Source organism: Gymnogyps californianus, unplaced genomic scaffold, assembly GCF_018139145.2.
Source record: "Gymnogyps californianus isolate 813 unplaced genomic scaffold, ASM1813914v2 HiC_scaffold_210, whole genome shotgun sequence".
NCBI classification, from domain to species: domain Eukaryota; kingdom Metazoa; phylum Chordata; class Aves; order Accipitriformes; family Cathartidae; genus Gymnogyps; species Gymnogyps californianus.
In genome coordinates this window covers 1-64775 of record NW_026114091.1, presented here as the reverse complement: position 1 = coordinate 64775, position 64775 = coordinate 1, and the positions used below count along the sequence as shown (strand labels likewise).

The window sequence follows — 64775 nt, the reverse complement described above, 5'->3', positions numbered from 1 at the left end:
ACTGAGCCCTGGGGACACGCTTGTGACCGGCCGCCAACTGGATTTAACTCCATTCACCACAACTCTTTGGGCCTGGCCATCCAGCCAGTCTTTTACCCAGCAAAGAGTATGCCCATCCAAGCCATGAGCAGCCAGTTTCTCCAGGAGAATGCTGTGGGAAACGGTGTCAAAGGCTTCACTAAAGTCCAGGTAAACAACATCCACAGCCTTTCCCTCAGCCACTAAGCAGGTCACCTTGTCATAGAAGGAGATCAGGTTAGTCAAGCAGGACCTGCTTTCATAAACCCATGCTGACTGGGCCTGATCACCTGGTGATCATTCTGTACATGCCGTGTGATGGCACTCAAGATGATCTGCTCCATAACCTTCCCTGGCACCGAGGTCAGGCTGACAGGCCTGTAGTTCCCTGGATCCTCCTTCCGGCCCTTCTTGTAGATGGGCATCACATTTGCTAACCTCCAGTCAACTGGGACCTCCCTGGTTAGCCAGGACTGCTGGTAAATGATGGAAAGTGGCTTGGTGAGCACTTCCACCTTGGTGGATCCCATCCAGCCCCATGGACTTGTGTGTGTCTAAGAGGTGTAGCAGGTCGCTAACCATTTCCCTTGGATTATGGGGGCTTCATTCTGCTCCCCGTCCCTGTCTTCCAGCTCAGGGGGCTGGGTACCTGGAGAACAACTGGTCTTACTATTAAGACTGAGGCAAAGAAGACATTAAGTACCTCAGCCTTTTCCTCATCCTTTGTCACTATGTTCCCCCCGCATCCAATAAAGGATGGAGATTCTCCTTAGCCCTCCTTTTGTTACTAATGTATTTATAGAAAGATTTTTTATTGTCTTTTATGGCAGTAGCCAGATTAAGTTCTAGTCGGGCTTTGGCCCTTCTAATTTTCTCCCTGCTAACCTCATGACATCCTTGTAGTCCTCCTGAGTTGCCTGCCCCTTCTTCCAAAGTTCATAAACTCTCCTTTTTTTCCTGAGTTCCAGCCAAAGCTCTCTGGTCAGCCAGGCCAGTCTTCTTCCCTGCCGGCTCGTCTTTCAGCACATGGGGATGGCCTGCTCCTGCACCTTTAAGATTTCCTTTTGAAGAATGTCCAGCCTTCCTGGACTCCTTTGCCCTTCAGGACTGCCTCCCAAGGGACTCTGTCAACCAGGCTCCTAAACAGGCCAAAGTCTGCCCTCTGGAAGTCCAAGGTAGCAGTTCTGCTAACTCCCCTCCTTACTTGTACAAGAATTGAAAACTCTATCATTTTGTGATCACTATGCCCAAGACGGCCTCCAACCATCACATCACCCACAAGTCCTCTCTCTTTTCGCAAACAACAGGTCCAGCAGGGTGCCTTCCCTAGTTGGCTCACTCACCAGCTGTGTCAGGAACTTATCTTCCACACACTCCAGGAACCTCCTGGACTGTTTCCTCTCCGCTGTATTGTATTGTATTTCCAGCAGACATCTGGTAAGTTGAAGTCCCCACGAGAACAAGGGCTAGCAATCGTGAGACTTCTCCCAGCTGCTTATAGAATATTTCGTCTGCCTCTTCATCCTGGTTGGGTGGTCTATAACAGACTCCCACCATGATATCTGCCTTGTTGGCCTTCCCCTGATTCTTACCCATAAACACTCAACCCTATCGTCACCATCATTAAGCTCTAGACAGTCAAAACACTCCCTAACATACAGGGCTACCCCACCGCCTCTCCTTCCTTGACTATCCCTTCTGAAGAGTTTATAGCCATCCATTGCAGCACTCCAGTTGTGCGAGTCATCCCACATGTTTCCGTGATGGCAACTATGGCATAGTTTTCCAGCTGCACAATGGCATCCAGCTCCTCCTGCTTGTTGCCCATGCTGTGTGCATTGGTGTAGATGTACTTCAGTTGGGCTATTGATCCTGCCACCTTTTTAGGGGGGGAGAAGCCCTAATTCCTACCTGACCGTTCTCAGGTGCTTCTGTGGTTTCTAACACATCAACAACCCTTGCGTCTTTGCTGCCGCATGGATCTCCATCCCCTATCTCCACTGAGATGGCAGACCAAAGGACCTCGCTAGCACACCGTCCCTCAAACATTGGCATGCTGCCTCTAGGCTTATCTCTAGTGAGCCTGGTTTTATCTCTTTCCCCTTCAAATCTAGTTTAAAGCTCTTTCGATGAGCCCTGCTAACTCTTGTGCAAAGATCCTTTTCCCCCTTTGAGAAAGGTGTACCCCATCTATCGCTAGCAGGACTGGTGTCGTATAGACCGACCTGTGATCAAAAAACCCAAAATTCTGCCAGTGACACCAGTCTCAAAGCCAGGTATTGATCAGCTGGGTCTTCCTGTTTCTTCCCTCATCATTCCCTGCAACTGGAAGGATAGAGGAGAACACTACTTGTGCTCCTGATCCCTTAACCAGTCGTCCCAAGGCCCTGAAGTCTCTCTTGATTGCCCTCAGAATTCTTGTTGCAACTTCATCGCTGCCTACATGAAAAATCAATAATGGATAATAATCCGAGGGCCGTACCAAGGTAGGAAGTTTCCTCATCACATCTTTAACCTGAGCCCCAGGGAGGCAGCAGACTTCCCTAAGAAGTGGGTCCGGTCTGCATATTGGGCCTTCTGTTCCCTCAGGAGAGAGTCTCCTATGACAATGACCCGTCTTTTTTTCTTAATGGAAGTGGTTTGACACAGGGCGTAGGCCGACTTAACCTTGGACATTTCCAACCTAGATGAACCATCGTCCTCGTTATTGTTCAGTTCCACTTGCAGAACCTCATATCTATTATGCAAGGGCACCTGGGAATGTGGGGTAGTCACGGAGGAGATCCACCTGCTATGCGGGCAGGAACTTGTCGCTATTGCTCCCTATCCCTTAAGTCACCGCATTCAGCCAGGTGGAGAGAGGACAGGGAATCCTCTGTATCATGTGTCCTGTCTGCCTGATGGGCCTGTCCCAGGGAAGGTAGGGTGCAATTCCAGTAGTCTATCTCTCTCTCGCACTCCCTGATACTCCTCAACCTACTCACCTCCTCTCGGAGTTCTGCCACTAAGTTGAGGAGTTCCTCTACCTGGGTGCACCTCCCACAGGTGTGCTCACTACTGCCGGCCGGAGAGTAGGGCACACCATGCAGCCTGACACCTGGGTGGCAGTGTGTTCCTGTCGGAGCTCTGTCTGGGAAGCTGCATCAGTCGTGGCAGATGCAGAACTTCAAGTGGCCATGGCTTTCTGCTGGGTGGATACCATTGCTCCCTGGTTCAGCTAGCAGAGCTACAGTGCCCTTCCTGCGTGCCCTTCTGTGCGAACTGATGCGCCACACCCTGTTTGCCCGCCCTGTTAACTGCCCTGACATGCCCTTGCTGACTGTTGTGGTTTAACCCCAGCCAGCAACTAAGCACCACGCAGCCGCTCGCTCGCTCACTCCCCCCACCCAGTGGGATGGGGAGAGAATCGGAAAAAAAAACCAAACCCAACTCGTGGGTTGAGATAAAGACAGTTTAATAGGAGACAAAGGAAGAAAAATAATGATAATATGATAATAAAATGACAAAAATAATACTAAAAGAATTAGAATATACAAAACAAGTGATTCACAATGCAATTGCTCACCACTTGCCGACCAATGCCCAGTTAGTTCCCGAGCAGTGATCTGCCCCTCCCAGCCAACTCCCCCAGTTTATATACTGGGATGATGTCATATGGTATGGAATATCCCTTTGGCCAGTTTGGGACAGCTGTCCTGGCTGTGTCCCCTCCCAGCTTCTTGTGCCCCTCCAGCCTTCTTGCTGGCTGGCCATGAGAAGCTGAAAAATCCTTGACTTAGTATAAACACTACTTAGCAACAACTAAAAACATCAGTGTGTTATCAACATTCTTTTCCTACTAAATCCAAAACACTGCACTATACCAGCTACTAGGAAGAAAATTAACTCTATCCCAGCCAAAACCAGGACACTGACGTGCCACGCCCTGTTTGCCCACCCTGTTAACTGCCACACCACGCCATGCCCTGTTTGCCCACCCTGGTCGCTAGCGCTCCCTAGGGGCTTTTTCATACGTGTGGGGGTTGGCCGCCGTTGCTCCTGGCCCGCCCAGATCTCGTCAGCTGCTGTCGCGTGAGCTGTGGGCTCTTGGTGGCTCTCTCGGGTCCCCCTGAGGTTTCCCCGGTTCAGGAAACCCCCCTGTGCACCACGCTAGAGCACTCCGCTGCAGATAGTGCCGGCACCAGAGTTGCTCGCCTCAGCGACTGAGTGTTAGTTTCAGTTACATCGTGTTTAAATCTCCCACTATTGCTCCTGACCCCGCCCAGGTCTTGTCAGCTGCTGAAGTGACAGCTTGACTTCAAAATCTGTTGGTATTTTAAGAATCTAAAAAAAGAAATCTAAAAAAAGAAATACAACATTAAACCTTAGGCCAACTAAAATATTTTTGCCAACCCACCATTTTTCCCTTCTTCAGAAAGAGAATGAAAAAGTCAATTACTTGCATAGCTCCAGCACAGGAAACATGCTTTGCCACCTGCCGACAGCCACTGCTGACTTTTGTATAGTCACTTTTAAGGGGCATACTTTAGTTACATTTATGTATTGGTGGTAGAATTTGCTTGTTTGCAGCAAATTCACTTTTGCTCCTTTTCACTTCTTTTTAGACCCCTTTCTGGAAACTGATGTAATCACCCATTTTGTGTAAAACTGAAAAAGTTATTCCTTCATGATCAATATTTTTAAGCAAGTAGTATGCAACAGTCAGTGCAGTAGCATGCACTCAGCCTAACAAAATGGTACCTAGTCAGCGTGGAGAACAGAGGATGTAACATTTTTAAGCACTCCTTATGTATCCCAAATAAATTTTGAAGTGGGTTGACTCCAATTAATTTGATTTCATTTTCCCCAAGAGTCAGCAAAGTCTGATATGAACAAGCTATTGTACCTTATGAAAAGTTTCTACAGAACCAGTCAAATCTGATTATCTGATTAGTCATCATTATTAATCATAACTAGCAGTAAGACAGAAATTGTGAACATTTTACAATTAGCAATTAATCATTTATTTTTTGAAGCAGCAGCGTGATGGACTTGGCAGTGTTAGGTTAACAGTTGGACTCGATCTTAAAGGTCTTTTCCAACCTAAACGATTCTATGATTCTATCACCTGAACAGGCACTACACAAGTTTTTCCCCACCATCTCTGAATAAGTTTTTCTACTATTTTAAGCTGAAATTTCTCCACTTTCTCAGTATTAGACTGCTGCTGAGCACAGATGGACACTTGTTTTGCATTGTGCTGACAGTGGTTGTCATATAAGCAGTTATGGTGATGATAATTATTTTCATTTATAGTCCAAGCCTCAGAGTAAAATCTTCCAAGATGAAAAGCTAAACATTTAGTGACAAATTTAACTTATTCCCTAATGCATACGAAAATGAATACACTTATTCAGAGGCATTACTCAGAAAAGTTAATCACAATGTTATCATGCCGTTATTAGCCAAAAGTATGTCCATCATTCCTGACAGAGTCTGTGCCAACATTAGTTACCATGCACTAAAATAAATTGCAGTTAACACTCCACCATGTGAGGTGACCTGACCGCAAGATGCTGCACAAGGTCCTGTGCATGTCTGTACAGCGCTAGGGGGCTTGGCCATGCTGCATAAATGCAGAGCGCAGCCTTTTGGCCGGGGCTGGACTACGGTACATAGGACCTCCCTCTGTCTGAAACGTCAGGGAGCACCACGCCGTGCTGCACAAGTGATTTTACCAAACCGTGATACAGAAGTATTGCTTCCTGACCTGAAGTTGTTCTGTACGCCATGCAGTGATGCCGTGCAGTGTCGAAGCTAGTGAGGCTGACCAGATCTGTGCTAGTTTTACACTGAGCCAAGCTGAGAGTCTCTACAAATTAACTATGCAACAAATGCAATTTCAGTCAAATGACATCAGATTCTGGTAACTGTTTGTAGTTCACAGCTGGAAGTGACCATTAGCACACCGAGTCCCTTCCCTTGCAAGTACCAAACATCACCAGCCAAAACTCTTAATTGTGAATATTGATGTTGGTGGATGATTGAGGAAATGACATGCACATAACATACAGACAAATTGTAACAATTCTAACAAACCTCCCTAGGCCAAGGTAAGAAGCAGGAAACAATGGGTTATCAAACAACTTCTGCAGACAGATGCTGCTGGCTAGGTATAGGGGAGGTTTTGCATTCAGAGGTGTGAGAACCCTAGCAGCCTCTGCCACTGAAGCCAAAGGAAAAGCAGGGAACTTCAGGCTGCTTCTGCAAATGGAAGGAAGGTTTTAAAAAACAATTACTCCCCAAAAGGGCAGTAAAGAAAAAGGCTCAGATTTTTAAAAGCATCTGGTTATCTGGTAAGATTATCAAAAGCCTTTAGGTCTTTAAACAGCTAATCACCTCTGGAAAAAAAAAACCACAAACAAACCTGTCCTAATAGCTTAATCATCCCTTAGTGAAGCAAACAAAGTTCACTTCAACTCTGAAGGTGGAAGATCAGAACTTAAAAGGAAAATCTCAAAATGCAAAAGAGCCTTCCCCCACCCCCAAGTTATGAAAGACAAAGGCACATAGAAAGGAGCAGCTTTATCCTGTCATTCCTACAGTTGTCCAGGTAACTAATAAATAATTAAAACTCAAAGCAAGCCTCACATTTGCAGGTAATTATTTGAATTGTGACAGTCTGGGCTCAAACTTTCAGTAACAATTCTGAAGTATCCTGATGATATGCCTTTGATGAAAAAAGCAAAGAATTGAGGTACAAAATAACAGCAATTTTAAGTCCAGGTACAGCCAAGAATTAATTGGAATTAATTACTTGTTTACCTCTGGCAAGTTTCTCTGTATTATGACAGCTAAAAGTGAGTGTTACAAGCAAAAAGCAGGTGTGGATCCCTCAGGGACGAGGCACAACACTCAGCGAGTGAAAGCTTTGGCTTTACTGAAAGCGTAACGTTACCACGGTGGGAGCCCAGGACACCGACGTTAGTCAAAATGGGGACCCGATGCAGCAGAGCCCTGCTCGGGGGTGAAGCTCAAGGGAAAACACCACAGAGGAGGATAATAAAACTTGAGCTGATTAACATATCATACATATGCAATGTCTTGTTTTGCTCATTAGCAAACTCGCTGATGTAATGCAGGTGCTGTTGTCCAAATTCCGAGATCCGCAGCTGGCTGCCACTTGGCGCCTGTGCAAGGGTATGTGCAGATGGGGGGAAGTGAACTATCCTGGGTTACCGTGACAATGAGATAAAACGTGCTTGGGACTCTACATACTCAGATGGGAAGAAGCGAACTATCCCAGGTTACCGTAACAAGATAAGACGTGCTTGGGACTCTACATACTCGGATGGGGGAGGAGAGCTATCCTAGGTTACCGTAACAAAGTCTTCTTGTGCCCTACAGTGAGATAGAAGGAACTCAAGAAAAAAATAAATTTTTCATAATAGAAATAAAGAAATTGGTGATAAAAATGAAACCCACATCTTCAGATAGAGATATACATTGACATTCTCTAACACTTCTTCAAATACAATTTAAGCATTACAATCTAAGTTTCTTTTTCTCCGAGACAATTCAAATGGGAATTATCTTTCTCTCATGAAGGAATATTTCTGCTCACAGTCTTACTGCTTTCCTAACTCTTTCTGCTTGTATGGTTGAATGTACAGTCAAGAAATGGTAATAGGAAGGGGAGAAAATTATAGGTATACAATATCAAGACAAGCAGCTACTGATACTGAATTATATTGCTGGATTAGTAGACACTCCATTAATATATATTACTAAGTTCCTTCAGAACTCTCAGTTTATGACATAGTACCATTTTTTTGTACCATCACTGGCTTTTTGGTTCACAAACCTATCTGAGACAGCATATACCATGTTAGGAATCATGGAAGTGTTACTTTGATGATAAAACCCTAAGTACATTATTAAAACAACAAAGCGTTACCAAAGTTAGTTTAATAGCAACAACAGAAACTTAGGATGGAAAACAGTTTTTCTCTGTAATGGTAATGGAAAGTAATGGAAATACTAACAGTGTGAGGGTTAACTCATGCAAAAAAGATTTTAGTCAATCTTAAAGCAAATAAGAAAATTCAAGACAAGAGCTGTAGTGACTTACCCTAAGTGTCATTCCTTATAGATTCAATAAGGTCAGTACAGGAGGGCATCATTCTCTAAGTTACAGGTAGTGTTTTACATACTGTAGTAATGGCATACAAATTAAGTCAGTCGGAAGTGAGGTATCTTTCTAAAGTTTAATTGACACTTTCCCATTCGCCTTTTTGGAAGCATCAGAATTGTAATGCAGTTTTACAGCTCACAGGGAACACAGGACTCCTCAGTTACGTGCTGCGCACAGACATCTATAGAGAAATCGTACTGTGCATTTTGATACCCCACTTAAAAAGTCTGCCACCATAGGAGAACTAGAAAAAAATTAGGTTTCTCCTTGTTCCCCTTCCCCTCAGCATTTTTTCTCTCTCAAGGAATAGAGGGAATGGAAAAACACTGCCTTTGAATCACCAACTATCTTCAAGATTTCTCCATCATTTTTCTTAAGTCTACTATCCTTGCTACATCCTACAGGGTCTGCTCTAAAAATCAAATGTACTCAGTAGATTTGTGATGTCCTTAATCTTATGAAAAGGACACTACTCAACAATGCTAAATATATCATAGAACCCACTCTTACTAAGACTGATAGCTTAAATACCTACAGTACACTCAAACCCTATCAGCTTGAAAGAGAATTCACATTTTGTAGTTTTTTAATTTGAAAGGAAAAATGGTGTTCAACTTCTTAAGCCTGGGAATCTTAGAAATACACCAGTTTATGTGCACATACAATGTTTAACAAAATTCAATTAAAAACTGTTTACTGCTGAAACAGTTCCCTACTTAAGCAGCTGCTGAAAAATGCTGTCACTAGCAATTAAGTATAAGGCAGAGAAATTAAGATGTTACCATTGCATAAAAAAAAAAAAATCTCCAAAATCAGCTTCCACTTCTCAATGTGGAATCAAAAAAATCTTCCTTTTTCTATTAACAGCAGAGGAAGCAAAAAAATTAATAAACATATTTCCTCATGCAATCTATCATTCTTTATACACAGAAAATCACACACACTCATGAAACAAATTTGTAAACTCTAGCCAGGAGTCAATTTACATTTATTCTTTCAACCTTACAGCAAGAGGAAAAAAAAAACAACAAAAAACATTCTGCTCTTTATTTTTTAACACAGGTTATTTTCAGCTTTCATTAGGCTCTTCCATACAAGAGGGAAGGCTAGAGTTTTTTCATATTTTTTGAAAGGGAAATTGGACATACAAATCTTGTTTATGCTCATTTAGAAGCCTTGTAAAAATTCTTGTAGCTGTGCAACTATTTCTGTATCCACTGTTTCCATAAGTGCATGAAAACCTTGTTCTCCCAGTAATTCCTGCTGTGCCTTTAGCTTCTCATAGATGAACTGCTGCAATGACACAGTGTGTACAGGGTCCTTCAGTGCAAGCTGTGGAAAACATGTAAGAGAAAAAAATAATAATGCACTAAAAAAATACTCTGCGACTTACTCATCTCTTTTATAACCTCAGCCCAAGAAAGAAATCTTCTGCTTTTCTTTGTACTTAATTGAGAAACAAGAGGAAAAACTCCTGTAAAGCAAAAAAAATTAATTATCATCAAACACAAATGTCAGTTTAAAACTATTTGAAAACAGTCTCAAATCATGGACCCAGTCTGTTGTAAGATTTCACCCTTCTATAAGATAAAACAATTTCAAAGCTGCTTTGTTAATTACTGCTGAATGAGTTTCCCATAACTTCTAAGAAACACATCAGATGTTACCATGATAAGCACTTTAGAGATGGCATGAACTATGGTCAGTTAGATTTTATTAGTAAGGAAACAAAACAAAAATAATTGAACTGGTTTAGATTTATATGACAAACAACAGCTAAAAAAATTGTCCATATACGTAAAGAATAACACACTTTTGGGCAGGGAGGGAAAGAGTATTGCTCTCTATTTCCACATATTAACTGCTTAAAAGCAGTTTTTGCTTAAAAGCAAAAAGAGGTAAATGAAAGGCCTACATTGACAGAGGGCCTATTTATAATTTTAAAATCAGAAGAGAGGTATGGACAGGCTAAGGACATGGATAGTTACGCAGCATTTGTCTTTCAGCCCACCAGGCTGGATGAAGGGGGATGGGAGGTAAGGACACCTGGAGCTTGCAGCATCATAAAGAAGGAGGATGTTGAAATAAACATGAAATTACTGCAGACCCATGATAATCTGCTCATCTTAGTATCAAAACTAAACAACACTACTATTTATGCTGGAAGGTCAGGAAACAAAATATAATGCTAGATCTCAAAGCCCACTGAAATAGGAGACACTTCTGAGTTTGTAATACCCTGCTATACTGCTATTTCCAAATAAGTGAGGCATGTTAAACTTGCACAACTGCTCTTTCTTTATTCCCTCATTCTTATTTCATACAATTTATGGCATAAGTTTGCTGCATTATTACAGCATTATCTTATCAGCCACCATGTAAAAATCCAAAGTGAAAAGTACAGAGGATTTTCCTGTAGACAATGGATACAGCTGATCCCATTAAATTTCAGTAACATGTACATTTTTTGATCAAATTCCTTGTTGAGTTGAATCAGAACTAGGAAATAAGGCATTTAATTCTTCTCTGATCAGAAGCTATGGGATACAATTAGTATCACATGGAATTTATATCAAATGGGAATGCAATATAGGAAGTATGCTTATTTAATAAACTACCTGGCCTGACAAATGAATTTGAACATAGACACATCATCAATAAGAGCATAGATGGGCTACTGCCTGAACCAGAGCATTCATTTTTTTGTAGCAGTAGTAAGCTTAGGTCATTCTCACCAAATGAGCTGCGTTATTTTTCTAACATTCGTGGATGAATTTTCTAATAAAAAGTTTCTTCAAAGAAAAAAATAATATTGCACATTCATAACTAATTTATACATGCCATAATGATGCATACTTTGAGATAAAAACTACAATAAAACATGAAGAGAATCCTTTCCATTTTGGCATGATACAAAAAAGTAATATTTGAATTTTAATACGGAGTAAAAGACTTTAAACCTTAAGAATATTTATTTATTTATTAAACAATATTATTCACAAAATGGGGGAAAACTGATTGAAACAACCACATAAATATAAGACAAAGAAAGAGTAAAACATCCAAAAACATTGTAATTACCACAAAAGATAAGTTAAAGTCTTATTTCTTATGAACAACTCCAGTGAATAAGCAGGGTGCTTCTTAGCATATTCCATCAGTGCCTGCAAGTTCTTCTTTCTTATTATGGTCACCTCACTGTTGTGGTTTAACCCCAGTCAGCAGCCAAACACCACGCAGCCGCTCCCTCACTCCCCCCCTGCTCCCAGTGGGATGGGAAGGAGAATTGGGAAAGAAGGCAGAACTTGTGGGTTGAGATAAGAACAGTTTAATAACTAAAGTAAAATATAATACTAACAATAATAATAATGAAATATAATAATAATAATAATAATAATAATAATATATGAAAAGGAATATAACAAAAAAAGGGGGGGGGGGGGGAAGGAAAAGAAACCCAGTGATGCACAATGCAATTGCTCACCACCGCTGACCGATGCCAGAGCAGCGATCCGCCCCTCCCGGCCAACTCCCCCTGTTTATATACTGGGCATGACGTTCCATGGTATGGAATATCCTTTGGCTAGTTCAGGTCAGCTGCCCCAGCTATGCTCCCTCCCAGCTTCTTGCACACCTGCTTGCTGGCAGAGCATGGAAACTGAAAAGTCCTTGGCTGAAGATAAGCGCTACTTAGCAACAACTAAAACATCAGAGTGTTATCAACATCATTCTCACACTGAATCCAAAACACAGCACTGCACCAGCTACTAAGAAGAGAGTTAACTCTGTCCCAGACTAAACCAGGACACTCACCTTTCATACTGTAAATCTCAATCATTCCCTCAGTATTCCTAATATTGGCTTCTTAGCCTTTGATCCTTCACCATTTTCTAATATCCAGCTATTTTACATTTCAAAGGTAAGATATGATCTTTTTATTACTGATTCCTAAATTACACTCTTTGAAAAGGGGACTAATTGCAATAATAATTTAGTATTCTATAGTAATTCTTCTCAGTATATGCAATCTGGTCTCTAAAACATAAACAGACTTTTCAAATTGAAATACTCTAACAATTTCTAAACCACAGCTACTGTAATCAAGATTTGCCAATGTTAGTGATATCCTTTTGTAACAGTGTTAGCACAATCTACAGGGTAAAAAAAGATCATCTTGCCAAGCAAAGAAACTACCAGTTTCTGAACAATTTGCATTTCTTAACCGATGATTGTAATTTGGGACATATAACACATTTCTAATTAGTTAGTTTCAGTAATTTCATAGCTCTAAACAGTCATGTATAAAATGAATGTAGGGAATTTCGCACAGAAAAACAGATATTAAAATTGCCATAGACAAGTTTTCTCATACTTGTGACCCTGATACAGCAGCATGCATGACAAAGTCACCTTGGGAAACACCTCCAAAAAGCCATTCTTCAACAACCTTTTTACCCACAACCAATTAATCTACATATTTAGTTAACTGTATGACTTATGTGACCTACTATAAACCCTTGTTTAAGTTAAAGTACTCAGTATTAGAAAGGGAAGTCAGAACGATTTGCCTTAAAAATATCAAGTTCAAGTATTTTTTCTTTCTACTCTACCAAGACAAATTAATCTAATTAGTAATTTCATATTACAAAGTTTATTCCCCTGATATCTAAAAAAGAAAAAAAGAAAATAAAAGGAAACAGACTTCAAGTCAATGGTAAACAAACCTCTCATTTCTTATATGTCAATGTTCACTAATAAGCCTCAACTTTAAGTCCAAATTTTTTCCTAATTTTAACAAGCTACTAGAATACAACTATGCATGTAATGCTGTTCTAGCATCTGAACGGTGGTTTTCAAATTCTGAACAGAAGTGCTGTATTGTTTTGAAAATAAAGGATTTGAATCCTTGCTTATTTGCAAAGCTTGCTGGAACTTCAAGACTGAGCTATCTCTAGCATCTCTTATAATAATAATTATAGATCTGCTCTCTAGCATCTCTTAGAGGTGCTAACCCTCTAGCACCTGCCTCATGACAGGTGACGATGGGTTTCCAAATAATCCTCTGAATCATCTCTGCAATACTACTGAAAAGTAATCCTGAAAAAATAACCAAAGTGAAGAAGATGACAAAACTTAATATATTACAGAATTCAAAGTTAATCTTTTTTATTCCTAACTTAGCTGCTAGATTTGCACAATGCAGAGAGTTATAGAAACAGGCTACCGTATGCACTACAACACTGATACATAATTACACTGATATCAGAAGTATTCTAATTCCACATTTTCTTTTTCATAAAACTTCAGTGAAGTTAGTCAACTTTATATGTAGTCTTTCCATTAGATAGGAAAGTAACTGAAACATTTCTGATGCATATTTACCAACATATGTTCTATCAGGACAAGTGAGAAATTGTACAAAACTCTGTTTAGTTTATTGCAACAAGCATAAACCCATCCCTCACAGTTCAAAGCAGCAGCACTGTAAGCCAGTAGGGACTTTTGTAATACGATTAATGCTTGCTGCTAGAAGCAGCATCCAGTATCTCTAAGCCAAATGGGACTTAGAGTCTTCAGACTTAATTAAGGCGTCAATACACTGAGTTGATTTCATTCAGATAGTCATGTGTCCTGGTTTTGGCTGGGACAGAGTTAACTCTCTTCTTAGTAGCTGGTACAGTGCTGGGTTTTGGATTTAGTGTGAGAATGATGTTGATAACACTCTGAGGTTTTAGTTGTTGCTAAGTAGCGCTTATCTTCAGCCAAGGACTTTTCAGTTTCCCATGCTCTGCCAGCAAGCAGGTGTGCAAGAAGCTGGGAGGGAGCATAGCCGGGGCAGCTGACCTGAACTAGCCAAAGGGGTATTCCATACCATGGAATGTCATGCCCAGTATATAAACAGGGGGGAGTTGGCCGGGAGGGGTGGATCGCTGCTCGGGCATCAGTCAGCAGGTGGTGAGCAATTGCATTGTGCATCACTGGGGTTTTTTTCTTTTTTTTTCCTCTTCTTTTTTTGTTATATTCCTTTTCATTACTATTATTATTATATTTCATTATTATTATTGTTAGTATTATATTTTACTTTAGTTATTAAACCGTTCTTATCTCAACCCACGAGTTTTACCTTTTTTCCCAATTCTCCTCCCCATCCCACCGGGAGCGGGGGGAGTGAGGGAGCGGCTGTGTGGTGCTTGGCTGCTGACTGGGGTTAAACCACGACATCATGTCAAAAATATTTCGAATAAATTAAAAAGTTTCCTGCAACAATAATAAATTTGCTTTCCTTTCACTCTACATTTTTGGAACTTGCATTCAGAACTAACAAAAAAATGAAATAGCTTGGTATATTAGTTTGTCGACAATATTAGACAATCAGCTGCAGTCTTAGCTGAATAAGCAAGCAAAATCATCATTTTGGAAGAACAGTAAGCACTGTTCTTTATTCGCTGTATTTTCGTTATGACAAAATTAAAATAGTATCTGGTTTAAGAGAAGACCCTTAAGATGTTGTCAGACTATTCTATTTGTTTTCTGGAGGAAAAAATCATCCTCTTGAAAATTGAGTCTCCAGCTTGCTAAGCGCTGAGCATCCAACATCGTTCTAGCACAGAACACAACCATATCAGTATTAACACTGGCTACATAGTCTGTAAACACTGGGGTCAGGGACCATCTTTTTGAATGTAAGTATGTATGCTGAATTCCTAGCTGTGTGGCCAGAGTTTTTTTGATTGAAATGCTCCTGATTCTGAGAAGAGCAAACCACACATTTTCCAGTTAAAAAACCAAACCAAAACAAACCACCCCAAACAAAACAAACCACCAAAACCAAACAAACTAGAAAATTCCAACAGTTCCTTAGCCAAAACAGCTAAACACAGAAAACAGAAGCTTGGCGTTACTGAAATATGCTTTAAGCTGTTCAGTGAAAACTTGATTCGACTAGCTTTTGAATCTAGTTACTTTACAAATTGATCTTGAACCTGGACACAGGTTGGGGCTGGACTGAAGAAACAAATCTTCTACCTCACTGGTTGTAAAAAGCAGTTTGAAGGAGAAAAGCAGTACAGAGGTTTTAGAGAACAACCATTTCCCATTCCTCCAAACTCCACTCGCCAGCATCGATGGCATTCTGCAGAATTATCAGTTGTTTGAAACCAGTATTTGTTAGGTGGAACTCTTTCCTCAACATCTTTAGACAACACTACTGTCAAAAATCACACTGTTTCCAATATACAATTATATATTATTCCATACTAAAACAGTGATCTAATCATGACAAACAAATAATACAAGCCAGTGGAATGGCATTAGAATGCAAGAACAGGCAATAAAAGTCTAATAAAACTCAAAAAAAGTGTGTTGGTGATATCTGAATTAAATTGTTGAAAAGATTTCCAGACCTTGAGATATTTCTTCAGTTTAAGTATGGATACTTTGATACTAAAGAGGGAGCAAGAATGCACAAAATTATACATATTTACCATGATGGTTAGTACCTTGTGACTGTGATGCTCTGGGAAAGACTGGAAAAATCATTTAAAGAGGGAATGTATACTTTAGTTTTAACAGTGATCTAAGATTATAAAATGGAGCCAGACAATACGAAAGGCTCCTAATATCAAAGCTTTTTAACAGATTCCATTGGGACTTGGATTACATCTGTGGCTAATTTGTAGATTAAGTGTATAGGGAGAAATTATACCCCAAACAACTCAGTAAAAGTATTGCTTTTAGTAAACCACAATCATTCAGTTCCATGTTTTGCATTTACTCAATGTCAAGCAGTTCAGAGACTATTTTATTCTACAGCATTTGTACACTGCAGTTTTCTGTGTGAGGAACCCGTTTCCCTGAAGTCTTACAAAAATAAAGTAAATTATGAAACATTCACAGATTAGGTCAGACAAAAATAGCACAATTGCATGGTATCTAATCCAGATATATTAATCTAAATCTATGCTCCTTATTGAGAGTTCTTTACATTAGAAAAAGGTTCTATGCAAGCACATAGATCAATAGCTGTTCAGGTAAAACACATAATCCAATATAATATTGTTTTAAATATGAGAAATTTGGCCTGCCATGACATTTTGGTAAGCTTTAGCCCCCTGCATTTTTCAATAAACTCTTTTTATAGTGTCTTAGTATTATAATGTCCAGATTTTGTGAACATATGATGTTTATTTTGGCAACATTTTCCAAGACTCAAAGGAATACAGAAGCATAAGCACTGTGGCGGCAAAGATTGTCATCAAAGCATTTTCCTTTTTTCATTCAAGAGATAAATTTTCCAAGAACAATAGATGAACCAAATTCCAAGGGAAAGAATTTAGTCTGACACAAGTGAATCACATAATCGGTTCTATAATTGAATAATAGATCTAAAACTTACCTTTTTTTTCCTTTTGTCTTGTTCTGTGGGAGGTTCTTCATCTTCTGTTACTTTGGGCTCTTCAAAATGAGACATCAACATGCAGCTAAGAATGGGAATAAGAATAGTTTTAACATACACTATCATTAAAAATTATTTTAAAGCACTTCTAAAAACACAGGACAGATATGAGGGAGTTTGATGAAAATCAGGCAATCTCTGTTAGCAAGTCTTTTTTTTTTTTCCTGAGGACAGTGAATCTAAAGCAGCATTCTGTATCCTATTGATATGAAAACCAAAGTGGCACATATGCAAAACTAGCAAAGATTTCTCATTACATTCATGGTTTTTTCCGTGAGATCTTTAACAAGAGGATCTGAAAACTCATATGGTCACTGCTATTGGTTCTAGACACTAAAATCTGCAAGACACTGAACACTAAATGTTTAGGTGGACAGAAATGAGTTAGCTTCTGCAGTCATTTATTTAAAGGGTTTTTTTCTAGGCAGATAAACAAGGCTTTTAAACTTATTTTTTTTGTTTTGCTCCACCCCCAACTGATAGGTAACAATATGCACAAGTAAGAGTAATATTTTAATTATTATTTTTGTGGTAAGTATATGTCCTGGTTTCGGCTGGAATAGAGTTATTTTTCTTCTTAGTAGCTGGTATAGTGCTGTGTTTTGGACTTAGTGTGAGAATATTGTTGATAACACTCTGATGTTTAGTTGTTGCTAAGTAGCGCTTATCTTAAGCCAAGGACTTTTCAGTTTCCCATGCTCTGCCAGCAAGCAGGTGTACAAGAAGCTGGGAGGGAGCATAGCCGGGGCAGCTGAACCAAACTAGCCAAAGGGATATTCCATACCATGGAACATCATGCCCAGTATATAAACTGGGGGGAGTTAGCTGGGAGGGGTGGATCGCTGCTCGGGTGTTGGTCAGCGGGTGGTGAGCAATTGCATTGTGCATCACTTGTCTTTCTTGGGTGTTATTTTCTTTTTTTGTTATATTCCTTTTCATTACAATTATTATATTATTATTCTTAGTTAGTAGTGTATTTTATTTTACTTTAGTTATTAAACTGTTCTTATCTCAACCCATGAGTTTTACTTTTTTTTTCCTCCTCCTCCCCATCCCACTAGGAGGGGGAGGGGGAAGCGGCTGCGTGGTGCTTAGTTGCTGGCTGGGGTTAAACCACGACAGTATAAAAAGAGAAACTATGAAAAAAACTAGTTTAAATGCCAGAGTTTTTTCTGTCTCTTGAAATAGTTTGAATGGACTTTATAAAGACATTGGTGAAATCTATCCTATAGCAAACATGCTTTCCATTCACCTTGCATTCTCTACGTTGGAAGAATGCACAAATATTCTATCACTTTAGCAAATTTTTCCTAGAAAATCTGCTTTAAAACACAAAAGGATGTAAAATCACTCAGGTGACAGCAACTTGCCACTGTGCATTAGCTATGTTTTATGGCAGGAAGACACAATCCACATATTACAAAGTGCCAGGACAGATGCACATTATCGCTCATTTTCAGCTCTATACTAGTGTGCATTTTTAATTGCTGCATTTAGCTACAGGAACATTTCACCTGCTAGTGAAGTTGAATAACTTGCTTTAAAGGATACTAAAAAAAGTTGTGATTTTATGTGAAAACGTTCAGATTTACTCTGTTCATATATTCAGTTCTCTATTAACAGGTGTTTAGAGCTGAATGAAACACTTGCTAAATAGCATGGCAGAAGAGTCAAACGTTAACACAGAAGCCATTTCCAACAAAGAGATTAGTTATTTCAAAACACTACAGCAAATCTTATGTCTCCTCATAAATGGCATGATTTCTTGCAACTCAGTTTAAAGAAAAAGGAGACAAAAATATGTCAATTGCCAAAACATACAAAATGAAATGAAATTTTTCAGACCTCAATAAATTTTAAGTACCACAAAAAGTAATTCAAAAAACTAAAGGAGGAGGGAATAAAAAATAAAAAATAAAAAAAGAGAAGCAAGATGATAAAATTGGGAAATATGTAAATATTGGTGAGACAAGACTAGAGCAATGGAATGCTCCTCTTTCCAGAAAATCTGAGGTCCGTAAAGCTTTCTTGTAATTATCATTACAATGCAAAACATAAATGCTAGGAAACCTGGCTGAGTGTAATCCCTTTGTATTGTAAGCCAGGGCACTGTGTAATCATTTTCATAACCTGATCAAAATTCCATCTAAAAACTGGCAAGACCTTTATCTCTGCGTTTGTATTTGGAAAAGCTCTTCTAGAATCTCATTGCTCTAACTACAACAGTTTCTTCAAATTTCCAGTTTAAACGTATTCATGGTCAGCTTACACTTAAGCCAATGCTGTCATTTAATTTGTACAGTTTTCCTTGTGTGTGTTTACCCCCTCTTCATCCTTTATAGGCTGCAGTTCTATATTGCTTCAGCCTTGATTTTCCTATGCTAAACATGCATGTTGTTTTAGTCTCCACACTAAGGTAATTAGATATTATGATAATCAGTGGAGTACACAATTTTTTTCTGAACCAGTTCAGGCTTAAATTCATTCTTCTTCAACCTGGAGAGCCAGAATAGCACATATGACTCCAGATGAGTGCTCTCACTTTATTTACTTTCAGATGATGTTGGAATGTATAACACAAATGTCAGAATCTTTTGAACAGCCCATTCAGTATCCATCAACAGAAATATGTCCTTGGTTCAGTGTGTCTATATCTTATAAAGCAAAAACATGTCCAGAATTTGGAAAAGTACAGTGACAAGTTCTACAAGCCTTCATGCTTAAATATGAAATGAACTAGGACAAAGTTTTATTTATTTCTCTGTGAGAACTCTTTTCAACAAGTGCTGGCAAAGCAACATGTTTACAAATAGAAGGGACTCTATAATGTTGTTTCTGATAGTAAATAAAACACAGTGCCAAAGCACATTTCCAGACTTGTGAGTTAAATCTTCTATACTGATAAATAGTTAGGAAAAAAAAAAAAATGTACCTTTGCAAGCAATTCTTGGGCATAGTTCAGGTTTAGCATTAGTGTGGACCATTCTCAGCACACACTTGTGTGCAGACCACCTGTTTAGGAGGAGAACTTAATAGCTTGCATGCAGACTGTTCTGTGCCAGCTGGCTTCAGTGCCAGCAAACATCCCCTTAAGCAATTAATTAATTAGTCCAGATACAGTCTGTTCCATCACCAGGTAATTATCTGAAAGTTAGAAAATGTTTGATTCTTAGCACCCAGTAAATACTGTTATTAGAATATTATGTCTGTAGGGACATCCTGCAGAGCACCTGTTTTTTCTGCCTTACAACTCTCCATCATTCTAAAACTATGTAATCATTACAGAGAAAAAACAACATTAAGATCTCTGTCCAAAAAAACTACTTATTATTCAGTGCTTTTTACTTCTCCAGCTTTGATGCAATACCACCAATAACCTGGGAGTCAGTAGGAGACAAAGTGTGGTTCTGGGTGGCAGTACACTCTGAGCACCCTGACACCCACCACCCCTCCCTGCCATAAATGAACCCTTGCTCCTGGCTCTGGAAACAGCCTTTTGAGGTATGCCTGTAGCAGCAGGTGTGTTAAGTGGAACAATTGAAGGGGGAGAATTGTTCTTGTGGAATAGGTTTCCAAGTTCTCCAGGCCGTGAAGTACTGTACACTAGGTACACTCAATGAAGCCGAGGCATTTAGGAAAAATCTTGGTTAAACTCCAGATGACATATTCAAAGAAACTCTGAGCTACCACCTATCAACTTATAAGCCTGTTGAATTGCAATTTTAGATATAAAATAGTCAAGTGAGCAAAAAGCAAAGCTAAGCATATGAACATTTTAAGACCTCATTTAGTAGATAACTTAATAAACAATATAAAAATTATACTGATTGTCATTTTAAGCACTCCCTTCCCCCATTACAATTATTTTTCTTAAGACCAAGAATTTCCTGTCTTCCTAAAACCTCCACTATTGTGAAAACAGAACTCTTATGAGCATGTCTCAACCACCTACAGATTTTTCCAATCAAAAGACTACATATATAACAGTACTACTACTGTCAAACACACAAAAATTAATTAGATTTTCCACTTACTCTTTGTATGTTCCTGTTTCAGTATCTTCAGTCATAACATCATGCAGCCCTTCCACCGAAATGTTGATGATACCACAAAATTGATCTTGGATAACACTGGAAAAGAACAAAATTTATCTTGGATAACAATGGAAAAGAACAGGAAAGTGACTTAGCTAAAGGAACTAAACAGGAAGTTTGATCAATAACTGTAGAGCACATTTACTAAGCAGTATTTGCATTGCTTACTGCTTAGCTGAGCAGGCTATCAAGCAGCTAATTCAATTTTTTTTTAATTACACAAATGCCTTAAAGTTTTCAGAAATATGCAAGAAACATTAACTTTGAAAGTGTTTTTTCTTTAATAGAATGAAACCTTATGTGCCGCTGTTGAAAACATAGAAATAATTGCAAATTGAATAAAAGAAAAAATACATTAGCACAGGCCTCAAGAACTGAGTGGGGAAGGCATGCTCCTGCGAGTAGGGAGGTCAGGGTATTGCCTTCTATTGCTGTCCTGGTTTTGGCTGGGACAGAGTTAATTTTCTTCTTAGTAGCTGGTACAGTGCTGTGTTTTGGATTTAGTGTGAGAACAAAGTTGATAACACACTGATGTTTTAGTTGTTGCTGAGTAGCACTTAAGGACTTTTCAGTTTCCCATGCTCTGCCAGCAAGCAGGTGTGCAAGAAGCTGGGAGGGAGCAGAGCCGGGGCAGCTGACCTGAACTAGCCAAAGGGGTATTGCATACCATGGAACGTCATGCCCAGTATATAAACAGGGGGGAGTTGGCTGGGAGGGGTGGATCGCTGCTCGGGCATCGGTCAGTGGGTGGTGAGCAATTGCATTGTGCATCACTGGTGGGGTTTTTTTTCCCCTTTTTTTCCCCTCTTCTTTTTCTTGTTATATTCCTTTTCATTACTATTATTATTATTATATTTCATTATTCTTATTGTTAGTATTATATTTTACTTTAGTTATTAAACCATTCTTATCTCAACCCATGAGTTTTACCTTTTTTCCCAATTCTCCTCCCCATCCCACTGGGAGTGGGGGGGAAGTGAGGGAGCTGTGTGGTGCTTAGATGCTGGCTAGAGTTAAACCGTGACACTAAGTTAGATATAACTTTTAGAATAAAGCATACCTATTTGTAACAGTACTATTGCTTTATCTATAAATCCTTTATCTTCCATCTGGAATCCAAAATGTTTTATTAAATCAATAGCAACAGTTATACTGTTCTATCTCTGTCTGCAGAGTGTATTGGGTTTGCGTGGCAAGGTTTTGGTAGTGGGGGGGGCTACAGGGGTGGCTTCTGTGAGAAGATGTCAGAAGCTTCCCCTATGTAAGATAGAGCCAATGCCAGTCGGCTCCAAGATGGACCCGCTGCTGGCCAAGGCTGAGCCAATCAGTGACGGTGGTAGCGCCTCTGGGATAACATATTTAAGAAGGGGGGGGAAAAACCTGTACAGCAGCAATTGCGGCTAGAGAGTGGAATGAGAATATGTGAGAGAAACAGCCCTGCAGGCACCAAGGTCAGTGAAGAAGGAGGGGGAGGAGGTGCTCCAGGTGCCAGAGCAGAGATTCCCTGCAGCCCGTGGTGAAGACCATGGTGAGGCAGGCTGTCCCCTGCAGCCCATGGAGGTCCACGGTGGAGCAGATATCCACCTGCAGCCCATGGAGGACCCCATGCCAGAGCAGGTGGATGTGCCCTGAAGGAGGCTGTGACCCTGTGGGAAGCCCACGCTGAAGCAGGCTCCTGGCAGGGCCTGTGGACCCATGGAGAGAGGAGCCCACACTGGAGCAGGTTTGCTGGCAGGACTTGTGACCCCATGGAAAGGACCCACGCTGGAGCACTTCCTGAAGAACTGCAGCCCGTGGGAAGGACTCACATTGGAGAAGTTCGTGGAGGACTGTCTCCTGTGGGAGGGACCCCATGCTGGAGCAGGGGAAGAGAGAGAGGAAGGAGGGCAGCAGAGACAACGTGTGATGAACTGACCGCAACCCCATTCCCTGTCCCCTGCACCTCTCAGGGGGAGGAGTTAGAGAAGCCAGGAGTGAAGTTGAGCCCGGGAAGAAGGGAATGTTTTAAGATTTGGTTTTATTTCTCATTATCCTGCTCTGATTTGATTGGTAATAAATTAAATTAATTTCCCCAAGTCGAATCTGTTTTGCCCGTGACAGTAATTAGTGAGTGATCTCCCTGTCCTTATCTCGACCCATGAGCCTTTCATTATGTTTTCTCTCCCCTGTCCAGCTGAGGAGGGGAGTGATAGAGCAGTGGTGGGCACCTGGCATCCAGCCAAGGTCAACCCACCACACAGAGCAAAACTGCTCCTAATACAAAGACACTCCAGTAGCACAGCAGAGAGGGAGAACACGGGAGGTCTGGAGGGCAGAGCCTGGATACACTGCCATGGTGCCTCCTGCACTCTGTCAAAGCACACCCCGCTAGCAATCCCAGAGAAGCCTAGGAAATCTTAGAGATGAGAACTGCATGACGTGGCACAAAACTGCTGTGTACTCTAAGTTATATTTCATACTTGATCCAGGCACTTAAGACTCACTTTAGGCCACTTTTTGAAGTCAGCTTATCCAGACAGGCCTATGTACGTTCTAAAGTCACACCTTCAGTCCATGGCTTTAGTTTACTTCAGAATCCCCTGTGCAGATAAACACTTAGTGCAAACATGTGCGCAATAAATATCCCTCTCACTTAAGTACCTGAGATTACATCCTCAGTTTATCCATCACAGGGACTAAATACCTGCAATGTCCAGTCACATTAAAGGGGGAAATGGGAAACAACAAAATGAGATGGAAAGTTAGAGATTAAGCCTACAAATAGCAATGTAACTTATAAATCACGATATATACTATAATGAGATCTTCCACTCAGCAAAACAAAGATGACAATGCCCATCAACAGCCATAGTCAAGGAAGAGACACTACAAAAGAATCAAGTCACTTTGCCTACAATGATCTCACAGAAGAAGCACGAGTTCATGTAAGGGGCAATGTATCATCCAAATATCTTTGCCTATAATAATCCAAGCTGAAATGCACGAAGCACATGAGCAAAAGAAGCAAAAAACAAGGACACACTTTTGAAGAGGCTTTCTTCCAAATTCTGCCAAAAGAAACTTACATTTCTAAAGCTTTCAAAACTATTTTTAACCATATAACTGGGTTTTTATGTTTGAAATCTGTAAAATGCACAATATCAACAGAAATTTTCCTTTAATTTTTCAACTTGAGCTGACCAAAATTACCTAGAGTTGGGATGGAGGGGAATGTTTAAAAAAAAAAAAGACAAAAATTAACAATCTTCAATTCTATCAGAGTCAATACAATATCTAAAGTAAGTATCTCTTACAATATCTAAAGTAAGAAATCAGCAGAACCTGTAAAATTGGTCCATGGGCCAACTTTAGACAAAGCCTGTATCAGTTACAACCCAGAATTTGAACTGCATTTGGTTCTTCATTCTGAGACCATTAAACCAATAGGAAAACTAATTGTTCTTTAGAATGAATTATTTATTTTTCACATTTTAATTTTAACAACGATTCCTTGTCAATACAAGCATGAAGTCTGAGCAACAGCAATTTGTCAAATTCTGCATAAAATGACAGGTCAAAGTAATTAAAAGAACATACAAGCACTGCACCAAGTGCTGCCTTTCCAAACCACCTCTATTTTCTCACTGATCCATGTTAGATTAAAGCCAATATAATTCTGGTTATGAATATTAGCTAGCATAAAATAGTCATCCAACTCAATTTATGTATAGCAGAAAAACATGCAACAAGTTCAAAAACAGGTTCTAAAGTTATCCATCTTTAAAATTTATTAAAGCCAATTTTTGAAGAGGGATTTCATTCTCATAATCACTACAAAATTATGTTAAAGCTCACACAATGGAGGAAAACCAATTTTTAGCACTGCAATTATTCTTTTGAGCTTATATGAGTGAAACTATCTGTTTCCCTCCCACTGTGTATTTATCAAGTACCTCTTCTTGCAGGTCCTTTCTTCTTCTTTTATTCTCCACAGGTGGGCTATGATACAACTTTCTTGTTTTGTTTTCAAATACCTACTCGCCTTCTGCTCACATCATTCTCCAGATACAACCTCGGGTCAAAGTTATTCAGCTGCTAACCTACTGCTTGGGTAGCATATACATCAACATTTAATCTCATTTCACCTAGCTACATCTAGTAAGACCTGCTACAGACACCTTATTAACTTATCAGACCTCAAAACCCTTTTTTGTTTTTCTCATTATCATCCAGATTATCTCAAAATTTCTGATTATCTCAAATATTGCAGACTCCTCCTAGTATTTCATATTCCTGCCTAGGTAAAAAATCTTGATTTGCTGCTTCAGTTACTGAAAATTTCTCTGTTCCACAGAGTGCTACTCCACTCTCTCATAATAGCAACATTGATTGTTACAAAGGGGAGACACAGGCACAGAAATTGTAATACCAAATTAATAACCCAGCAAAAACATTCCTGTTTAATAAACCCACAGTACTAAACATTTATATATGCAAACATACATCACAATCTATTTCAAAATTATGAAGCTGTCATTGTAACTTATTTTCCTTTTTATTCTTGGCATTTATTATTTTTGATTAAATTATCAAGCAGGTTTTGCAACATGCTGATAAACAGTAAGTAGTAAAATTATTTTACCCATTGAGGATAAGAAAATAAATGTCTCCCTTTTATAAATCTTATTTGGCTTTAAACTCTAGTAAAATAATATAACAGAAAGCTCATATGAAACTAAGAGCTCATTTTGAGAAATTGTTAAGAGTAAATTTCTCACCTAGTAGTAAATAATTATTGCACCAATGAACTGCATTTGTCATGCAAACTGACAAGAAAAAAAAAAGTTTTCTACAGAGTGAGCAGTAAGCCTGTGAACAAAACAATAACATAAAAAAGGTTGGCCATCAATGAAATCCACAGATGTGATATGCTGAGGAAAAACTATATTTATAGCTTTAGCCTCTACTATTCACTGCAATATTTAGTAAACTGTTCAAACTAGAAAAGCAATAAGAAATGTACTCAATATGAATGCAATTGAAACCAAAAGATTTAAAGAACTCAAACCAAAATAATTTCCCAAATTTCAACCAGAATAACTAATTCACCTCTAGAAATTTATTCAAAACTAAATCCAATTGTACAGCTTTCAGCAGCACACTGCCTGCTAGTTTAGGAGAAGCATAGGCATGCACTTAGCATAAGCAACTGATAGCTTCTAAAAATTTTACAAAAAAAGAAGGCATAAACAATTAGTGCATTTCCTGAAAACTACTGTAGAAAATACCATACGCAAAATACAAAAGCTATTTCTTCTTTAAAAATACAAACATTCGTTATGCTACCTCACTAGACATTTCCTTAATATCAAAACTTGATGTTTTAAACCATCACTTTCTCATTAGACTGTTTGAATTTGAAATGTTCATTTTTAAGACAATACTTATTTGCAGAAGTTCTTGTAGTGACATGCGTTGTGTTGTTAACCACTCTTGGGATCTCATCTCATCATAATAGTCTTGCACTATTAAGAAAAGTCACAAAAAATCTCAGCTACTCTCAGGCAGTCTCAAATTTCAGAGAGTATAGAGCAAAAAGATAAGTAGATGTACCAAACCAGCTCAGAACAAGCTGGAAAACCAGCTACAAATCTGTACTGATTATTTTTAAAAATGTTACAATCTTGTGATTTTTGACTCATTTTTAATAATATGGTATACTTTAGTCACTGCTCATTCAATAACTAATTTGCAAACATGTAAACTGCACGTTACAGAGGATAAAGATAAAAAGTTTGAAGAAAGCTATTTAGTCCATTATCATCTTTTGCTGCCTTCTATATAATTAAAAGGTTCAATTTTAGGGTAGATTATATTTAAAAGAGTTTTAGGAAACTTCTGAAATTCTTTATATAGGTCACAAACAAAAGCAAGATATCGGCAGCAATCAATCCCTTATGACTGCAGTTTGTTTTCTGCAGCAATTCAGCTGCATTTACTAACATAATCCCTTGCCATCAATTGGTACATTTTCCCTTGCAAACAAGCCTCATGGGTCTTATGGGAAATGACAATTTGTTCCTGACCAGTCCATAACAACAATTAGGTGTATGGGAAAAATTAATGGAGATTCTGAACAAGCAAAGTTTAAAGAGTGCATCCTCTTGTCAATGCTATGACATGACATACAATTAAGGAAGTCTTAGTACTATATGTAACACTTGAATGATGCAGACTCTGATACTCAGACTAAGACCAAACCCACATTTTTCACTCATGTCATTAAAACTGCACTGCTACCTGGCAGGCAAACTAAACAAATCCAAGACCAAACATGGGCAACAACTGCAAAAACATAATTTAAAGAGCTCCTTTTAATGCTAATAGTCTATTAGATGTGTGGGTGAGCACACTTTTGACTAGAAGAACAAAAAAAGAGGAGGGAAGATAGGGAAATGGCTTCAAAGGTACATCCTCCTTTCTTTATAGGGATGATAAAATGAGTTATGTAACAAATTCTGACTTTACATCCCAGACCTAGATTTTATTGCCTTTGAGTAAAAGCAATGTTGGCAACTTCCCATTCAAGAATGAAAGGCATAGCATTAATAACACTTACCAGCAAAAGGGGAGTGCTTAGCTTTCAACGTTGTGTCAAATGCTACCCGTGCTTACAGTTAGGACCAGACCAAGCTAAGCTGATCACTGACACTATATTTTTCCAAATTCTGTTGTTTACGTTTCCTATTAGAGACCAAAATATTCCTTTCACTCTTAAGCATCTTTCAGTAGTGTTTGTATTCTACCAAGATACATAGATAACTGAAAGAATTAAAAAAAAAATCTACTTTGCTAAATAGATCACTAAAAACTCTCAATATCCAAAATAAGGACTTCCAAAACACTGTAATGCTGACATTATACAAAGTGACAAAAGCACAGTAAGCAAGCTGATTATGATTATTTCCAGAGATATATAGGTATGAGAAGGGGAAGAGGTACAATTTTAGCCACTTTTGTCTCAGAAAAAAAAATGGTGAAGATGTGTATCTCAAAATGTAGCACCTAAGACAGTGGTGCCCACATCCTTTCCACAATGGCCTAAAGAAAATTTATGCTGCTGCTCCTGACCATGTTCACTAGGCACTATTTTGGGGACCAAGTGCACATCTAATAAAACCAGCTACATCTACTGTACTGTACTAGAAGAGAACTCTTGAAGCTGTAGGATCACAGACAAGCAATTAAGATAGTAGACAAACTGGAACATGACTAAACTAGACCAGGAATTTGTGACATTTGTGAATGCGCTCATCCTTAGGACTCCAGGTTGCTGTCACCTCTCATGTCTCACACCCTAGCTCAGACATGATTCTCCCCACCAAACTTCAAGTCCTTTTGTGTTTTTCAAAAACCCCTCACTGTTCTAGCTATTGTGTGTCTATGCATACTTCCTCAGGTGTTGAGCATGGAGACACCATTACTCGATAAGTGTATCCTATTTGCCTAAATCTTGTTGCTGGACCCTACTGTTATTCCTTAAAAGGTCCTTTAAAAAAATGGCCCATAGTTAGTAAAAAAAGATTCACTTTATTTTATGAAGTACCAAGAGCTTTTAATAAATGAATGAAAATGCACAGGGATAGATATGAGTGGCAAGCAGGCAGTAAGAGTACAAATGTGGAAAATAATACAGATGCGTATATCAGTCAGACACAAAAAGTGCTAACACTGAGTGGTCAGACTCAGGTAGCAAATGCAGATAACTAGGTAGTATTAGTTTATGCAAAAACCCAAGTAAAACCAGGAAATTACAGCTAAGTGAAAAGGTGCTGCAACACACTAATCAGGAAAGAAGCAGTTATTGTTCTTTTTAAAAAAAAATTTTTTTTTTTTTAATATGAACTTCTAAAGACTAACACAATGTGTAGCTGGACTGAAGGACTATATGCATACATGATTGAGCTGGTTTTGGCTGGGATAGAGTTAATTTTCTTCATAGTAGCTAGTATGGGGCTATGTTTTGGATTTGTGCTGGAAACAGTGTTGATAACACAGGGATGTTTTAGTTATTGCTGAGCAGTGCTTACACAGAGTCAAGGCCTTTTCTGCTTCTCACACCACCCCACCAGCAAGGAGGCTGGGGGTGCACAAAAAGTTGGGAGGGGACACAGCTGGGACAGCTGACCCCAACTGACCAAAGGGATATTCCATACCATATGACATCATGCTCAGCAATAAACTAGGGGGAGATTGGTGGGGGCTGCTGCTCGAGGACTGGCTGGACTGACTGGCTGTTGGTGGTGAGCAATTGTTTTCATTTGTATCACTTGTCTTTCTTGGGTTTTATTTTTCTCTCTCTTTTTTTTTTTTTTCTTTCCCCTCTTTTCCTTACTACTACAACTATTATTATTATTTCTTTTCTGTTTGATTGATTTTTTTAATTATTAAACTGTTCTTATCTCAACCCATGAGTTTTCTCACTTTTACCCTTCCGATTCTCTCCCCATCCCACCGGGGCAGGGGGGGAGTGAGCGGTTGTGTGGTGCTTAGTTGCCGGCTGGGGTTAAACCATGACAATGATAAAATGCGAAGGTACTGTTGCTACTGAAGACATGTATTGCATTAACTCTGGATGATTTTGCCTACACAAGAACTATAGTTTGGCTAATAAACTGTCACTTTATAACCTGCTTAGTTCAACTAATTAGCCTGAGAACCACTGTGAACTACAACTGCACTGCAGCGATTCCATCTATCTGCTCTAAATCCTTCACTCATGACAGTCAAAGGAGCTATATTTGAAATAGGATTATTTTTTGTTTGCCATACTGGTTTTAACTGAATAATGATAGAAGCTTTAGCTTCACCTAAAAAGCAGAAAGTCATGAGTCCACATATGTACAGTTGTAACACGACCACTAACTAGAAAAGTATCTAAAACAATGAAATAATACTATACAGTTTAGAGGGAGAATAAAAGGTCACTTCTTAATATTTTCCCCAACATTTTTCCATAAAGCAACTCTGAGGGAAGAAGAAATACACATTATCTTCATTTTTCCCCCAATACTTTTGTCTATTCCTCCCTTTCCTCTCTAAAATAACTTGATGCTCTCTGGGACAGCTCTAGCTATAGGCTAGAGGAAGCAACTGACAAAAAGAGCAAAATCCTCAGGAAGTGCTAGATGCAGCGCAGATGCCCGTTTTCCCTATAGCAGAATCCTGAAAACCTGAGCTTGCTACTGGTACCACCCCTGACCATTGTACAGGAGCAAGCTGAGCGTGGAACCCCACTTTGAAGCAGGAAGAGCCGCACGCTTGGCCTTCCCGAGTGAGCCCGTCTCACTGCCATCCTCAGGAGACAAAATTCTGTTGTCTCTGCAGCTGAGAAATCTTGAACTGGCATTGGATATCCGAAGGAATATCTAATCAGGAATCTGGTTAGAGAGTACCCAACAGGAAAAATTACTTAGCTTTTCTTAAGTTGTTTATATGAATCAAATATTTTGTTTAAATACCGTATTGTTTAAAACATTTTTGCTTAAACTCTGCAAATTGACTTGCACAAGAACCTACTTTTGAAAAATTTTATTTTTAACAGAAGTTTCAGATATGAGATGCAGCAAGCACAAGTAATATTATCTCTATGAAACAGCAAAACCAGAGTGACTCACATTATTCACTAGTAGAAGGAACAATCACTTGACAGAACAATTTCACACATTCTGTCAGAAGGTATGTTTGGCCTGGCAGTCTATCAGTTGTATAGTAAAATTTTCGTAGCTTTTTCATAAATATGCCCACTAAAGAGAGGCTTTTATTTGAGAAGAAGCTTTCTTAAATTATTTGAGTATCTGAAAGATAAAGCTGTCATTTGCAGAAGGTTTTATTGTGTTAAGGACTGCCAGAAATAATTGGTTCTTGCAGCAGGAAATTTGGAGCAGCTGAAGGTAGTTCAAAATAACACAATTATTTAAAGCAAGTTCTTTTTCCTTCCTCTCTTTAAAAGAAACTTCACAGGAAGACAGACATGTAGTTCTGCACTTAAATTTTAGATAACACCTCTTTAAGAACCTTTTGAATATACTCATAAGTAATATAACATTGTTACATTTACTGAAAAAAATAAAAGCTTTCTCATAAAGCAGCTGCTTGGTTCACCTTTGGCTAGATATTTGTCCTGATGATCTGGGACAAAAAAAGGAAAGCTTCTGTGCACATTAAAAGCAATGAAACCTCTTTAAGTTATACATGTAAGAGTTCCCTGATTTTTTTTGGTAGTGACTACATATTCTACAGCTTTACAAATACTAACGTAGCTTTAGGATTTGTAAGCAACATCTAAATTACCATTAGAAATACTTAAGACTTTTCAGGAATCCAGCAGACTAAATGTAAATTCATGCAATATTGTCTTCCTGACTTTCAAAGCAGACAAGAATAATCTGAAGGTAAGTATGGACTGAACTCTGACCTAAAACGTGTTATACATGAATTCTAGTAGTGAAAATTTAAGTCAGTGTAACATTATTCAGCATCTTCATTAAAAACTTTCCTTTTGTGTGTTTATCCACCAATGACAATGGCTAGAGAAAGGACAATAGTATAAACTGCTGCTATAAGAACTCTACAGTGCAAAAACTGTTTTCACAGTCTTTCGCAGGAACATCCACTTAATGTCATAAAGGGAAAAACAGGGTGAAAGTTCAAGATCTACCCTCAACATGAAAGAAGACTGAACAAACATTGTCCCTGAAAGGGACACCAAAATACTAACAAGCCAACTAAAGCAACTACTTAATCACAGATGAGAAAGCAGCTAGTTCAATATTAACATGAGAACAGGCAATAAAATACGCAGTGCTGTTTCCTCACTTTACTAAATGACATTTTCCATGAAATAGAAGAAAGTTTACTATATTGCTATGAACCAAATAAAAATTAATATAAGTAGCATGAAATTCTACCCTTTTAAGTTCTTTTGACGAAAAAGAGGCAAAACTACTTATATTTGAATATTTATCTGTAGAATTGTGAAAGACCTTAAAAACCATCTTAAGGGCCTTTGCAGCATTCTTATTTAAGGCATTTTAAATTTGCTCACCTATTCAACGATGGCAAAGTGAAAGCATGCCAAAGCAGAAAGTTTTCTTCTTTCTGGCTGAGTGATGTTATCCATCCGATCAACCCACATTTCAATCATGTTACCAAGAATTTGATCCAACTGCAATGGGAAACAAACGTTCCTCTTCATTTATGAGTATTCAGCATATTAAGAAATCACTTATTTTAATTTTTCTACAATTCAATACATTATTCAATTTGGGAAAGACACATACAGTTACGTATACCGACAGAAGTAGCAGCAACAGGTTTTTTTTTTTTTAAATTTTCTATACAGTGCTTCCAGGCCTGAAGCCCCCTCACCATTAACTGTAAACTAGAAGTTAGAAATTAATTTAATTCATGGACAGATCACAGATTCGACACTGAATTACTCAGTCTTCACATAACAATCTAATACATATAAGCATGTGAATTTACTCTGTTTTACCTTCATTGGTCAGGCAACAACAACAACAGACTTGACTTTACCTGTTTGAAAACTGTATTATACCTGAGGATAAAAAACGTACTAAATTTCACTTAAAGACACAGTAAAACACTTGTAGTCAAAGAACCTCAGTAACCTCATCAGTGAAACAGAGTACACTGAACCGCTAGAAACTGAGAGAGAGTTCTCACAGGAGAATTAGACCATTATCCCTGGTGTAAGACTCATCAAGATGGACAAGGAAAGAAACTTTCACCCTTTAATACCATGCAAACTAAAGGGTTTATATGGCTTATTGTGGGATGTAGCAGGAAGAGAATTTAGAGATTGTATAAAACTTCTATGAGATGTTTAAATGAATTGTGGGAACATGTAAAACTTGTTACGGGATGTTCAGGGAAGGACCAAAGGAGGGTAAAGAGCCCTTTCAAGTTGGACTGGGGAAGAACAAGCATGGAAACAGAAAAGTTCTTTCAGGTCAAAAATGCAAGACTTCCACATGCAATCCTTGAATATCAAGACAAAATTCTTACCTCCTGACCCAATTCACATGCCATCTGGCTCAAAAGTAATGAAAAAAACTTGCATTTGTAGCAGAACTCTACCCATGACCCAGATAAGTAGACATCACCACTGGGTATCTCTGAAACAAAAGTAAACCAAACAAGGGGTTCTAGTTTAATTAAAAAGATACTTAACATATTTGGTGGGTTAACCTTAGCTGGATGCCAGGTGCCCCCAAGCCACTCTATCACTCCCCTCCTCAACTGGACAGGGGAGAAAATGATGAAAGGCTCGTGGGTCGAGATAGGACAGGATATCACTCAGCAATTACAGTCATGGGCAAAACAGACTCAACTCTGGGAAATTAATTTAATTTATTGCCAATCAAAAGTCAGAGTAGGATAATGAAAAATAAAACAAATCTTAAAAACCTTCCCCCACCCCTCCCTTCTTCCCAGGCTCAACTTGACTCCTGATTTCTACCTCCTCCCCCGAGTGGCTCAGGGGATGGGGAATGGGGGTTTGGTCAGTTCATCAACGTTGTCTGCTGCTCCTTCCTCCTCTCACTCTTCCCTGCTCCAGCATGGGGTCCCTCCCACAGGAGACAGTCCTCCACGAACTTCTCCAACATGGGTCCTTCCCACGGGCTGCAGTTCTTCACAAACTGCTCCAGTGTGGGTCCTTTCCACAGGGTGCAGTCCTTCAAACAACTGCTCCAGCAGGCCACAAGTCCTGCAGCAAACCTGCTCAGCATGGGCTCTCTCTCCATGGGGTCACAGGTCTGCCAGGAGCCTGCTCCAGCGCGACTCTCCACGGGGTCACAGATCCTGCCAGGAGCCTGGTCTAGCACGGACTCTCCACGGGGTCACAGCCTCCTTCGGGCACATCCACCTGCTCCAGCATGGGATCTTCCACGGGCTGCAGGTGGATATCTGCCCACCATGGACCTCCATGGGCTGCAGGGGGACAGCCTGCCTCACCATGGTCTTCACCACAGGCTGCAGGGGAATCTCTGCTCTGGCACCTGGAGCACCTCCCCCCCTCCTTCTTCACTGACCTTGGTGTCTGCAGAGTTGTTTCTCTCACATCTTCTCACTCTCTCTTCCGGCTGCAATTGTGCAGCAGTTTTTCCCCTTCTTAAATATGTTATCACAGAGGCACTACCACCATCGCTGATTGGCTCAACTTGGCCAGCGGCGGGTCCATCTTGGAGCCAGCTGGCACTGGCTCTATTGGACGAGGGGAAGCTTCTAGCAGCTCCTCACAGAAGCCACCCTGTATCCCCCCGCTACCAAAATCTTGCCACGCAAAACCCAATACACGTATAGAGCAGAAATACATGGAAAATACTTGCATGCATCCTTTATGTATTTTACTAAATTAGAAATTATAAATTGTAATTTAAAAGCCTCTAAGAACACAAGACTGAGTGAACAGTCATTACCAGAGTTTCTCAATTTTACAATAGGAAAAGTATGGCAATCTCAAAGTCAATTTCCCCCAAACAGCCAAGACAGCTTGCAAAGTGATTTTACTTTACATTTAAAAACCTGCATCTTAAGCAAAAAACAATATAGTACTGTTAAAAAATTACTTCAAAGTTGATTATGGTTCAAAATTACTGTTTACAATTTTAGTAACATTAAAAAGTGCTTAGTATTTCTGAAGTTGTTGTTACTTATTTCTCTGAGAAGCTATAATAACATGTGCCAAAAACTAATTTGCATGTGTCTCAAATTAACTGGATACACTAATAAGCTCATTAGTTTATTATCTTTTTTATTATTTTAATTTTAAAAGAAGCTACAGATTTCTTTTATTAAACTCAGCATCTACCAATATAACAGTAAGTATTTTGTAGAATTGCCTATTTGAAAACAAAATGTCAACATTTACCTGAAAATGTTAACCCAGACTAATACCTTTTTGAATAGGGGGCAATGAATTTATTAGTCTTAAATCAGAAGACATTTTAATAATCCACTCCCAGTTTTGTGTCTTTCCTTCAACTGCAAATTGTTCAACTATCTTTTTTTTGTGTTCTGTACAGCAAAAAGTACATTGCTAAGTAATATACTTGGTTTAATCTTGGAAATATCTTAATAATAATGGGAGCCAAATATTGATATCTGAAAGTCTTCAACTCTGAAAAAAGCAAAGGTTTTGATCAAAAAGTCAAGCATAGAGAATTCCACCCACTGATTCTGCTGATAAAATTATTTTTTCTCCTGCTAGTACTGCAAGGTTCAACATAGTTAAGCATATTGGATTTTACTCCTTTTTATCCAACATGGAAAGTTGTTGAAGGCAAAGAGAGAGAAAGGGAGAACTTAAGACATCTAAGCAAGGAAAAACTTAAAGCATCTTCTATCTCACATAAAGCGTTCTCACATCCTTCAGCTCTTCATATTAGTTATGTCAATCAGAAAAAAGAAAAGAAGGTCAAGTCAATCTTCTCCTTTGTGTTGGTTTTGGCTGGGACAGAGTTAATTTTCTTCATAGTAGCTAGTATGGGGCTATGTTTTGAATTTGTGCTGGAAACAGTGTTGATAATACAGGGATGTTTAGTTATTGCTGAGCAGTGCTTACACAGAGTCAAGGCCTTTTCTGCTTCTCCCATCACCCACCAGCGAGGAGCTGGGGGTGCACAAGAAGTTGGGAGGGGACACAGCCAGGACAGCTGACCCCAACTGACCAAAGGGATATTCCATACCATATGACATCATGCCAGCAATAAAACTAGGGTGGGGGGGCCGCTGCTCGGGACTGGCTGGGCATTGGTCAGTTGTTGGTGAGCAATTGTTTTCATTTGCAGCACTTGTCTGTCTTAGGTTTTATTTCTCTCTCTTTGTTATTTTCCTTTTCATTGCAATTTATTATTATTATATTTCAATTATTAAACTGTTTTTATCTCAACCCACGAGTTTTCTCACTTTTACCCTTCCAATTCTCTCCCCATCCCACTGCGGGGGGAGTGAGCGAGCAGCTGTGTGTGCTTAGTTGCTGGCTGGGGTTAAACCACGACACCCATCCCTTTCAGTTTGTTTTCTCTGGTGCAGGTACACTTAAAAAGGAGTAGTATAGTGTCTTAAAGCACAACAAAAACCCCAACACTTCAAAGGATCTAAGTGTATAGTCATAGGAACTTTTCAGTATTAATAATGAAGGAATAGCAGAATAAAATTGTATTTATTAAAATAAACACTAGATTTGGTGGATTGACCCTAGCTGGATGCAGGTGCCCACCAAAGCCGCTCTATCACTCCCCCTCCTCAGCTGGACAGGGGGAGAAAATAAAACGAAAGGCTCATGGGTTGAGATAAGGACAGGGAGATCACTCACTAATTACCACACGGGCAAAACAGACTCGACTTGGGGAAAAATTAGTTTAATTTATTACTAGTCAAATCAGAGCAGGATAATGAGAAATAAAACCAAATCTTAAAACACCTTCCCCCACCCCTCCCTTCTTCCCAGGCTTAACTTTACTCCCGAATTCTCTACCTCCCCCCCTGAGCAGTGCAGGGGGATGGGGAATGGGGGTTTGGGTCAGTTCATCACACGTTGTTTCTGCCGCTCCTTCCTCTCAGGGGAGGACTCCTCACACTCTTCCCCTGCTCCAGCATGGGGTCCTCCCACGGGAGACGTCCTTCACGAACTTCTCCAATGTGAGTCCTTCCCACGGGCTGCAGTTCTTCATGAACTGCTCCAGCATGGGTCCCATCCACGGGGTGCAGTCCTTCAGGAACAGACTGCTCCAGCATGGGTCCCCGCGGGGTCACAAGTCTGCCAGCAAACTTGCTCCAGCGTGGGCTCCTCTCTCCACGGGGCCACAGGTCCGCAGGTCCTGCCAGGAGCCTGCTCCAGCGCGGGCTTCCCACGGGGTCACAGCCTTCTTCAGGGCACATCCACCTGCTCCGGTGTGGGGTCCTCTACGGGCTGCAGGTGGATATCTGCTCCACCATGGACCTCCATGGGCTGCAGGGGCAGCTGCTTCACCATGGTCTTCACCAGGGGCTGCAGGGAATCTCTCTCTGCTCCGGCGCCTGGAGCACCTCCTCCCCCTCCTTCTTCACTGACCTTGGTGTCTGCAGAGTTCTTTCTCTCACATTTCACTCCGCTCTCTCTGGCTGCAACTGCCACTCCCCTGTAACTTTTTTTCCCTTTCTTAAATGTGTTATCCCAGAGGCGCTACACTGTTGCTGATTGGCTCAGCTTGGCCAGCGGTGGGTCCGTCCTGGAACCCGTAGCATTAACTTTATCAGACATAGGGGAAGCTTCTAGCAGCTTCTCACAGAAGCCACCCCTGTAGCCCCCTGCTACCAAAACTTGCCACAAACCCAATACATTAATAGTTGCTTTAACTCTTGTGCTACTATGTTACTTTTACAGACTTTTAAAATAGCTGTCAAAGACCTATCAGATGCTCTTAAAACTAGAGAAAGTGAGAGCAGTGTCAATATGAGAAAACTGGGCCAGATAACAGAAGTACTTTCCTGTTCAAAAGGAAAAGTAGACAGTAGTTTAAGAGTAACTCTTACCTCCCCATCTATAATCCCCCTGAATACAGATGGCAGAACGGATTGAAACATTTGAGGACCCAAACAGGGTTTACTTTTAGGACATTTTCCACAACCTAAGAACAAAAGCAATTTAGACAATTAGTAAAGTACATTTTTAAATCTTAACTGTAGCTTTAAAACTACATATACTGGTCTATATATAAATTCTGGTAGGATTTACCATTAAATACCAGCAAAACCCAGGATTGCTGAAAGTATATTCTAGTGAAGTACTCTGCAAACCTGATCTGCATAACAAACCTGATGAAAACTGACATGCCAAGTGAAACCCACCTAGCAAGCACCTCCTCATCAGCTTCCTCCTGGCCCTGGCAAAGCTGGCCAGCCCAGGAAAGCAGCTTGATGAGGTGGGTTGACAGGGAGGAGTGCCAGCAGTTTAAGGCTTATTTCCATAGCTTTGTCCTGTCACTTTTTTGAAGAACCATTGATTAGGACCTACCATCTCTTTGCAGGTGATCAAGTAATGTGCTATTCTCAGTACACACACACCCAACCCCACCCCTCATTCCAGTTTTTACATTATTCTCTGCTCTTTTTCTTCCCCTATGAGCTGTTCCCCGAAGTAATTTTTTTTTTCTGTGTTCTTCAGGCTTTCTTCTCCCCAGCTGTTTGGGCCTCTCCTTGAACAAGATGGAGAGGGGAAGAGGCTGTGAGAAAATGGGCTGATACCTAGCCACTCCTATGGGGAGTAAGGATAGAGACACACTCTATGCACAGATGTGTATAAAAAAGAAGATGGGGAAGCAATAAAGGTACTCCCTTAAATGCTCTTCCCAGTCCACCTACTTTCAACTCAGGGGGACTTTCCTCAAGGAACTATTTCTTCTGTGCTCTTGCCAGTCTCCCTGAATCCATGTTTGTAAATCCTGCTGCTTGAAGAAAGAGCTTGTTTTTTTTGTGTGGGTTTTTTTTTTTCTTTTGAACCTTGTTCCTACTAGCTTCATTTAATAGCCCCTATTTCTTGCCTTGAGAGAGATGTTAAGGAGTTGACCCTCCTTCCTGCTCTCAATTTTGTAGACCTTTAACATACTGTTATAGGGGGAGAACATAACTTTTCCCCCACTCATATTTCTGGGAACTGAAAGTTTTGGCTAACCATTTTTCTTGTACAGAATCTTTTCAAACCTTTGATGGTCTCTCAGATAATTAGAAAATCAAGTCACATCAAGCCTCAGCAATCTTGAAATAAATAGTCTATCAGTCCAATTATGTTTTTCAAACCTTATCCATTTATTTACTGTTCTAATGTCTATTTTCAATCCAGCCAAAGCTGCTTGTAAGAAAAATTTCAGAGAACGCTCCCAGGTGTTTATCTTCCCAATATTTATCTTAGGGTTTTTTTGTTTAACAAGTCAGCATAGTGATGCCTGACAAAACATTTTCTTTTTTATAAAAAACTTACATGGATTATATCTCAGTATCCCTCTGCAGGTAGGCATACTAGGAAGGTGTTCAAAAGTATACTGGACAAACCTTGTGGGTAATGCAAGTCACACTGGGAGCCAAGTGGATAAATGATACTATATTAGCAGCATCATTAATTTAGGGATCAGATTACAAGCTGCTGCATCAAACATTTGCCCAACTATAGACTCTAAAATAGTATTGATAGAAAGAATTGACATTTTAAACTACGGGACTAGAGTCCTTAAGCTCCTCACAGAAGAAACTACAAATGGAGAGGACTATCAACTTCTGTTGCTTTCCTTTCCTGGGATTCTGCAAGCAGTTGTGCAACCAAAGAGTAGGTGGGCTCTAATTTTGCCTCCATTACATGTATATGACTGAATCAAGTCCAAGATTTTATAAGCAACACAGAGTTCCAAGTACAGCCACTGGAAACATAAAAAGTAATACGCTCAGTTACTACTCAACTATCTTTCAGTGCATACCCAATTTTATTTCCTCCTGAAATTCTTCAAAAGGCACATTTAAAGTATCATGTTTAATATTTTAAAAGCTTATGGAATTACATAACATCTGTTTCATAATACCATTTGAAGTTTGTGCGAAAATAGTTTTTTAAAACTACTTTAAAAGCTTCTAGCAACTCTATTTAAGCAGTTGTTGCCATAACACACATTCATGACAAAAGCAAAGATTAGTTGAACACTGTCATGGTACAAATAAGCATATGCTACACAAAGGAATGTGATAAAGAGCACATATATCCAACATTCAATAAAGATTGGAAAAGCTTGGCTCTAGACCTATTAAGTTCTAACAGTCATACAGAAATGCAGCAAAACCCAAAAATGAATCTTGATCCTTTAGTGCTTATTAATCATAAAACACCTAAACAGTTTTTATAATAAACACATGTATGCAGACTCATTACTTAACCCTTATCTTGCAGTTATTCAAATGTGCAGTTACAAAAATTGAACCATATGATTATTTTTCTTATTGTATTGAATACTGAAAAGGAAAATTAATATAAAAAATAGTAGATATAATAATGTTGTTTGTATGAGCAAAGGAATCAATACTAGCTGATAGGGTAGAGACAAAACTCACAATTTGGATGGCTAGATACAGCAATTAGATAAATACCTACCTTTTTACATTTTGATTAGAAACACTCAAAATGAACCCAGATTATTCATACACAAGTATATTTTGGCTTTTTTAGGGTTAAATATTTCTTAGTGTTGCATTTTCATCCAAATAATGAAATATTTGAATTCTGAACCAAGCTGAAAACTGAATTAGGACAGCTTCTAAAACTCATTAATTAGATTAATTTTGCCTTTTTATTTTGTAATTAGAAGTGTGAGTATCTTTTGTTATACTTTTGGTACTCTTCTCCATTCAAAATTCAATTAGAATTGAACAACTCTAACTTCCATGAGTCCACTGATAGCCAAAGATTGAATCAAGTACTTTGATCCAAACACAATCCTTGCTTTGCGACTTAATGCTCTCAAGATTTTCTATGAATAGCATCATCTTTGTGATGCAGTGACTGGTCTCTGGCTGTTTAAGCGTGCTGTTGCCAGGCTGTAGAACAAACTATTTTCACGAGGGTCCAAGCCCTCACTAACCTCCTTCTCTAGTATCTAGAAAATAATCAAATGGGAAAGATCTCTTAATCTAAATCCATCTGTACAACTCAGACTCAAACTAGCTTAGAACTCATTTACCTAAGGACAACACCTTGGAATCACATGAAGTAAAGAAAGGACTGCAGAGAAGGTACAGGAACAGTGTGTTAGGTAATTATTTTTAGGGTGCTCTCTTTGGGCTATACTAACCTTCTCTTGGAAATTATTTTTTTAAAATATATTTGTGTGCACATGTATATATGCACTCTCTATACACACACACACTTAAATAGTAGTTTAAAACACCACTGACTCCAATGACGTGTGCTAAATAAGCTGTTTTTTTCCTACACGTTCTATATTCATCATACTTGAAATATTACTCTAACCTGACAAAACACTACCAAGATACAGATGTCCAGAAATGAATATCTGGGTATTAACATTATTTTCATTAGACTCTACCTTTAAAACTTGAACTTGACCTTCAGTAGTTATGTCCTTTAAGAGTTCACAAAATGACTGGCATAAGTCAGCAGCATACATCTGAAATTAAATGAAAAAGAAGGGGTTTTTTTTTGGGGGGGGGGGGGGTGTTGCTGCTATTTCCTGCTAGAACTTATGATCATAATTTTAACATGGCAGGATAATTAACAGAATAAGTATTACTAGCGCATAGGACCTTTCAGGTACCAAAATACTAATCAAGCCACAAAACATTAATTCTAAATAATAATCTTTCCAATATGATTGATTGAGTGTCCACCATGTGCATAAAGAGCTAACATCAGAACAATATGCTTGTATACACATAAATGAGTAAGAGTATAAATGTCTGTGTACGATGTTTCCCAACATGGGGGGGGGGGGGGGGGGGGGGGGACACACGGACATGACGGGACCAACCAAAAAAGTTTGCCAGTAGGGAACTAAGGTGCTAATATGAAGCTTTATATATAATGGTAACATACCTGTAAAAATTCAGAAGATGATAAGAAATATAAGCATTGATGATCTTAAAGCAGTTTTTGAGGTTTTCTGAACTCAGCTCTGGAGAAAAAGAAAAAAAAAATCACAATTCAGAACGTCATCATCACATTGAAATACAACTAAAATGATTCACTTCTAAAAGTCTTTTTCCTCACACAGCATTAAGTGCGATGCCTACAAAAAGAAAAAGTTATCTTAGATTCATACCACAGTTTCTGTCTCCCGCTAGACAAAACAAAAGATGATGATAAAGCTTCATGTTCTCAAATGAAGCACAAGAAATCCTATGACTCAAAAGCTAATGCTAAAAATAAAAAAATTAAAAAAAAAATCAAGTTTTGGATGCGATAGTGGCTAAGAAGATATTAAAGACAGAACAAATGAAACACATACTTAGAGACCTGCAATTACTGTGAATGATCTCACATTTGATCATAAATGCTGATAGAAGAGTGAAAGAAAGATTGCAGTTCTGCTCTCTGACCCAGTGCCACATCAATGGCACTGAGCTTTAGGTCATACCTTGAGTATTCAGTAAGGAAAGCATATCCATTTAAGAGACAGATACACACGGGAGATGGGTATACAGTAGCAGTTTGAAGAAAGAGGAAAAAAGACATGTCCTCAGGCAGTATCTGAAACACTGTTAAAAAAAAAAAAATCACCCCAGACAACTACAAACACAATTCATAGCAAAACCAAAGTTCAAAGTTTTACTTGGAGTTTGATACTAGCGCAGAAGCCAACAGCCCTTGTTGTCTGAAAACAAAACAGAACACCAAACCTCGAAGGCTTGCTAAATTTCTTAAAACCAGGTTGGCACACAGACTACTCTTGGTAAAGTAAGTGGACTTCTGCTCTACCACCTTTAATTAATATTTCCAATAAAATAATCATAGAGAGCCAACAGAAATATTTAATATAAGTTTTAAATAAAGTTCCTTACTGTTTCCATTATAACATCTGAAAATCTGGGGAGTTTTGGCAGTTTCTCTTCTTTTCCCTCCATTAGAAGAGCATAATGCTTCTGTTACCTGCATGGCATTGGACAGCTTTGAAGCATGGCTACTTTCATATCCAGTGCTTGGACAGGTCATGTCTGTTATCACTTATTTGGAATATTCACATATCTTGACTCGAAAAGAGATTAATTTTTACCTATCCATCCAATACCTCATCAAAAGATTCCAATACTCTATATATTAGCTTTAATAGCTTTACTAGTATTACACTTTTTCTTGAAGTTACTGCATTCTCCTTGGAGGCCTGCAGCTTTTTTTCTTAATGATACAATGTCCTGGGTTTGGCTGGATAAGATTAATTTTCACAAAGTGGGAGGGGCACAGCCAGGACAGCTGACCTGAACTAGCCAAGGGGATATCGATACCATATGATACCATATGACGTCATGCTCAGTATATAAACTGGGGAGCTGGCCAGGGGGTAGGAGGGATCGCGGCTCGGGAACAGGCTGAGCATCAGGTTCCGGTGGTGAACAATTGCATTGTGCATCACTCGCTTGGTATAATTCTTTTATTAGTATTAGTTATATTACTGTCGTAGTTTAACCCCAGCCAGCAACTAAGCACCACACAGCCGCTTCCCCTCCCCCTCCCAGTGGGGTGAGGAGGAAAAGGGAAAAAGTAAACTCGTGGTTGAGATAAGAACAGTTTAATAACTAAAGTAAAAATAACTAACAAAGTAATAATAAAATATATAAATAGTAATGAAAAGGAATATAACAAAAAAAAGGAATGGGGGGGGAGGAAACCAGTGATGCACAATGCAATTGCTCACCACCCGCGACCGATGCCCAGTTAGTTCCTGAGCCGCGATCCGCCCCTCCCAGCCAACTCCCCCCTGTTTATATACTGGGCATGACGTTCCATGGTATGGAATACCCCTTGGCTAGTTCAGGTCAGCTGCCCGGCTATGCTCCCTCCCAGCTTCTGCACACCTGCTGCTGGCAGAGCATGGGAAACTGAAAGTCCTTGGCTTAAATAAGCGCTACTAGCAACAACTAAAACCTCAGAGTGTTATCAACATCATCTCACACTAAATCCAAAACACAGCACGTACCAGCTACTAAAAAGAAAGTTAACTCTGTCCCAGCCGAAACCAGGACAATAACTTCTTCTCTCCTTGTGTTGTCCTATTAAACTTCCTTATCTCAACCCACGAGGTTTTACCTTTCTTCCAATTCTCCTCCCCATCCCACCTGGGGGGGAAGGAAGGAGTGAGCGAGTGCCCACTGGTGCTTAGTTGCCGGCTGGGCCTAAACCACAACATACAACCATATTAAGTTTCAGATACTGATGCAGTAGACAAATTGTAAAGAAATGGTCATATAAACATGAAATGCTACCAAGCTTCCATAAACTTTCCATTCTGTGATAACTGATACAAAGGTAATAAAATATGAGTAGCAGAATTGCAATATTATTTCAGAACAGAAGGAAAAACAGGTAAATATGTCCTGGAAACCACAGAATTTCAGTCACTCATCTGTGTGTAAAGCTCAATGTTCAGTAAAAGCATTTTCTAAAAGGTATTACCTTCAACTGATTACCTTTAGAAATCAATAAGCATCAATACTCTTGCTGGGTTTTCCTGAATCAAACACATCTTTTTCTGAATACTTTCTTAGCCTCCTCTGGGTTTTGTTGGAACCAGAGGAATTATTCCAGTTCCTGTAACCTGCTTTTTGCCATTACCTTACAAGCTCAGCACAGGCACATTAAACCTGATGCTTCTTGAAACAGGTATGTCTTGACCATATTGCCAATCTGAAATTATATCATTCAACTGTCATTTTAAGCAGTCTCACTGCAGAAATACATCCATCCTCAAAGAATTAATTATCCTCCATTCCACATTATTCAATCTGCTGCACTGAGATGGATTAAAGACCTCTGCAACCCCTCTATAGGGCAATTATATTTCAACAGAATTAAACATTAGCAGTGCTGATATGAAAATTAAATATTACAATATGCTGTGAACGATTATGTACATCAGTGATAGCACCACAATCTTTGAAGGAAGGTCAGTTATGCAAGTGAAATCAAGTCTTCATATCTGTCCTGGTTTCGGCTGGGACAGAGTTAACTCTCTTCTTAGTAGCTGGTACAGTGCTGGTTTTGGATTTGGTGTGAGAATGATGTTGATAACACTCTGAGGTTTAGTGTTGCTAAGTAGCACTTATCTTAAGCCAAGACTTTCAGTTTCCCATTGCTCTGCCAGCAAGCAGGTGTGCAAGAAGCTGGGAGGGAGCATAGCCGGGGCAGCTGACCTGAACTAGCCAAAGGGGTATTGCATACCATGGAACGTCATGCCCAGTATATAAACAGGGGAGTTGGCCGGGGCGGGGTGGATCGCGGCTCTGGCATCGGTCAGCGGGTGGTGAGCAATTGCATTGTGCATCACTTGTCTTTTCTTATTTCTTTTTTTTGTTGTATTCTTTTTCATTACAATTATTATTATTCTTAGTTAGTAGTATATTTTATTTTTACTTTAGTTATTAAACTGTTCTTATCTCAACCCACGAGTTACTTTTTTCCTTTCCTCCTCCCCACTCCACTGGGGAGGGAAGCAGCTGCGTGGTGCTTAGTTGCTGGCTGGGTTAAACCACGACAATATCAAATGCAACATTCTCCTCCTATCTTAAAATTTAAGGATAGCATTGATTACTTTTTAATAAGCAAATTAACTGATTGTACAACTCCTCTGACATCCAGTTCCAACAGCAATAGTATTCTGAAATGGATATGAAAAGCTCTTTTCAGAAAGATGAATATATCTGAAAAGAAACAACTATAATATTACATTCAGACTAGTTAAAAAGAAAAATCAGAAACATTTCTCTATTTTCCCTTTCAGTTTTTTAAAAATTAAAGAGATGTCATTGCACTGACATATACCTATGGTGATATATGCCACAGGCCTGTGTCAATGGCCATGATACAGGCTGTTCAAATAATGAAAAACCTAGTATGAATCACTAAAAAAAAAAAAAATCATTAACTAATCTCAAACCAATTTTTACACATCAAGCATTGGAATTGCTTGCCAACAGATAGCGTGTTTTAAAAAAATCTCTAAAAGATGCAGGAGAAGCAATGGCAAGCAATTACTTCTCTAGGCTAAATTTAAATTAGGAATGAAAGTCAAAGAACACTGAAGGTATTCTTGTCAATAAGACAGACAATCACTCCAGCAGAGAAAGCACGAGAGGAGGCAGCACAGAGGTCTTCAAAGTTCAGGTTTCTAAGGTATTATTGGTAGACCAGGAAGCAATGATAGACAAGCAAGTGCTTAAGTACATAGTCTTGGTAAGCATCTTAAGAGCACTTCAAAAAAATTGTGCAACAGATGATATATTCATTTGCTGTCATCTAAACATGCATTCATCAACAGGAAACAAAACACAGCAACACCTTTCTATTAAATGATATTCATAGCACACTTCAAAAACTACCAGACATAATTTGTGCACAATATATCTCATTCAGTTTTATACCACTTTGCTGAAGAAAACGTACTGTTACAATGCAGAAATCTTAAATCAAGTTTTTTTACTTTGATAGTTAAGCTAAACTCCCAAATCCAATGGGAACACTAGATGCTCAAAGAGCTCTTAAGGGTCCTGAATCAGAACTGACAATCTATCACTGCACACCTGAATTTTCTGAAAAAAATATTGTATACAGTCACAATCAAGTCCCACAGGACCTTGCCCACAAAGGCAATTAATGCAAAGCAAAATCTACAACACAATGAATAACCAACAATCTCAATAATACACAATCCAGCCTATTTCTGTACCTCCTTCAACATAACCAAGCCATCTAATTTTATATAAATGGTTATCAATATTATTTTCCACAGTTCCTCTGGGTCTGAGTTATCAAAACTGCACTGTATCTATTTACATACACTGTTCAATTCCCACAGTAGTTTGTCCCCTATTATTTAGGAATATCTCTAATAAGTAACATTTATGCAAGACTTAAAAAAATGCTATAATCCGACCATGAAGAAGATAAAATGTCTTCTCTCCCTCTCCAGTTTGATGACTTCTTGCCACATCTGTTTCCTCCTCTTCAGCAGGACAGAATCTGCTATATACTCTAACATCCAAAAGTCTCGTGTATGAACTTCTTCCCTCCCTTCCTTCCAGCTCTTCTAGTTCAACTGTGTTGACCTCTAATAGGACACTTTTCTGAAGGATTTAATTACTGATGGAGCAGTTAAACACACCAGAAAAATAGTTACACTACCTGTATATTAGAGTAATTCCATTCAGTAAGAATAAATTCAGAAACTAAAAGTCAGAGGTTCATATTCCTTATATTTCATTTTCAACAAAATCATTTTCTGTAGTGCCTTGAAGCTAGTTCTCCACCCTGTTCCAAAAGACGTAAGCAAGGCAATCATCTACTCAGAACTTCCCTTCACCAGATCCGCCCTTTGGCTTCCACTTTGATAGCTTAAGACTGAATTGAGAACTGGTCTCAGGTAGACTTTTGTTTTGCCTTATCTCAGGCAGCTAAAGCACACAAGACATCAGGATTTGAAAGTTTACATTTGAGGATCTCAAAATTGAATGGATTTCTGCATTTGTCCAACTGAAAACAGCAGACTTCCCAGTTAAAATACCTTTGTCCTGACAGTTACATCAATGTGTGAGAAATAGAAGTGTTTGTTCTTAAATGACAGAATTTCAGGTGAATACTGCCACTTGTATACTGGAGAAACTGTACTACAGAACTAAGACTGAACGGTTAATTAACTAACTTGCACAGTGATCATCATCGATCAATACATTTTCTTCTGCAAGGGGCTGCAGCTTAAACTGTGTTGCACTGGATTTAAGTATCCCTTTTACAAGTATACTGAATCAATAAAGTAGCTGCTGGAGGGTACTGGATGGAAGTATTGTACTGCTTTATAACCACCAATTTTTTAAAACATTTTAGCACTAATCTAAGATTCAAGCTCTATTTCAACATCACACTGCCATGCTACGATGTGTGAGGCTGTCCAGCTAGATTCTCCTGATGTAAACAGAAGGGAATTGCAGGCAAAGAGCGTACCAGAATGGTTTCCGCTTTCTAGCAAAACACACACCCATTGGTCCACGGCAATCAAAATTTCTGCCTGACATGACACTCAGAAAACAAAAGGCTCTCAGAAAAATGCTCAGAAAGTAAAGTAGTATCAGAAGTCTAATGAGGAAATTGGTCTATGATTACACATTGCAAGGGCTGCTGTGTTTTTGCGACTCGACCCCATCCCCTGATTAAAAAAAATTTGAAAGAACTGTGTTTGAAGCCTCACCTTAAGGAAAACCTACCTAGCTTAACTGTACTACTTGCTGTATCAGCATCATAGAACAGCTTTCATTTTTCAGAACAAGGAACATTCCCTTGAGGATATTTTTTTCCCAAAGGAGAGCATCACTAGTCTCCAGGATTCATTCATAAAATAAGGTAATAGTTACAAGTATAGAAGATTTCTGAATACCTCCACCTTTTGTTAGAAGAATATGCCAAGGTTTCTATTCATACTCATCACTACACTGGAAAGTATCGCATGAGGACCAGGTGGGACAGGGTGGGGAGAAAATAACAGTAGCAAATATAAGCAAACCACAAATACAGATTATTTCCGAATTTAACACAAGCAGAACAGCAGTGTGATACAACTATGAAAATCAAGACCATTTGTATAGTGCAAACTTCCTGTAGCAGATTCTATCTACTACTAACACAGAACAAAGAGGAGGAAGGGTAGGCGTGTAGATAAGAATGAAGATAAATAGTATGTCGGCTACAGAACCTAAGAGATAGCTCTGGAGTTAAATACTAAAACCACTACAAAACACTACTTTCCTGAGCACAGTTTCTGTCATTAGAGATCTAGTATACACAGAGAAATAACAGGAGGCAGTATCTTGCACCTACCCACCGTGATGCAACTTTCTATTGACCTTCAGTCAGAATAAAATATTAAGTGCTGAATACAGTAATCAATTAAAAAGCCAACTTCTGTAATTTTATAAACACATTCCTCTAAAAAAGAATCCATTTGCTATATTAGCTCCTACAAAAGCACAGTTAAAGATTTCATTAAACAAAAACATATTTACATAATAAAATTAAACTGCAAAATTTTTATACTCCCTTTAGTTACAAAACAAAAAACCCCCAAAAATCAATATTTCCTAAGCACTGAATCTTAATCCTCATTAATAAGTTTATATTTTGTCAACAACTCAGCAAAAACTACTACTATTAATTTCAGTGCTGCTTGCCCAATACACTTAAAGACATATTTAGGCAGTTTGAAAACCCCTACATAGTTATTAACTGAATAATGGAAAAGCTAATAATGGAAACTTCAATTCTTCAGACTAGAAATCATCATTCTAGTTGTAAGTAGAACAGGCAAGTATTTTATATAATCAATATCAGTAAAACTCACACATTTGGTGTTAAATTTCAGGAACTTCTTAAAAAAACCTCTGAAATGATAACTGAAATTTGTCTTATCTTTTGGGTACAAAGCAGCTATCAATTTATTAAAAACAGAACTAGGGTAAGTAGATAATAAATATTAAAGAAGATGGGAAAGTCAAACAATAAAGACCTGTTCTTCATTTTTGAGTAGTTACAATTTTGCCAGCCCCTTAGTTCTTGTAGCCACAGCAGCATTAATTAATGCATGAATAACACTGGCAGTAAAAAAAAAGAAACAAACAACAAACAAAAAAAAAAAACCAGAAATTTTATTAGTAAAAGACTCACCAAGAAGGGCAGACATGTTCTGAAATATTCTCAGAAGCTCAGGTGTAAGACATGGACTATTCTCCAATGTCACTAACCTAAGAATAGATTAAGAGAAATATTTTAGATGACCTATGAATAACATTGAGCAATCATTCTGACAGATGTAAAACATTGTAACTTATAGTAACCACCTATATGATCCTTAAATAATGTGAAATATGCTTCAAGGAATTGTTACAAGTGCAGTATTAGTCTTTACAACACACCCATCAATATAGGCACGGTCTTGCTAAGGTAGGAAAAGAAAGAAAAACATGCTACTGTCTTTTTCTAAAGACAACATAACCTCAAAAATGCAGCAGTGAGAATGCTTAAGTACCAACTTGGGATCTCAGGCAGAACTCAGAGAAGGTGGGAGAGAGGAATATTCATGGTGTACAACACGTGTAGCGCTCTACACCTCTAAGGAGCAGCTGTGGTGGCGACCAGCTCAAACCTTTACGTGTTTGGTTTTGGTTTTTTTTTCTTTCCCTGAAATGATGCATTGATTACCATATGTAAAAGAATGACTATATGCTCAGCGCTGTTTGCATCAATTTAAAAATTCCTGAGGTTTGAAAACAGTAACTATAAAAAATTCATACTTAAAGCCACAGCAACACATTCCAGTTTCTTCCCAGATCTCAGGTGTAGGATTACTGTATTTAAATAACATTTTTGATTATGTAAAGTATCTTAGCTGGCCTCCTGCTCTTGGTTCAGGAAGCAGTCAGTGTCCCAGCCATATCTGCCAGCCCCATCCAGATTTCTCTGATGCTCTAGGACATCTTAAAATATCATATATACATTCTTCTGCATAGGCATCAGAATAACCACCTCATGATCAGTATTATTAAGAAGATATAAAAGTTCTGAACTGATACATTAAAAAGGCCCATCTTAAATTTTATGAAGAACTTGCACTTCGAAGTTGCTCCCACCACCACCAGCATTATAAATCTTAGTTTTGCTGCACATAAAACAGATCACTTTAAGTTAAGTATTTGTAATTCAAATGCAAATCTACAATTTATATCAAAGGAATCCCTCACTATTTCAAGACAAACTCAATATATTCCTTTTCTGCAGGAAACAAACATGTTGAATTCAGTCCAGGTAACGGTTTCCTCCTTTTGAGTGTCAGCTGCACCAGAAACAAACAAATTAGCCTCATGGCAAACCAATCACAGTGCCACTTGTTGTTTTATGTTCAGTCACCAGATAGCTTGAGACTTGGAAGATGACTTCTCCTGCATTTTATCCTTGTAACTCACCATCTCTTCCAGTGACCAGCTCTGAGAATCATTGGGTTAATGTGCTCCCAGTCAAGCATGTCAAATTGTTAGATTAGCATGCACATTATAGTGAGTCTAGACTTTTTCTTGCTGTTCATTTTCACAACAGAACTGTATCTTGCTATCAACTGCTTGAAAATAGATTACCTACTCAGTTATTTTTAATTGTGTTCTTTTATTTACTTCCTAACCTCACCTCTTCTGAGAAAAGGTATGATATAGATGATGTCAAGGTAAGATAACAAGAAATAAAATTCTTAATACAGTCAAAGCTTTTGTTAAATCTTTTTTTTCTTCCAGGGATACAAAAAATAAATTTTAAAAATTAGAATTTGATAAAGAACATTCTTACCACAACTCTAAACCATCTTCCAGAAGATAGACATGCAGAGGCTGAGAAACATCTGTACTTAGCTGAATAATTGGAAGTAGAAAAGGATAGAGATTTTTGCTCTGCACCCAGTCCCTATAAAAGTAATAAAAAAATGTAAAATACTTCAAAACCCTCAACTCAAGCATTTCAAGAACAGCACTGAAAAAGATCTGTGATGCTGTTCTATTCGCATACTGTAAACATGCATTCAAGAAATCAAAGGTTGAACTTGCAACCATTTCATACAAAGAAAATATTTAGTTTGATACTCCTGAGCTTTCTCAACAAGTCTTGAGAAAATTACGTAAGTTTTAGAGAACAAGCAGCTTATCAATGGTATGCAAGAAAAAAATTATAAACAATACACATTCCTAAAACATTCATTGGTCATTCTCTTTCTGGGAAAGGTCACAGCTTAACAAATACTAAATGCTGAATAAAATGTGTTAAAGATTAAGAAAAGAATTACTCTTTGGATCTTACCACATCCTAAATCTTTTGACATATTCTAAGAATCAGGAAAAGGGTTTGTTTTCATTCCTAAACAAAGAATCACAGATGGATGACAGTGATTTTATTAAGTGATCCATGAGTAATACACAAAGATGTCTTCCCAAGAACACAAAGTAAAAAAATTTTTCAACGATCACTTAAAAAAACCCTAATTTTTAAAAATAAGCTAGAGATAACTATTGTCAAAACTAATCATAAATTAAAACTAATCTTAAAGATTGGAATTCTTAAATTGGAAACTACTGGCTATTTTGTAATATTACTAAAGAGAACTGAGGCTAGTTGAATGCTGCTTTTGCATAATTACTATATTTGGAAACTTTAAAATTTAAAATTTATTTATGTTTCTCAGTTAAAGCTTCTTTGTGGAACAGTTTATTTATTTAAACAAACTTGTCTTAAAAGAAGAAGGATCTCCGTACATTTGTCTAATCTCTTTGAGTCCACCTATCCTTTTGGCCTCTACTGTGGCCAGTAACGAGAAGTTCCACAATTCGTATATTGTGAAAATATATTTTGTGTTTGTTTGAACTAACTCTGCTTTTAAAAGAACCCTAAATTTTCCTTTAGTTGTAATGTGTAATCATTCCCTTTCCACTTTCTCTCCACTGTTAATGTTTTCATAGATCTCTATAATAATATCCTTTATCCAGAAATCATGCCTTTCTGCAAGTTCAAGACTGCCTACATATTCAGTCTGTTCCTGTATGGACACTGCCCTACATCCTAGGAGCCCTTCTCTCGATCTTTGCTAGTTCTATAACATCTTTTTTGAGATGTAGTAGGGTTGGAGAAGGTGGGATGGCATATAGCCCATATTAAAGAAGTGCTTAATAGCACAGATTCTGCAGGCAATAAACTACATATTGTTTTATCTTCAATCTTTCCTCAGTAACCTACTACATTTTATTTGCATTTTTACTGCCAACAGCACAGATATTTCTAGATATTTCAAGTTTAAGGATTATTTAAGTTATACCAAGTTCTTTTCCTTCACTGATAAGAAATTCAGTTAATTTTAACTATTATCTCTAGATAAAGCAAGCAGCTAATAATTTCTGTAGGCTTCCAAAATTCTCTACCAAGGTACTTACAGTAAGCCTCTAGAGGAATTAGGGAATTTATTGTACATGTTTAGAAAAGCAGGGAAGAGAGGCAAATTACCATCAAGAATCGAAAACACCCAAAGGTCAAAACTCATTATCTGACTACAGATTACTAGCAACTTCCATTTAGATACAATGTTGCTCAACATAGCTATTAATGTTATATAGCAAAATCTGGACCAAAAGTTATCTAGATTTCTTGAGTTTTGAGAACTGTAAGACACTAAGTGAACTAAACAAACTTAGCTAAATGAACAACTACGGGCAAATGAAACCTAATGTTAATAAATGTAAGCAATATATTCTGGCAAAGGAAAGTTTCCTACAACACACAGATATACAAAAAAATCTACAATAAAAAAATGGTCTGAGAATAACTATGTTCACCTTTATTCTCAGTATTACTATAATTTTTTTTATTATTGCACTTAGAAGCCGCAGCCACGAACAAAGGTAAGGTGATAGTAGTCCCTGCTCACAGATATTTTAATAGTTCTGACCATTCTGTTTTAAAACAGACATTGAAAAAGAGGAGATATTCAAGTATAGTTAAAAAGAAAATTATGAGCACAGATGAATACTCAAAAGAAGAAAAAAAAAATCAAAGATTGAAATACAAATAATAGGATGTGATACAAATCTATTATTATAACAAAGCAGGCAGCTCAGATCTGCTATTATCTTTGTTTCACATAAAATATGAACAAAGCAGAAGAGAACATCATAAAAGCTGGGAAATTTAAGAAGGGATAAAATAAAATATTTTTCCCCATATGCTATATAAACATGTTGCAGAAATCATTGCAAAAGGACATAATAGGTATCAGAGTTATGCAGTAAAAAGGTAATGGTAAAAATGGTAACAATAAAAGGGTTGGAATTCTACATAAACAAGATGACCCCCAATTAGTCAGTGCCAACAACACCCTTGAGAGACATTAACCTAACAGTTATGATTTAAACAAGAAACATTTGACACTAATCTGAATTAAAACACAAATTTAAAGAACAGGCAAAGTGAAGCTTGTTATGGTGGCCCATATCTTGGCCTATGATTTAAAAATGGCTCACGTTCACAGAAAGTTTGCAACCAAAATAGAAAACTCCACATCCCTGGGAGCTGAATGGAAAGCAATGGGAAACAGATGTGCCTATGCTGCAGAATCAAGTCTGAACCACGCACAACGTTTGTAAGAAGAGACTGACACTCTGAATGCCTGCTGGGAAATAAAGGAAGCCTGAACAAGTTCTTTTATATAGACTATAAAGGCACTAAAGGAGGTTCAATTCCAAGATTACAAAACCAAAACAAAAATCCTCCAGAACACAAGCAAATCTGCCTAAAGAACTGCTTTTACTAACAAGCCCCTGGAAACAAAACAGTTTAGTGCTTAACATTAGCCATGTTTACCTCCACTATCAGAGAACCATGTCTTTATTATAAGACTGAACAGCATTTGGAAATAGCCTATAAAACCAAAACATACCTTAATTTTACACCTTATACCTTAATATACACACACACACAGAGAACACGAAGGCATGTCTGAGAAAGAACTGAAGGAGATACTGGCAACATTTATGTGATTCCGACACTTTACCTGAACAAGATGGATAAGGGTGTTAGAATGGCACATCGTAGCATATCGTGCTCCTCACTCTGTTTCCAAAGGAGTGGTAAATACTGAACCAAACATCCTACATATGGTCGTATCTGAAATTCAGAACACAAATTTTTTTCTTAATGTGTGAAACAAGGCCATTAATTTATCCCAGGCATAATTTCTGAAAGATTTAAGAGCTGCTTTTGTCACAGTAAAAATACAGAGTTTGCTTTAATTTACTCTTCTTTCCTCTTCCTAAAACACCATATTCCGTACTCAGTGACTGAAGTGACTTCTGACTGCACAGGGGTTTGAAAAGAACCTATTACCTATGGTAATGTTTGTGCATGACAATCAGGCTTAAGTACTAAATGGAACATAAAAAATACTTAATTTGATAACTGAAGTTGTTTTCATATTATTATGTTCTTCACTTAGACAGGATTCCTGAATAACTGCATCCTCTAAGATGACCAGAAACAGTCCCAGGAAAATAAAAAAATAAAAAAATAATGCTGAATAACCTCTGAAGTTACACATGCTTTGAGCAGGGGTTGGACTACATAACCTCCAGAGGTTTGTCCTAACCTAAATTTTTTCTATGATGCTCTACAACACTAAAGGGCTAATCTATTTGTCTTCTAAAGTATTTAATTATGAATTAACCTTAACGGACTCATAAAGGCTCTTACTCAACTTGGGTTTTTCTGCTGCTTCTCCAGCTGATCTAAAATGCAGGGAAATCTGCTGTCATGTTGACTTTTCCTACAAGGGACAATTAAGAAAGCCAAATTTGGCTCTCAGACAGGATTACTTGTAGAAAGAGGAGATAAGCTCCAAACCATGCATTATCTCTGTCCTTAATACAGTAATATCAAAAAAAAAAAAATGGAGACAAAAGCAGTCAACAATTCATTTTATTTCTACAAAACATCTTCAATTTCTTTACGTTTAAGCTGAAGATATACTTTAACACTAAGAAGGAAGTACTGAAAATTGAGAATGTGAACTAGAAACTTTGCATGCAGTTAAGGAGAATGCTGTATAGCAATCACGATCCATACCAGTGCCAATGAGAGATTACAAATTTAACTGCACAGTCCCTGGAATTTAAAGCATTTGTCCCCCAAAATGTCTCTTTTAATATGTAAGGTTTAATAAATAACTAGCTCAGATATGAGACAAATTAGAATTTGAAAGTGGGAATAAAAAAAAAATTGCAAGAAATGCATTAAGATAAGCAAGTGGAATCATTCTGTACTCCAAAAGGTGAGTCAATGCAAAAAAAAAGTAAATAAAGAAGTAGTAACTGAGCAAGCACATATTACACAAAAGATAAATGAGAACTGAAAAGTGAGAAGAGAACCAAGTAAAGCAAATAATGCAGGCATCTACCATAACAATAACCATTCTATCAATGACATTTTCTACTATTTTTGTATAAGTCAAAAACATTAAGAAGTCCTCTGTGTTCTTAGTACAAAGCTAACACTGCTTGAAGTCTATAAAAAAAATACCTGCATATTGACTCTTCAATCACACAAGACAGAACGTGAAGAACATGCATTTTGGTGTCACATTCTGTTTACTTCCTGAAGTAGCTGAAAGAGCAGTGTAAACATGGATTCCAGATACTAAAAAAACCAAAAGAAACTACAGATTAGACCATCAAAAATACAAACTGGCGACATGAAATGGTGATTTCCCATATGCTTACAACACTAAGACATCTACGAACTTTGAAAGACACTTACAAAGTGTGCAGTGTTACTCTTTCATTTGGAAAAAATGCACACTAGCCTAAAACAAGATAAAAATAATTCAGATACACTCTTGCATAACAGTTCAAGCATGTGATCAATTTGACCATATATAATTTTGATGTTTTAGTAAGTATAAACATGACTTCACAGATAAAATTCTATAAAGCTGAAGGCCATCTCTCCAGAAGAAACACTTTGTTAGGTCAGAGCAAAGGTATGGTCTTCCAGCTTTTGGGTCAGTAGATAAATTTAGATAATGAACTGAAAAAGACAGCTTAAAAAATTCCAATGTTTACAGTACAGATGCACTCTGCATTTTTGTTTTGTTTGTTCCCAGAGTTGCAATTAACATGGAGGTCCTAATCAAACAGAAAAAAAAAAAGCACCTGCTAAATTTGAGTGATCCATATTTGCTGTATTCATGACTAACATGTCGTTGTTTACTTAATGCCAACAGCAGTCACCACCATAAAGAACACGAATATAGGAAACCAAGAAAGTCTATGTTTTTAAGGCACTATTTTAACCACACACTTATATTTAATTTTGTGTGAAACAGCAAGTTGGTAAGTACTGTGTGAAACAGGCATACTAGAAAGTAAGTCACATTGGTGAGGAGACTTATTTGTTAAAGACAGCATTCATACTGTCTTAGCATGAAGAACTTAGCATCTGATAACACATGATGTATATAATACTAAACACAATGATAGGAAGTTGTAATACTCATAATACTAAAAGGTTTTGAATTGTCTGTCTACATATTGCACATTTAGCAACCTTAATAGCAAGAGTATGAGTCTTACATGCTTTGGCCTATGAAGACCAAAAAAATTATATACACACACACACTGATTACTAAATAGTCTGGTTTAAGATGAAATTGGAAATTATTTTTTCCTGCTTTCCTCTATGGATCTATCTGCTCATCAGAATATGCCCATATAAATGCTCTTACCGGTAAGAACTGGTCAGTTCTGAACTCAAGTCATCTACAGGTAAACAACCATTAAAGAAAAATAACAGAGACTGCAGATGGATATGAAACTCAAATAAGCAAATATTCCGTGGATACACAACAACTATAATGTGAAGAATTGGTAGTAAGTTTAAAATTGTTTATTTTCCAGTAGCTCCAAATTAAAGCTAATCAAATATCTTTGCTAATAAAGGATATTTAACTTCAGCGTCATAGCTGTCTCAATACGGACCTGAAAGACAAAAGCCAAGAAGCATCAACACATGTCCATTAAACATTATTTTGATTATCAACATAATACCTTGAAAATACAAACCCGTTGCTGTTTTGGCAATTGAATTATCCTCGCGTGTTCTGTCACCCTAAGAAGTGCAGTTAGTTTTGTATTGGGTTTGCGGTGGTAAGGTTTCCGGTAGTGGGGGGGATACAGGGGTGGCTTCTGTGAGAAGCTGCTAGAAGCTTCCCCTATGTCCGATAGAGCCAATGCCCAGCTGGCTCCAAGATGGACCCGCTGCTGGCCAAGGCTGAGCCAATCAGCGATGGTGGTAGCGCCTCTGTGATAACATATTTAAGAAAGGGAAGAAAAGTTACTGCACAGCAGCAATTGCAGCCAGAGAGAGGAGTGAGAATATGTGAGAGAAAGAACTCTGCAGACACCAAGGTCAATGAAGAAGGAGGGGGAGGAGGTGCTCCAGGCGCCAGAGCAGAGATTCCCCTGCAGACCATGGTGAAGACCATGCTGAGGCAGGGCTGACCCCCTGCAGCCCATGGAGGACCCATGCCGGAAGCAGGTGGATGTGCCCCAAAGGAGGCTATGATCCTGTGGGAAGCCCGCGCTGGAGCAGTCAGTTCCTGAAGGACTGCACCTCGTGGAAGGGACCCAGCCAGGGTCAACCACCACCATAGTTCAACTCAGAAATATTTTCGTTTCCTTTTATTTTAGTATCCTTTACAGTTTATTTAGCATTGCTGAAGTGATACTGTGGTGGGCTGACCCTGGCTGGATGCCAGGTGCCCACGAAGCCGCTCTATCACTCCCCCTCCTCAGCTGGACAGGGGAGAGAAAATATAATGAAAGGCTCATGGGTCGAGATAAGGACAGGGAGATCACTCACTAATTACTGTCCACGGGCAAAACAGACTCGACTTGGGGAAAAAATTAATTTAATTACCAATCAAAATCAGAGCAGAGATAATGAGAAATAAAAACCAAATCTTTAAAAACACCTTCCCCCCACCCCTCCCTTCTTCCTGGGCTCAACTTCACTCCCAATTTTCTCTACCTCCTTTGCCCCCAGAGCAGCGCAGGGGGATGGGGAATGGGGGTTGCGGTCAGTTCATCACACATTCTCTGCCACTCTTTCCTCCTCAGGCGGAGGATCTCCTCACACTCTTCCCCTGCTCCAGTGTGGGTCCCTCCCATGGGAGACAGTCCTTCATGAACTTCTCCAATGTGAGTCCTTCCCACGGGCTGCAGTTCTTCAACAAACTGCTCCAGCATGGGTCCCATCCACGGGGTGCAGTCCTTCAGGAACACACTGCTCCAGCATGGGGTCCCCCATGGGGTCACAGTCCTGCCAGCAAACCTGCTCCAGCATGGGCTCCTCTCTCCATGGGTCCGCAGGCCCTGCCAGGAGCCTGCTCAAGCATGGGCTTCCCACGGGGGTCACAGCCTCCTTCAGGGCACATCCACTGCTCTGGCGTGGGGTCCTCCATGGGCTGCAGGTGGATATCTGCTCCACCATTGGACATCCATGGGCTGCAGGGGGACAACCTGCCTCACCATGATCTTCACCACAGCTGCAGGGAATCTTCTGCTCTGGCGCCTGGAGCACCTCCTCCCCCTCCTTCTTCACTGACCTTGGTGCCTGCAGGGCTGTTTCTCTCACATATTCTCATTCCACTCTCTAGCCGCAATTGCTGCTGCTACAGGGTTTTTTCCCCCCCCCCCCTTCTTAAATTATGTTATCCCAGAGGCGCTACCACCATTGGTGATGGGCTCGGCCTTGGCCAGCGGCGGGTCCGTCTTGGAGTCGGGCTGGCATTGGCTCTATGGGGGGAAGCTTCTGACATCTTCTCACAGAAGCCACCCCTGTAGCCCCCCTGCTACCAAAACCTTGCCACGCAAACCCAATACAGATACCACCTGTAGAACTACTCAGGCAAATCTTCATGAAAGTCAAGAAAGAATTAACAAGGAGATATCTGAGGCTGTGATTAAAAAATCTTGCAAACAAAGGAGTTTTAACTTGGGATTATCTCATGGGTTGCTGTCACTCAAAAAGCACAGAATCAAATAAACTCAACAAATTAGCGTGTTCTTCCCTGGTAGATGTTCAGAAAGCATTAACTGAAGAACAGTCACAACACGTGACGCAGAAATCCATACCTACTTTGCTAAAGCTGTCTGGAATCACAGAAATAAATATTAGTAATTGGCATCTAACAGTTAACTAACAAACTAGATAGGTTTGTTTGTTTTATTTGTTGAGTAGCTGCTAGGTCAGTTTGCTTAAAAATAAAAAACAAAAAAAAACAACTGCAAAAACAACTGCAAAAACAAGCCTGCTTAACCTCATCTGCTAGCAACTGAAATTGTAGCTTAAAAACCACAGAATAGTACTCAACCAGCTTAGCAGCCAATGCCATTTATCATATCCTGCCAGCAGATAACTATGTTGATGCTTAAATATATTGTATATACTGCAGATACTAGTAACAGAATAACTCCATTTTATCTACACAAAGTTGTTCATTTGTTTATAAATTATTTATCTCAAGATGCTTCACAACTCTCTTCTTACAAAAAAGAGAGACTGTTGCTATTGCCATTCATTTTCCCACTGAAGCCATCACCTAGTGAACATCTTTAAGGGTTCGTTTCATGTCTTTGATCTTGTTTTTTTCAACATCTCCACAATTAAAACACCCCCAGAACTTCCCAACAGATTATCTTTTGCAAGACACAACAGACTTTAAGGTGTGATGTTTATGAAGTTTTCAACCAAGTTTACATAAGGTATGGTATGTATGTTTCACCTGTGTTTACAGAACAAATGTGTAATCCAAAAACACTACTTATACTTACCACTAAGTCTTGGTCTTGAAGCAAGTTACGAATTGCCTCATATAACATAGGCCTCAAGTCCAATTTGAATTTACAGAAATCCACTGTCCAATCAGCCAAATTACTCGTCGGCGTATTGGCTTATACCTTTAAAAGTGGAAAGAAAAAAAAAAGTATTGTACTCATTAATTTCATTATACTTGGCTGTTCTAGAATGCGTTGATGAAAAAGAAATCTAAGAATCACTAGGAAAACATTATTCCCAAAACAATTATTAAAATATTTAGTTTGTCAAGACCAACTTAGAACGTTAATGCAGAAATTTTTTTTAATCAAAATTCTTCACTAGAAGGCTCAGGAAACACCAACTTATGTCTGAAAAAAACAACTCTCTTCCTAAATGACTGAATCTTGAAAGTCTCACTAGAGATACAGTTATATTCTGCACATAGCACAACCAATAAAAGAAACTAAAACTAAATCTTATATTATTACTGCCATCAATGGCATCTTACTGCTTTTATCATACTTTCCAGCAATTTCCTTGACATTCCTTTTGTGCTCAAAATTTGAGGTCAGATACAATTTAAAAAATGCAAACTTAGCTACTGCATTACAGAAACTGCCAGGAGCATTTCATGTCATCAGTCTAAAACTATTCTCAGGAAGAACTGACAATTACCTAATCTTGCACCAGTGCCACAACAAGGGCATAAACCAAACAGCTTTAGAGTCAATAGGAAGAAATTAGAACCAGAATAACAATGAGCTGAATTGCCTAACAAAGATTGAGAAAAGCATTCCATAGAGCCCGCTATTTTTCTCCACTGATTATAAAAGCTGACCAGAAAGAGTAGCTCAGATTTAAATGTTTAACTTGCAGACATATAAAGTTAGGCAAGATGAACCCTATTCACAGAATTTTAAGTAACAAATTATTTTGCCTTGTTATCCTAATTTATTTTTCATTTGATGAACTTCTGCCTTATAAGCCATCAAGACAGCGATTTAAACTGAGTTATTGAGGCTTCTTTACATTAAATAAAATTTATTAAAAATTCCCATAAGATAATTAAAAAAGCACACCTTTAGAGAACATGGAAGTTGTGAAAGTAGCATGTATAACAGCAGTTCATTAGACTGGAACACAAAGCTAATGAGGAATAACATTCCAGTGTTGTGAAGCATGAACAACCCATTTCCTACAAAATATTGCTGAAGCATGACTTTCACAAGATGTTGCCTAACACATCCTTCTATTTATTCGAGAAACTGTGATGATGCTACTTTTTCTATTCTTAGAATATTCATGCCTGATACACAACCTTGTAAAAATCAATATTGAAAAAACCTAAGAGTTTTTCTTGAGATTGGCATTGGATAGTTTTCAAACCACTATCACATAAAGAAAAGTCTAAATGACACTTGACATAAGTACATAACTGTCTGCTGACAGCAAGGATTTTCAGCTCTGGTGATATTTGTTGTACAATCCATACCTCCCTACCTGCATCTTTATATATTCTCTCTCTCTCTCTGGTAGAGAAAATATAGCGTGCATTTGGGGGGTTTTGGGGTTTTTTTTGTTTGTTTGTTTTTGGGTTTTTTTGTTGGTTTTGTTTGTTTTTTTAAAGGACTTAAGTTCCTAGAAATTCTTCTACTCATAGGTGCTCATTTTTGAGGTCCTACCTTTTCTATGTTCATTACTTCTGGGGCAAAGCTCACCTCTTAGTATATCATTAGCTTTTATGCTAAGAGCACACACTAAGTATAAGCAGGTCGAGCCTGCTGGACCTAAAGTTCACATGGGAAAGTGGCCATACTGCAAAATAAGGCAGCTTCTGTTGCAATAGCCATAGGATGGTAGCTTTAAGCACTCTGGACAGCATTCACACATTCACAGTCAAAAGTATCATACTTGATACCAAAGTACTAAGTGTCACATTGATACTTTCTCTCTCAGCAGGAAAAGAGTTGTTTTTAAGACTGAATTATTGCAAAAGACTGTATTCAGTAAACTATTTTCATGCTATGGAAAAGTTTCTCCTTAGTCAGTACAAAACTAAATATTATGGCAAGTGATAAATTTGGCAATGCAATGTTTCTAAAAGTCTTTAAGAGGTTTATTTTTTCATTAATCCCATATTTCTCCTACTGCTATGGTCATGGTTGACAGTCTCACTATCAACAGACAATGAACCACTCAAAGAAAAAAACACAGCAAATCCTATGGTCACTGCTGACAACACATAGGTTTGTGTTCCCAAACATGAACTAGTTTGTGAACAACCATGCTAATCACCATGGGACATTCTGTAGCACAGCAGATCATACCCTCCAATCTGCTTTATCTGAACTGCATATGTATTCCTGAAGTTGTCATTAAAGCAACACTCCATTCAAACTACTAATGCTGTCTCCTTTATTCCCATGGCAGACTCCAAAGATGCTGGCAGTAGAAGCAGTTCAAGCAAACAAGGCTTCAAACTTCTGGACAACTTATACTGCAAGCTTCTGTCCCCACAGAATTTCATCACAAATGCCAACCAGATGGTTAGATCAGGTGTCTTCCTACTGTAAATACAACTATATCAACTGTAGAAGACTTCTGTCAGTTTTACTGTATGGGTGGATGGCATAAAATGCCAGAGCCAGCATGTGCTACAAATATCATGGCAGCTTTATTCAAAGATTGATGCTGGTGCAGCACAACAACAAAGGATCAATCGTATATACAAGATCTCTAATTTTTTCCTGCTCTTCTGACATTTAGCCTAACCATTAGAGTGCTTGGCCACTGGTAGAGAGTAGGGTGAAGTTGAGATCATATAAACAAAAAAAGACTAATGAGAAAGAAAAAAAAACATTAGGAGACACCAGGTAAACAACTGTGGCAATTATTCTGTGACCCTGAAGTAAGGTTACACATCCAAAAGTAAATAATTCATTAGGAAAAAGTATATTGTAATGAAAAGAATTTTTGTAATTTTAGCAGGATCTTACACTTTACATGAAATTGAACTGTATTTGTAAAGAAAATGTTTATAATTGGCATTTGGAAATAAAAAAGCTGGACAGCAACTCGTTATGGAAAATCATTTACAATTTATGGTAGCTCCTAAGGTTATTAGCAAACAAATTAGTTCATATTTCAGATAATGTCTGGTAAGATGAATTTCAAATGTATAAGAAGAAATAGTAAAGTCTTTCAAAGGCCATTAGGGTCACTGCCAATGACTCTGATGAGAAAAATAGGACATCTTTATTCAGAGTCAAAGGGTGTTTCGGAACTTATCTGATTAGGATTAGCATGTACAATAGCATTCACTGTCCTTCTCCTGAGGGAAGAGTGACAGTTTGAGGAACTGGGAGGAACACTGTCTTCCTAGTCAGTTGTAGATATGGATAGCTCAGTCTACACCAAGATGCCAAAACTGATCTTTCAAAACACTCTATGATATCCACTAAACAAAACAGAGGTATTCATGTGAAGGCCATCCAAGTGAAGAGTACCTTGGTGAGAAGGAAAACCCACAGCAGATGGGCTATATAATACTCTTCACATAGAACCAGCCTGTAATCATTCACACTTTACAACACAAATCAAATCCTTACTTCCCACTTTATTACTAGCAAAATTAACTGAAGAGTGTTACAGAGGACTTCTATTTGAACTAGTAAAGAAAAACAAATCACTATTTTGGCTAAGCTACAGTTTCACAAAGATTATTTCCACATATTTCAGTGGGACTTTGCTGCCTAAAGGGCTCTGGGGACTCGGAGGTATAAGCATCTTTCTTCAAATGAGCAAAGGTGGTTGTCCTGAGAAAGTTTAATCAACTCAAATATATGCAAGAGGACAGACTTATAATAATAATCGGTCTAATATAACAGAATCCTGGAAGTAGCCACCACAGCAATTTAAACATAAACAGAAACTGCCACTGTCATGAACACTGTCACTTCTGTGACTGTATCAGTTATTGTGGTGAGCTCCTGGATGGATGCCAGGTGCCCACCAAAGCCGCTCTATCACTCCCCCTCCTCAACTGGACAGGGGGGAGAAAAATATGACGAAAGGCTCGTGGGTCGAGATAAGGACAGGGAGAGATCACTCAGTAATTACAGTCACAGGCAAGACAGACTCGACTTGGGGAAAATCAATTTATTACCAATCAAATCAGAGCAGGATAATGAGAAATAAAAACCAAATCTTCAAAAACCTTCCCTCCACTCCTCCTTCTTCCCAGGCTTAACTTCACTCCGAGTTCTCTACCTCCTGTCCCCTCGAGTGGCACAGGGGGATGGGGAATGGGGTTGCGGTCAGTTCATCACACATTGTTTCTGCCACTCCTTCCTCCTCAGGGGGAGGACTCCTCACACTCTCTCCTGCTCCAGCGTGGGGTCCCTCCCACGGGGGTCAGCCCTCACAAGCTTCTCCAATGTGAGTCCTTTCCATGCACTGCAGTCCTCCACGAACTGCTCCAACGTGGGCTCTCCCACAGAGTCACGGCCTTCTTCAGGCCGAAACATCTGTGATCTTTCTCTCACATCCCACTCCTCTCTTGCTGCAGCTCTTCCTTTTTTTCAGCAGTCTTTCCCCTTCTTAAATATGCTATCCCAGAGGTGCTACCACCGTTGCTGATGGCTCAGCCTTGGCCAGAGGTGAGTCTGACCTGGAGGCGGGGAAGTTTCTAGCAGCTTCTCACAGGAGCCACCCCTGTAGCCTCTCCCCTGCTACCAAAACCCCGCCACACAAACCCAACACACTATTGTATCCATTTTTCTTAACCTGTGGTATACATTTAGTATCAATGTTACACTTCAGGGGTAGTATATACTAGACGTT

The 64775-nt window shown here is 38.7% G+C and overlaps 1 pseudogene; it reads right to left on the bottom strand.

Annotated features, from left to right (window-relative positions):
• Positions 1–9358: 9358 nt before the first annotated feature.
• Positions 9359–60073, bottom strand: LOC127028136 (importin-11-like; annotated as a pseudogene).
• Between the last annotated feature and the right edge of the window lie 4702 nt (positions 60074–64775).